This window comes from Phalaenopsis equestris, unplaced genomic scaffold, assembly GCF_001263595.1.
Source record: "Phalaenopsis equestris unplaced genomic scaffold, ASM126359v1 Scaffold236085, whole genome shotgun sequence".
Lineage (NCBI taxonomy): Eukaryota > Viridiplantae > Streptophyta > Magnoliopsida > Asparagales > Orchidaceae > Phalaenopsis > Phalaenopsis equestris.
Window position 1 is genome coordinate 19,087 of NW_018253930.1, and position 66,983 is coordinate 86,069.

Here is a 66,983-nt window from a genome sequence, read left to right on the forward strand (position 1 = left end):
GTGGGCTAAGCTCAAATTTATTGTTGTGTTTGGTGTGAAATATCATTATGAACAACTTTCATGAAGGATTAAAGTTGTTTTGAAGTTGATTTGGTGATCAATTTGGGTGGGTTTTAATGGATTTGGATTTAGACTTAAGTTAAGCATGTAGGGCTAAACTTGGGTCAAACTTGAGCTAGACTTTGGATAAGCTCAAATTAATTGTTTTTTTTGGTGTAAAACATCATAATAAACATATTTCATGAAGGATGAAAATTGTTTTGAAGTTGATTTGATGGTCAATTTGAATGGATTTTGATGGGTTTGAGATTTATACCTAAATTAAGCATGTAGGGCTAAACTTGGGTCAAACTTGGGCTAGCTTTGGGATAAGCTCAAATTGATTGTTGTTTTTGGTCACAAATGACCTCACAAAGGATTTTCAACAAAAATTGGATGCCAATTTGAGGTTTAAGGCATTCAATTGTTGAGATTTGGGGTGTTAGCCAATATTGGGGCTAATTGGGGGTTTTGGTCAAAGATGGTCAAATTGACCAAATTGGACCATAGTGTAGTAGTACAAAATGAAATTAGGAATATTTTGGATTTATTGGGATTTTTTGGAAATTTTTGGAATTTTTGGATTTTTAAGCCATGGAGGGGCATTTTGCTAATTTGGCTATTTTTGTCAGTTTTGGCAAATTTGGATGTATTCAAAGTGTTTGGAATAATTTTTGATCAATTTTGGGTATTTTGGCAAAAACATTGGGAATTTTGGCAAAAAAATTGGGAATTTTGGCCAAATTTGGGTCCCAAGGGCAGTTATGTAATTTGGAGGTGCCTAGGGCAAAAGACCCAAGTTAGGCATTTCAAGTAGAATTGGATAAATATCCATTCTAAATGAACCATGGATCAATGAAATCCCCATTTTGGATCCCCATATATTGGTCTTAGCCAAGGTATTGTGAGGGTATTGTGAAAATATGGTAAGGGTATAGTGTACCTTAGCTCCAAATCAACACCCAGGGTCAATCCTAAGATAGGAACTCTTCTTGAGCTCCCCCATAATGATCTTACCTTCTAAATATTAGAGGTTAGGACCAATATGTGGAACTTCAAGTTGAGTAAAGAAAAGAGTTTTGAGTTTCTAATGGTGGGGTACCTTTTCTAGTTTTCTAAGACTAGTCAATAGGAAAGTCTTATGGCTAGACCTAGGCTATTAAAGAAGTTTCTAGACCTCAACCAAAAGTGAGGTCAACAACTTCTTACCCCTCTTACAGTAGTAGGAGGTGGTAATTTAGTAGTAACTTGAATTTTTGTTGGATCTACTTCCATGCCTTTCTTCAAAATCTTATGTTCTAGCACAATTCTTCATGCAAACATAAATTGACATTTTTCCCAATTAAGAACAAGGTTTTTTTCTTCATAGCATTTTGGAACCTTTGTTAAATGATCTAAACATAAATAAAAAAGGTTCCAAAAACTGAGAAATCATCCATAAAAACTTCAATTCCTTTCTCAATTAAATCACAGGAAATTGACATCATACATTTTTGAAATGTTACATGTGCATTACATAATCCAAATGTCATCCTCCTAAAAGCAAAAGTTCCATATAGACTAGTAAATTTTGTTTTCTCTTGATCATCAAGAGCTATGAGTATTTGGTGGTATCTAGAATATCCATTCAAAAATCAAAAATAGTGGTGCTCAAAGAGTCTATCCAACATTTGGTACAAAAAAGTTAAAGGAAAGTGATCTTCCCTAGTGAAGGTGTTCATTTTTCTATAGTCAATATAGATTCGCCATCTAGTGATTTGTCTTTTTGGAATTAATTCATTATTTTCATTTACAACTACAGTCACTCCCCCTTTCTTAGGAACACGATGAACAAGACTAACTCATGAATTGTCTGAAATAGGATAAAAATTTCCCACAACCAACCACTTTTAAATTTCTTTCTTAACAACTTCTTCCATTATAGGATTCAATCTCCTTTGAGGATCAGCCATAGGCTTATCATTATCTTCGATTAAAATTTTGTGCATACAGATTTAAAGGTTAATTCCTTTAATATCAGCTAATTTCCAACCAATGGCTTTCTTAAGATTTTTCAATGTCTCAAATAATTTTTCTTTTTAGTCTGCAGTCAAATCTGAGGATATAATAATTGGTAATGTAGATGAGTTCCCAAAAAATGCATACTTCAAAAAATGCATACTTAGTTCCCAAAAAATGCATACTTTAAATGAGTAGGGTGAACTTTCATCTCAAGTTCAAGAGGTTTTCCAATAGAAGGAATCAGAGGTTTACAATTTTCAGTTGTATCTAAAATTTCAAAGTTTTTCGGGACATAATTTGAATCCTCTATATTTTTTCATTTGATTTCTCTTTAAAATCACTTTTAGTTTCACTTTCCAGTTCTTTTAGATCTTATATGAGTTCATCTTTTTAGTCTAAAATGACTTCACATTTTTCTTGGGAATGCTTAGCAATCATATAATCACTAATGTCTATTCTGTAACATTTACCATCTTTTCCTTCATTGGGATACTTTTATGATTTAAGCACATTAAATGTAATTTTTTGTTCATTAACTCTCATCATTAATTCTTCTTTCTACATATCCATCATTGCACGTCTAGTAGCGAGGAAAGATCTTCCCAAAATGATAGGAATTTCTTTATCTTCTTCCATATCTAACACAACAAAATCAACAAGGAAGATAAATTTATCCACTTTAACCAACACATCTTCTATAACCCCCTTAGCATAAGTAATAGATCGATCAGCTAACTGTAGGGTTACAGTAGTGGGAGATATCTCTCATATACCAAAATTTCTAAATATAGATAATGACATGAGATTAATACTTGCTCCAAGATCACATAAAGCTTTTCAACAGATATTTTCTCCAGTTGCACAAGTTATGGTGAAACTGCTATGATCTTTAAGTTTTTGAGGAAACTTCTTCTGAATTATTGCACTACATTATTCACTAAGTGCAAGTCTTATAATCTTCAAACTTCCTTTTTTTATTTAAAACTTCTTTCATGAATTTGACATAACTTGGCATCTATTCTAAAGTTTCTGCCAAAGGAATATTAATTGTAAGCTTCTTAAATATCTCAAAAAATCTTAAAAATTGTTGATCTGACTCTGCTGCCTAAGTTTTTAAGGAAAAGGAGGTGGTGATCCTTCTAAATCAGTCTTACTTGGAGAGACAGAAAATTCTACTTCCTTAACAATAGGTTCCTCAGGTTTTTTAGTTTTGACATTTTCTCTCTCAACTTCAATATCTTTTTGAACTCTAACATTTAATTCCTTTCCATTCCTTAGTTGGATAACTTCAACTTGTTCTTGTTCTTTGTTTTTATCTTTAGTATTGATCTCAACATTACTAGAAAGTGTTCCCTAAGGCCAATTGTTAAGTGCGTTAGCAATTTGTCCAAGTTGATTCTCAAAGTTTCTAATAGCAACATTTTTTACTTTGTAATTAATTACCCATTTGTAACATCACTTCTTCTATAGACAACTTCTTCTCTTTAACTTGTTGGTTACTACTAAATCTAGAAGGAAGTGTATGTTTATAATTAGAATTACCCTGGTTGTTCAAGTTTCCCAATAAGTTTATTTGATTATTTCCCCATTGTTGACTTCTACCTCTAGAATAGTTCTTCCAATTAAAATTAGGACGGTTTTTCCAGCCTAGGTTGTAATATTTAGAATATGAGTTATTGTGTTGATTAATAGCATTTAGAGTTTCTAATGACGTTTGAGAATCAATCATTTGTCCTAATGAATTTTCTTCAATCGCATGGGGTGTATGAGAAAATTTTTAAAAATTATTCGTAGTCATCTCTTCAATTAATGAATAAGCTTCATCAAATGGTTTAGACATTAATGAACCTCCAACATTCATGATAATGGATTTCTTAAATCTAAGGGATCCTACTAACCCATTATAAAAAGTTTGAATGATTAACCAGTCTGATATGCCATCATATTTAAATGGCAAAATTCCAAGTCTAACAACATCGTTTGATATGCCATCATATTTAAATGTAGCATATAATTCTAGAAAACTTGTTAAATATAAATTTGGATTCTCAGATGGTGTTCCCCTAAACTGATTGTTTTGTACTATTTGTATAATTGCAAGTTTAAGTTTAAATGAGTTAGTTGCTACACAGGGGTTTGAGTACTTAAATGAATTTCATCTACTGTAGTTTTTGCACAATCCCTTAAAGGTCTTTGTAAATTATGATGTTCATTTTCACTATTTTGAATCTCAATGTTATTTTGTGATATGTTTGTTATTTCTTGAAAGTTGTGAAGTTCTTTTTATTTTTAATTATTTCTTATTGTTCTTTCTAATTCAAAATTATAGGGCACTAGACATTCAGATCCTGAACTATGCATGCAAAATATAAAATTTTTAAAAATAAAATAACTTAAACAAAATAAAAATATTTTAAAATTTTTTATTTTCAGTTTTTTCAAATTTTATGGTTTTTTCGATTTTTTTTAATTTTTTAATGTTTTTTTATGATTTTAAAAAATTTAAAAGTACCAAAATTAATTTTTAATTTACCTAAAAATAAATCTACAATTTAAATAAAATTCCTTAAATAAATAAATTTTGTTTCTCTCCCTAACAACGGTGCCAAAAACTTGACCCAACCTGCAACTACGTAAGTTTTTTTAAACTCCAAAGGATTGCCAAAAACTTGGCCCAAATTATATTTAGCAGCTAGTGTGAATAAATGAAATGATTTAAAAAATAGTTAATAAATCTTCACACTAGGGTACTACGCAATTATACGTATATTTTCAAGTAATATAGGATTTTCCTTAAGAACCGCAGCATCAATCCCATGAGGAAAGCAAAAATTCTTAATAACGACTTACAAAACCTCTAAGTTACAGATAAATATGATAGGAGAACAGTATCAAAATGTTGGTAACGGTTTAATACTAAATTTAGGTAGAAAATAAGAACAAATTAAAACACTAGCAAAGATTAAAAGTCTAACAAAGTTTAAAAAATTAATAAAATTTAAAAGAGAGCTTGAATGTTATAAAAAGATTTTTCCCTTTGAAAAGAGATGTTAATCAGTGTAGGATTTAAATGATGAAAAATATCAAATGACTTATTATGTCAAATAGGAGCATTTTTATTCTTTACCCATTCTCTGTGCTAGCATAGAACATTAGCTAACCTAAAGATTTTCACCAGCTTGTGTAGTAATATTGAGTAAATTTTGGCTGCTCATTTCCAGATTACCCTATGTTCCCTATCTATAAGACCTAATAGGGACCCTTACGATCCAAAATCTAGACCAATTGATAAAAGAATCTAGTATGTCACCCTAGAAACATCAATTGCACACCCATCAAAACTTATCTCCATATTTATTTGCACTCCCGCTCAGGTGATCGCAACGGCTTTGCCCAAGTTGAAATTTGGCACTCACTAGTTGGTGAAATCATATCCCTCTCAGATCATTATGTTTCTCAACAGATTTTAACAATTCAAATGGACAATTTACAAAATAAATAAAGAACCGATGAAAATATCATCACAATGTTTCAAAAAAATAGAAATAGATCTTTAAATCATTCTCATCCCACAAGATTAATTCCTATATGTAAGGAGAAAGAAAGGGAACTACTTAGAATTCATGGAGATAAAAGAGAAACATATGATTTTATTGAAATCCAAGTCTTACAAGAAAAACTTAAACACAAATACAAGATACTTATCTTTATGTCTTCTCCCCAAGCAAATCCCGAAATCTCCTTGAAGCAACCTCCAAACTCTTACAAAAAATAGACACTCTCACTCTCTCTCTCACACACACATGCACACACACACTAAAAACTTCAAGAAGTCTCTTCCAAGACTTATAAAATTCTCCTCAAACACACCTCAAACTTCTCTTTTTGGTCCATAATTTGGCCCTATTAATAGATAACTAAAAATCACCAAGTGTCACTGATGTGCCTAAAAATGTACTATTTTTCATGCTATATTTTATAATGATATTGCACTTTAAAGGTATGTTTTCTTGTTTTATTTGTTGTAGGTATATCAAATTGAAGAATTTAGAGTGATTAGAGCAAAAATAATAAAAATGGACCAAAACAGAGCAAACCGGAGCAAATACAAAAAGGAGCAAATCGGATCGAACCGGGGCACATGGTAGCCATTTGGGCTAAAACAAGGCACTTAAGTGCCTGTGCCCAACACTTAAGCACCTAAAATGGTGCTTAGATGCCACCAGATAGAGAGAAGGGCGCTTAAGAGCCCAAAACCGATGCTTAAGCTCTAAAAATGGTTTTCAACATATCTTCTAGAATATACATCAAATTTTGACGATTTTTGAAGCGGTGCTTCGTGTTTATTTTGGGGAATTCATTGGAAATGATAAAATAGACTTTGGGATGATTATAAGGGCATTTTTTAAGACTTTTGAAGAGGCACTTGAGGCACCATTTGGAAGATTCATTGAATATGAATACTTTTGAAAAGACACTTAAGAACCTCTTGAGAAATTATAAATAAGAATTGGAAATATTTTTAAAAAGACTCTTAAAGTAATTGGAAGAGGAGAAGAAGGCTTGGGCAAGAGCCTCGAGTGGGGCGACAATGTCAGAGAGAAAGAGAGAGAGTGAGAGAATTTTTATTCTTTTTTTTTACTTTGTTCTTGCAGAGGATTGTATGAAGATTGCTTTTGATATACAAGGAGAGTTAGATTTCCATCAAAGATAAATATTTTCATTGTATTTTGATTTGAATATAGTACTTTGTTTGTATGCTTTCAAAGTTTTGTTCAATGAAAAGTTCTTGTTGTTTCTTCATATGTAGTGAGTAGTGTAGTGAGTAGTTTTCTAATTACTCTTCTCTCTTATAATGAATTAGTATGTATGTGTAGGATATAAAATTGAGCAGAGTGAGAATATATTGTGATGTTCTTACTTTTTTCTTCATTTACATGTAAACTTGATCAAATTGAATGTTAAAATATGTTGTGAGAACATGTAAGATCCGTGATGGTGTTATCTCAATTAATTGTGGTAGAATCACATGAGATTGTATGAATGAGAATGTAGTCCATATGGTTGAGTGCAAATAAATTGGAAAATAATCTTAGATGGGTGTAGAATTAGAGGACTTTAGAGTGACAGGATAAAGCCCCCAATTTGGTTATTAGTTTTTGGTCTTAATACTAGATGTTAGCGTTCAGGTGAGGGGACGAGGAGGCTTGAGAGTGAGATCTAGTACCTCTTCTGCCTAACCAGTCTTTAGGATTCTTAAACTATGAATTAGCCAATATTCTTTATATCACTTCTTTAATTCTTTATATCACTTCACTGAGGGTAAAGAATATAATTGCTCCTATTTGTCATAATCTCATGCACTACTTCTTTTACTTTTACACAGGTCACTAATTTCATTGCAAGAGGAAGGGTACTTTTAATATATTAAACACCACTTTTTAATTTTCACTAAGTATTTTAGTTTAGGAGTAGAAGTAGTATTATAGTGATAATTTTAGGATATAATCAAAACCAAACCTTTATCGGTCTTCCAAGCTAAGGGCGTGCTATTCTAAATTAGAACTTCTCTTGAAAGCCATCATGACTAACTTTGATCTCTGTGGGATCGACATTCGGGACTTAATCAGAAAGCCCTATATTATTTTATAATGATACGTATACTTGCATAGAATCCCTACTATTTAAGGATATAATTGAAACCTTACTTTGCTTTGGATCAAGTTTTTGGCGTCTAATGGTGTCAACTTCTTAAATCCTTACATATAAAAAATATTGGGATCAAGTTTTTGGCGCCGTTGTTGGGGATCGCAACGGTTGATCTTTATTTTTAGAAGAATTTTAGTTGAAGTAATTAGGCTTAGAATTTGAAAACTTTAGTGTTGTAAAAATTGTTTATGTGTGAAAGTAGTTTTTTTAATGAAAAAGTGTTGTGAAAATATTTTGTTGTGTTGAATATATTTTTTGTTTTTTTTGCTTAATTGTTAATGTATTATTATTTTTGTTGCGTATGCAAAGTAAAGGATCTACAAGACTTGTGCCTTATGATCCCGAGTTAGAAAAAAGGAAAAAAAATAAAAATAGAAATGACTTAAAAAACTAGAAATATAAATGGAAAACATTCAAAATAATAACTTGGAAAATCATCATAAATCGTTAAGGGATTATGTAAATCCTACAACAGATGAAATTCACTCAAGTATATAAATCCCTGTGGTAGAAGCTGAGTCATTTGAACTAAATACAATTATTATCCAACTGGTGCAGAACAACCAGTTTTGGGGAACTCCTTTAGAGGAACCCTATTTACACTTATCAACTTTTCTAGAACTTTATGTTATATTTCGTTATAACGGCATGTCACACGATGCTGTTAGACTAAGGCTTTTTCTTTTCTCGCTAAGGAATAAGGCTAAATTGTGGTTATACTCATTAGCAATTGGCTCTATTAAAAATTGGGAGGAGTTAACTCAGAAATTCCTAGCTAAGTATTTTTCACCTTCAATGACTACTAAACTTAGAAATGATATTATCTCATTTTCTCAGTATAAAGGGGAATTAATATACGAAGCTAGGGAAATATTTAAGGAACTCCTAAGAAAGTGTCCATACCATGGTCTGCTTGATTAGTTAATCATTCAAACTTTTTATAATGAATTAGTATGATCCCTTAGGTCTAAAATCGATGTTGTCGCTAGTGTATCATTAATGTCCAAACCATTTGATGAATCATATGTGTTAATTGAAGAAATGGCTACAAATGAATTTTAATGGCTCTCTGCGAGGGCAAAATCCTATAAAGGTAGCCAGTACAGATGTGATTGCAATTCTTGCATCTCAGGTTATTGCAATATTAAAAAAGTTGGACCAATTTGGAATAAACCTGCCTTAATTGACTCTAGTAAGTGCAGAATTTTCATTAGGGTATATGATGGATTCTAACTTATCATATGAGACTTTAATTACCATAAGCAACCTATATTCTAACTGTTACAGCTGAGGTTGAAAGAACCATCCTAATTTTAACCGGTATCATACTATTAGGGGTGGAAACCAATTATGGGAAAATAATCATAAAAATCCTAATGGAAGTTGGAATAATAAAGGGAAAATAAACTATAAACCTTCATATCCATTAGACTCTAACAATGATCAACAATTTGAGGATAAGATGTCTATAAAAGAAGTGGTATTGCAAATGGAAAACTAGTTGCAAAGTTAAAATGCTGCGATTAGAAACATAGAGATTCAACTTGGACAAATTACTAATTCACTTAGCAATAGACCCCAAGGAACACTTCCTATCAACATTGAGATCTACCCTCAAGAGAACAACAATGAACAAGTAGAAGCTATCCAATTAAGAAGTGGAAGAGAGATAGAGGATGTGGTTAGCAAAGAGAAAGAAGTTATGAGAGAAATAAAGGAAACTAAAAGACCTAAAGAACATGTTGCTAAGGATCCGAAAAAATTAATTTCTCCAACTAAAATCAATTTAGAAAGACCATCACTTCCATTTCCTCAAAGACTTAGAAAACATGGGTTGGATAAACAATTTTCAAAGTTCATGGAAGTATTTAAGAGGTTAACGATAAATATTCATTTCGCTGAAGCTTTGGAATATATGCCAAGTGATGCAAAGTTTATGAAGGAGATATTAAACAAGAAAATGAAATTTGGGGACTATGAGATAGTTGCACTAAGTGAGGAGTGCAACACTATAATTCAGAAAAAGCTTCGTCGGAAACTTAAAGATCATTTTAGCTTAATAATTTCTTATGCAATTGGAGAAAGATTATGTGGAAAAGCTCTATGTGATTTAGAAAAGAGAATTAATGTGATGCCTCTATCTATATTTAGAAGGTTAGATTTAGCAGATACTTTTATCATTACTATGACCCTTCAGTTAGTTGATCAATCTATCATTTATCTAAAAGGGGTTATAGAAGACGTGCTTGTTAAAGTGTATAAATTTATCTTTCCTATGAACTTTATTGTATTAGATATGGAGGAAGATAAAGAAAATCCAATTATGTTGGGGAGACCTTTTCTTATTACTGGACAAGCTATGTTAGATGAGCAAAAAGAAGAGTTGACTATGAATATTAATGACCAGGAAGTCACTTTTAATGTGTTAAAGACTATGAAATATCCAACTGACAAAAAAGATGATGATTGTTTTTGGATGGATGAAATTGATTATCTAAGTAAAGACCATTTCCAAAAAAGTTTTGAGATTAAGTTAACATATGAGATCAAAATGGACTTTCATGATGAGTTGAAAATGTTGTTTAAAGAAGACTGTATGTATGTTCACAAGAGGTGTGAAATGATGGACGTTACCAAAAATAGTGAAATTTTATATCCATTTGTTGAAAAATCTCATGAACTTAAGAATAATGTACCTCATAATAATTTTAAAGCCTACCTATTTAGGGAATTCATCTACACCACCAGTTTTTATATCTTCATATTCGACTCAATCACAAGAAGAACATGAATTGAATGATGAAATAAGTAAAAGATATCCTAAGAAAGAGTTATTCAAAATCTCTGAATGACATATTCCATGGTATACAGACAAAATGAATGAGATTCTGATGCTAGGGTAACCAGAGTAAACATTGGATACATCGGGTCGTCGATGTTAGACCAAGCACTTCATCGGAGGCAACCCATGGTTATCTTTGTTATCTGTTTAATGTGACTTTTGTTATTTTGGATTGGATAATAGTGAGATGTTGGACTTTGATCCATGTTTGATGTTTAACAGTGGATTGGATTAATGTTATGAGGTAATTTTTTTGTCATGACTAAATTTGTATATGATTTCTAGTAGTAGCAGGTTAACGAGTCTGTTACGACTTAGTTCTCAACCGGAGCTGAGCATTACCTTGAAGCATGTAGAGTTTAGACTTGGACCACTCCATGTCAACTCTATTGTCAACTCTATTTAACTTTGTCTTCACTAAGTAAGGTCATGAACTTACTTAGCGAACAACATCTAGATGAATTGCACTATTTTTATTTATCAGATTGTGTATACCTTAGACTTAGAGTAACCCTGAAATTGGCAACACATGAAGGAATTTTGATCCATGGGTGATAACAATATAAAGTTTTATAATACACCCACATTATTAGTGTAGTTTCTTCCGTTAGAAATTGAAAGTAAGGAGGGGAAATGTGAGTAGAAGGGAGATCAAATTAACCTCAGACGTTGTTTGTTTATGAATCTATGAGTCTATGTATTGGAGTTTGTGTGTCTATGTTTGTGAGTCAATTTGAATGAGTCGTTGGAGATGACAAAACTTATCCCAATATTTAAACTTTTTAGCATCCAACAATTCCTTTATAATGTTTAAAATGTGTTGTTGTTTATTCTTCAGTTTATTTTAGTTCTACTATATAAAATTCCTTTATAGTGTTAAATCAAGCATATTTAGGCTAGATTTACTTTCTACTACAATATTCTACCACATGTTATTTGTTGATAGTTTTGTATGACGTGTAGTCAATTGTAAAAGTGATCTCTCCCTGCCGCATATTTTTGTACTTCATTGTTACACATGTTTGAGTTTAAGTTTGGGGGAGGGGGGAGAGAAAAATGTTTCAAATTTAAACCTTATTTTCAAAAGTACTACAAATAAATTTGTATTTTATTTCTAATGATTATTGTTATGTGGAGTCATCTTAAGGATGTTAGAATTTTAAGTATAGAAATGGAGTGGGAAAACTTAGTTGATATTTTTAGTGAAAAGGGTGAACCTAGAGTTAAGGATATTTAGTGGAGAACTTGGGAAAATGAATAACTATCTTTAGTAGGAAGAATTTATTTTTGAAAAATTAAGGATTCTTAGAATTTTTCTTTTCAAACATTTAAGGCTCTTCTAGAAAGTATTTAAAAAAAAAGACATCTTTTCAAGTGAAGGAAAGTAATAAGTTTTAACTTTAGAGGAGGAAAATGGAATTTAAAATTATTTAAAGTCTTCTCTAGATATAGTAATCCTCACATATAAAAAAAAGAAAAACAAAGAAAAGAATGGATAAAAAAGATCCTAAAAAAGAAAAAGAAAATGCAAAAAAAAGAGAGAGGAGAATCTTGAGGAGAGTTTCCAATAAAAAATTGGTTTCACTTGAGTCTTTTAGAGTAAGGAACTTAAAACAATCCTAAGCTTGCTTTTTGTACTTATATTAGTAAAAAATATTTTTAAGAGATTTCTTAAATATAGAAAGTAAAGTTCATAGGATTCAAAGTTTGAAAAATCTGTATATATTTTTGAAATAGGTAGGAAAACAAATTCCCAAGTTTGATGATAAATATTTTAGACCTTGGGCTAGGCTGATTCACTAGAAGTTCTTCTAATTTGAACTATCATATTTTTAGAACAAAATTTTAGCAATTCTAAAGAATGACCCATTAACTCTAATTTACATAAATTATTTTAAAAATGTAGTATTACATGGAACAAGTAATGTTTAAGTTTGAGAGATTTTGATATGCCTAAAAATGTACAAATTTTCATGCTATATTTATAATGGTATTGCACTTTAAAGGTATGTATTTTTGTGTTTTTTTTGTAGGTACATCAAATTGAAGAATTTGGAGTGATTGGAGCAAAAGGAACAAAAATGGACCAAAGCGGAGCAAAACGGAGCAAACTGGGTCAAACATTCGAACCGGGGCACACCGGAGTCATCGGGGCTGAAACCAGGCATTTAAGTGCCTGTGCCTGGTGCTTAAGTGCCCAAAATGGCACTTAGGTGCCACCAAATAGAGAGGAGGGCGCTTAAGCTCCCAAAATCAGTGCTTAAGCGCCAAAAATGGTTTTCAACATACTTCTAGAATATACATTAGATTTGGACAATTTTTGAAGCGGTGCTTCATATTTCTCTTAGAGAATTTGTTGGAAATGATAAAAAGGACTTTAGAGAAGGATTTGGAGTGGTTAGAAGGACGTTCTTGAAAACTTTTGAAGAGGCACTTGAGGCACCATTTGGAAGATTCATTGAATATGGACACTTTTGAAGAGACACTTAAGCTCCTCTTGGGAAATTATAAATAAGTCTTAGAAATATTTTTAAAATGACTATTAAACAAATTGGAAGAGGATAAGATGGCTTGAAAAAGAAGAAAAAGGCTTGGGCGAGAGCCCCGAGTGGGGTGACATGGTGAGAGAGAAAGAGAGAGAGTGAGAGATTTCCTCTTTTTTTCACTTTGTTCTTGCAGAGGATTATAAGGAGATTGCTTTTAATATACAAGGAGAGTTTGATTTCCATAAAATATAAGTATTTTCATTGTATTTTTATTTGAATCTAGTAGTTTGCTTGTATGCTTTCAAAGTCTTGTTCAATGAAAAGTTCTTGTTGTTTTTCCATGTGCAGTGAGTAGTTTTCTTTACTCTTCCCTCTTATAATGAATTAGTATGCATGTGTAGGATATAGAATTGAGTAAAGTGAGAATATTATGTGATGTTTTTACTTTATTCTTCATTTAAATGTAAACTTGATCAACTTGCATGTTAAAATTTGTTGTGAGAACATGTAAGATCTGTAATGGTGTTGTCTCAATCAATTATGGTAGAATCACATGAGATTGTATGGATGAATGAGATCATGAGATTGTATGGATGAGAATGTAGTCCATATGGTTGAGTGAAAATAAATAGGGAAATAATCTTTGATTGGTGTAGAATTAGAGGTCTTCATAATGACAGGCTAAAGCCCCAATTTGGTTCTTAGTGTTTGGTCTTAATACTAGATGTTAGCCTTCAGGTGAGGGGACGAGGAGACTCTAGAAAGAGAGCTATTATCTCTCTTTATTAATCAGTCTTTAGGATTCTTAAACTATGAATTAGCCATTTTTCTTTATATCACTTGACCGAGGGTAAAGAATATAAGTGCTCCATTTTATTCACAATCTCACTCACTACTTATTTTACTTTTATACATTTCACTAATTTCATTGCATGAGGAAGGGTACTTTTAATATATTAAATCCCACTTTTTGATTTTCATTAAGTATTTTAGTGTAGGAGTAGAAGTAGTATTATAGTGATAATTGTAGGATATAATGAAAATCAAACCTTCACGGACCTTGCGAGCTAAGTGTGTGTTATTCTAAACTAGAACTTCTCTTTAAAGCCGTTGTGATTAACCTCGAACTCCTTGGGATTGATATTCAGGGCGTAATCAGAAAGCCATATATTACTTGATAACGATACGTATACTTGCGTAGAGTCCCTACTACTCAAAGATATAATTGAAATCTTACTTTGCTTGAGATCAAGTTTTTGGCGCCTAGTGGTGTCAACTTCATAAATCTTTACATATAAAAAAATATGGATCAATCACTTTAAAGCACCCCTTCAAAACTTGACCAAATTTAATGGATATTCTAAAAAGTTGGTTATTAGCGTTATAGAGCTAGTCTGGGGTGCTACATAGCCAAATGCACTCAATAAGTGGCGCTATGGCGCCAAGGGTGGCGCTATGGCACCATACAAAATCTTACATTTTTGCTCCATTTTGTTCTTTTTTTCTCTAAATGTCCATTCCATGTGCCTGAAACCAAAAACATGCAAAATACCTTCCTTTAAAGTGTAATATCATCAAAATTATGCTTAAAATGTACCCTAAAAATAGGTAATTTTTAGGTGGATCAATAGCCCAATAAGCCTTATGCTCTATTTCAACCGGTAAATGACATTATTTTCCAAATATGACCTTATATGGTGACATTCATATAGGAGTTTTATATAAGGTCCTATAGGCTCATAATGCACTATCAAGTCTAGCAGATTAATCTGTCCTATTAGGACTTACAATCTTTTCCAATATTCTTTTGATTTCACAATTGAATACTTCTGTTAAACCACTAGTATGAGGGTTACAAGCTGTGATAATTTGATTTTTAATTCCAAAGTTTTTAGTTAATGTTCCAATTATTCTATTCTTAAAATGACTTCCCCATCTGTAATAATTACTCTCGGCATAAACCTAATAAAAATATTTTTTTAAAAAAAATTTATAACACACTTAGCATGATAGTGAGGTAAACCAACAGCTTCAATCCATTTAGAAACATAATACACATCTAACAAAATATAAAATTTTTTCAGAAGATGGTATAAATGGTCTTATAAAATCTAAACCCCAAACATAAAAAATTTTAACTTCTAAAGTAAAATTTAGGGAATTTCATTATTTCTAGATCTATTGCCTAATCTTTGACATCGATCACATATTTTTTATATAAATATTAACATTCCTAAATAAAGTAGGCCAATAAAATCCAGATTGTAAAATTTTAAATGCAGTTTTATCAACTCTAAATTGCCCCTCAAAATCTACTTCATGACATTTTTGAATAATTTCTCGGGTTTCTTCTATTAGTACACGTATTTGAATGACTAAGTCCCTACATTTTTTATATAAATAAGGGTTAACCTAAAATTAAAATCTTGTGTCATGAATGAACTTCTTTATTTGATGGTTATATAATCTGTAGGGTAAAATGTTACTAACTAAATTAGCATCCCAAGGAATTCACCATTCATTAATCACATAAAGTTATTCATCAGGAAAATTTTCATGTATTTCAATATTTTTATCACCATAATTTTCATTTTGAAGCCTTGATAAATGATCAAAAATTTGAAAATAAAATTTTGCATTAGAAGGACCTATCTAATTAATCATGATTTAACATCCTTATTCAACATTAAATATTTAATAGCAGAATGATTAGTATGAATAATACATTTTGCCTCGATAAGATAAGGTCTAAATTTATAAAAAAATATACACTATTCTCAATAACTCCTTTTCAGTAGTAGAATAATTTTTTTGAGCTTCATTAAGGGTTTTACTAGCAATGTATATAACTTTAAAAATTCTATCATATTTTTGTCCTAATATAGACATAATAGCATGCATCACACATTAATACAATTTTTGAGTTAGGTGAAGTGATTAATTTGTCCTTTAATAAATTTAAGGCATTAAAATATTCTTCATTAAAATCAAAATTCGTGTCTTTTTCTAGAAGATGACATAGAGACTTAGCAATTTTTAAAAAGTCATTAATATAGTGCCTATAGAATCCAACATGTCCCAAAAAACTTCTTACTCCTCTCACTATAGTAAGAGGTGGTAATTCAACAATAACTTGAATTTTTGTTGGATATACTTTCATGACATTTTTAGAAATCTTATGCCTTAACACAATTCCTCCTGCCACCATAAATTGACATTTTTCCCAATTGAGAACTAAATTTGTTTCTTTGCAGCATTTTAGAACTCTAGCTAAATGATCTAAATAGGAACTAAAAGAAGTTCCAAAAATTGAAAAATCATCTATAAAAATTTCAATTCCTTTCTCAATTAGGTCACAGAAAATAGACATAATACATCTTTAAAATCCCAATCATTTTAGGAAGACTTTTCCTAGCCACTAGAAGAGCTATGATAGATGTGCAATAAAGTGAATTAACTATGAGGGTAAATGATGAGGAATTTTCATTCAATGTTTTGAAATATTTGCAGTACCCTTCTAAAGGGAATGAAGATGCATGGTTTTAGATAAATCAGTAGAGCTAGATTTGGATGATGAGGAAGTTACAAATTTTCAGGATGAATAAACTCTATTGATTCTTATTGACTCAAAATTTGTTCATGAGAGGTTTGAGATTCTAGATACGACAAAAACTAGTAAACCTTTTATTCCTTCTGTTGAGGAACCCCATAAACTTGAGATGAAGGTTCTTCCCACACAAGTAAAGTATGTTTACTTGGGTAAGTCATCTACATTACCAGTTATCATATCCTCAAATTTGACTCATTTGCAAGAGGAGAAATTAATGGATATTTTGAGTAATTATAAGAAAGCTTTTGCATGGACTTTAGTAGATATAAAAAAGATAAGTCCTTGTATTTGTATGCATAGGATCCTGATGGAAGATAATCATAAACTTCAGGCAGATCCTCAAAGGAGATTAAAATAAATTATGAAAGTAGTTAAAAAGTAAATATTGAAATGGTTAGATGCAGGTTTTATCTATCTTATATTTGATAATCACTGTGTTTCTAAGAAAGGGGGAGTTACAGTGACTATTAATGAATAAAATGAAATAATTCTAACTAGACATGCCACTAGGTTGCCTATATGTATAGATTATAAAAAAATTTAAATTTTGTCATGAGAAAAGACAACTTTCCTTTACCTTTTCCAAATCAGATGTTGGATAGGCTAGCTGACCATCCACATTTTTGCTTCTTAGATGGATATTCATGGTATCATCAGATACTTATAGCTTTTGAGGATCAAGATAAGACAACATTTACAAGTCCTTATGGAACTTTTGCTTTTTTAAGAATGCCTTACAGGTTATGTAACACACCTACTACATTTCAATAGTGTATGATGTCTATTTTTTGTGATCTGATTGAGAAGAAAATTGAAGTTTTTATAGAAGACTTGTCAATGTTTGACCCTTCATTTGATTCTTATTTAGATCATTTTGTGAAGTTATTGAAATGCTATGAAGAGACCAATTTGGTTCTAAATTTGAAGAAGTGTCAATTTTTGGTTTCGGGAGGTATTTTGTTAGGAAATAAAATATCTGAAAAAAGTATGGAAGTAGACCCAGAAAAAAAGCAAGTTATTGAAAAACAACCTCTACTTATAACTATGAGGGGATTTAGAAGTTTTTTAAAACATTTTGGATTCTATAGGCGATATATAGAGGAATTTTCCAAAATTTCAAAACCTCTATGCCATTTCTTAGAAAAGGATGTCATATTAAATTTCGGCCATGAAGGCCTAAATGCCTTCAATACTATGAAAGAGAAATTAGTCACCGCTCATATTATTATTTCACCTGTGGGGGAAACCATTTGAGCTAATGTGTCATGTCAATGATTATGCTATTGGGGTAGTTTTAGGACAAAGGCACAATAAATTATTTAAAGTTATAGGCTATGCCAGAAAAACCTTTAATGAAGCTTAAATAAATTACACTACTAATGAGAATGAGTTGTTAACTATAGTATATGCTTTTGATGAATTTAGATTCTATTTGATTTGAACAAAATGTGTTGTTCTTACTGACCATTCTACTATTAGATATCTGATGTTAAATAGAGATGTAAAATTGAGATTGATTAGATGGGTCCTTTCGATGCAAAAATTGATATCGAAGTTGTGGATAGGAAGGGTTTTGATAATCAAACAGCTGATCATTTATCAAAACTAGATAAGAGAAATACATAAATTTATGAAGATGAAATCAATGAAACATTTCTTAATGAGCAACTATTTGTTATTACTGAGTGGCATATTCTATGGTATGTTCATGTAGTAAATTTTATAGTTATTGATACTTTGCTCCATGGCATGATATACCATCAATGAAGAAAATTAATCCATAATGCCATGACCCATATCTTTATAGAAAATATAAGGATCAAATGATAAGGAGATGTGTACCTATAGAAGAAACCCTAGAAATTATTAAGAAAGATCATGATTCTGAATTTAGGAGACATTTTAGAGTTGATAAAACTGCTTTTAAGATTTTACAATCTGAACTTTATTGGCCTACTCTATTTAGCTATGTGAAATTATATACAAAAACTTGTGATGGATGTTAGAGAGTACACAATATTTCTAAGCGTGATGAAATGCCCCTAAATTTTACTTTGGAGATTGAGATTTTAAATGTTTGGGGTTTAGACTTTATGGGTTCATTTGTATCATCTTTACAAATTTTTTATATTCTAATAGTTGTGGAGTATGTTTTAAAATGAATTGAGGTAGCAGCTTGTCCAAATTGTGATGCTTAAAATATAGCTAGATTATTAAAGAAGAATATCTTTAATAGATTTGGTATGTCTATAGTGATCAATAGTGATAAGGGGAGCCACTTTAGGGATGGAAAAATTGAGATATTAATTACTAAGTATGGAATTAAGCATAAGATTGCCAAAACTTATCATCCACAAATAAGTGGTTTAGCAGAAGTACATAATAGGGAAATTAAAAGGATTTTAGAAAAAACCGTCAATTCTAGTAGGAAAGATTGGTATTTGAGATTAGATGATGCATTATGGGCTTATAGTATTGCTTATAAAGCACCTAAAAGGATGTCTCCATATATGTTATTATTTGGCAAAACTTTTCATTAACCAATGAAATTAAAACATAAGCTTATTAGGCTGTTAATAAAGTTAATATAATATGAAAGAAGATGGTGAGAAAAGATTATTGCAGTTAAATGAACTGGATGAAATTAGACAAGAATCTTATGAAAATGATAATATTTATGAAGATAAAATGAAAAAGTAGCATAATCCAAAGATTATTAGGAAATATTTTAATCTAGGATAGTTTTACTATATAATACACGATCAAAATTATTTCCTGGAACACTTAGGATCAGGAGGTTGGGGCCATTTATTGTAGTTAAAGTTTATCCTCTTAGTGCAATTGATCTTAAAGATCCAAGGAATGGTAGGGTATTTAAAGTGAATGGATGGAGACTTAAACGGAGACTTAAACCCTGGAGACTTAAACCCTACATAGGAGGAGAGAGACCATTGATAAATGTGGTCTTAATGTCAGGTCAACATGAGTATATATCTTGATTAATCGGGCTGATGACATTTAAGCAAACACTTATTATGTGGAAACCTAAGTTTGTAATTATTTTTAATTTGTTTTGTTTGTTGTTTGTTGTTTGTTGTGGTGTGAATTATTGGTAATTTTATTTTTATATTTAGGTTTGTGAGTTTTTTGATTTTTTAGGATTGTGTAGATTGAGGGAGGCGAATCCTTAGTCTTCTCATGGTGACTAAACTTTAGAATGTTATTTGGAAATAGAAGGATCAAACATATCCTCTACATCTTAGTTCTCAATCAAACTTAAGGTTTTACTGGAGACATGTTGAGTTTGGACATAGGATTGGTCCATCTTAGTTCTTTACTACCTATTTCTGATCTTGTTCTCTATCATGTTGGTTCAATAGACGAGCTATCTGTGGAGTTTGTGGATGATTTTTTTATTGAACTATCAGGGGTGTATACTTTTTTGGACATTAATACTTAAGGTTGGCAACACATAATCCAATAGTAAAGGTGCTATCTGAACCTAAATATATTTACAAAAATATATATAAGTATCCGACAGTTAAATGAAAAGAGATTCTGTTAGAGATGAGGAGGTGGAGAAGGGAGATGTGATGAGAAAGAGGACGAGTAATCCTTATTTATCTTTAGTATTTATGTGTTTATTTGTGTGATGAAGGACTTGTATAGGATCTAAAATTGAATTTAAATGACTGGGTCCAAATCTGGGTCGGGTGCGTAGGCCTCAGTGCCCCAACACCAAAGTGTTAGGAGCTAAACTGGCGCCTAGGCGCCAATATTAATTGACACTAAGGCGCTACACCAATGTTCAGGGTAGCGTCGTGGCGCCATTATCATGACACCTAGGTGCTACCTCTTCCTGCTCATCGAAATGCCTAAACCGGCCCGGTTTAGGTCAATTTCACGATACTTCCTCCTCGACCCTTCTTCTGCGATTGAGAGGCTATACTTAGGGTTCTTCCTTCCCTTCCAATTTTGATTGATTTCTGAAGCTTTGTAGAGTGGAAACCACCTCCCTAAGTTACATTTCTAGTCCTTGAGCTTGCTTTTCTATTCTTTTCTTCATCTGGGAACTTTTCAAGTTTTTGGAAGCTTGCGAAGAAGAGGGGACTTTCGTGGGGTGAGGTAGATTAAGCCCATAACCAACATCTAGTATGCATCTACATTATTCCTTTGCCTAATTTCTTTGAATTGTTATTATTGTACCTTTCATATGGCCTCCAAAACTAAAAGTGGAAAATCTCAATCTTTTTATGATAAGAAGAAGTTTGTCAGCTCCAGAGCTCAGGAGTGATACAATGACAACTTAGTGTCGAAAAAGTTGATATCAAAGAGAGGATTTGTTAATCCAAGGGGAGAGGTGGAAAGAATAACTAAAACTATGAAATGAAAAAAATTATGCTATAACACTTTTGTTGTTGTGGTGCCAATGATAAGAGAATTTTATGCTAATCTGCCTGAAGCTTTGGATGGATTTTTTTGTGAGAGGAATTTATGTGGATATTTTTTCTTCATGTATCAATTAATTCTTGTCTTTGACTGATCTCTCTTATTGTTCCTATGTTGATTCTGCTTTGACTAATTCTTATCTCGATGAAGCTATGAATGCTTAACTAATGGTAGAGGAGAGTAGAAAGTTAGTGAGGGAATTCAGATCAAATTTCTTGCTTCCAAATTAAATGGAAGATATAAGATGTGGCACTTTTCATTTTAGCTAAACTGATTCCTTCTACCAATGCTAGTGAAGTGACTTTCGATTGAGTCTTATTAAAGTGTTGTAGTCCGATGGATACTCCCATTAATGAAGGTTCCATCATTCATTATTCCATAGTAACTTCCACAAAAGGGGAAATGATTCGTGGTTTGGGGTATCCATCTATTATCTTCTCCTTATGCCAACATGTCAGAGTTTCTGTTAGTAGTGTGGAGGAGATTCTGCAACCATTACATCCAATCACTGCATAAAATATTGAGTCATATAGGTGGCATGTTGATTTTGGAAAAGGATTAGATATAGGACTGCCTAACTCTGCTACTTCTTACCATCCATAGCCTACTACTTTGAGGGGTGTATTTTAACAAAAATTAAAAAATTAGAGAATGTTAATGAAATTTTAGATGGCAAGGTGTATATATTGAATGAGCATTACTCACACTTGGATGGGCAGTGCAAAAGTAGATTTGATCATCGTGCCAAGTTTCAAGCAGTTGAAGTGGAAATGTACAGGAAGAATCAATGGTTAGGTGAAGAAGAAGTGATACAGTTTCCTAGATATCCTTCGTACTAGCTGTATGCACATAGTCAGCAGATGGATGAGGACTCTGGTGATGATGAGGAGGAAAAGTAGATTTATTTTTTTGTTTGTGGACGTATTAACATGTTTTGTGGATGTATTGGAAATATATTTCTTTGTTGTTATGTGGTTGTATTGAACTATATTTGCTATTTCTTATTGTTGTTACTGAGTTTACTCCGTTGAGCATATAGTTGTTGTTGTGGACCTTTAGTTTTAGCTATATGTTATAATATTTAATTTTTTTGGTGTAATTTCATTTATTTTATGTTTACCTTATTTAGTGGTACTTTACCTGCTATTGCATACTTATTCTTTCCTACTTTTGTTTGTAATATTGTTGATAGACAAATGCGGTAGAAGGTAATTATGCATTATTTTCTCCCCACTTATATTCATGTTTTACACTTTTTAATATATTGAAAATTAAATTTTTGTGAGGACAAAAATTTTTAAAAGCTTAAATTTATTTGTCCTTAATTACAAACACTTAAATAGTTATGTTTTAAAAGGAATTGAGGTATGTGGTGTAATTTGAAATTATTGCAATTTTAAAAATAAGAAAAGCATAGTATCTTTATTTTAAGTTCTATGAAAATGAGGATAGGCTAGTGTAAGGTTAACTTGTAGTTTAACATGTAGAAAAATAGTTTCACTATTTTTTTGTATTGAGTTATATACTCATTTAACTAAGTATCCTTATATATATACTTCATAAGAATTAAGACTTTATTCAAATCATAGTTTTAACAATTACATATTAAAGTGAAATGTGTGGTTGGCATCACTTTAGAGAGTTGATAGTTGAATTAAAAATCATTAAAGGTCTATCTATATATAATAATACCGTTAAAAATAATACTAAGGATTGAAATATACATCCTAAAGCAAGAAAAAAGGTGATTAAAAGAAAAATATTTAGTGGGGAGAAGTTTGAGGAGAAGCCTAATAAAAAATTGGTTTCACTTAACTCTTTTTAAAGTTGAATAATTATTACATTCCCAAGATTATGTGTAATAAAGGTGTATTTGTAATTTTTTCAAAATGGAGTGCTTAAGTTCTATTTTTCCACCATTTAAGTTACTTTAGTTAACATTTATTAACTACTTTGTGAATTGAGTAGAAAATCAAGTATTCCTAGTTAAATGAAAGATTTACTTTTACCCTAAGACTAGACTTGTCTGTTAAAGTTAATTAAAATTTATACTATGAGTTTTCTTTATGTAAAGTTGTTGATAATTTTAATTAAACCCACTTCCTCAAATTAATAGATTTGGTTTTAAAATTTTAGTGTTACTTGAGGACAAGTAACATTTAAGTTTGAGGGATTTTGATGTGTAGAAAAGCATGCTTAATTTCATTTATATTTTACAAATTTTTATGAATGAAATCATACTTAAAAAGGGTATTTTATATTTTTCTTGTAGATACAACATGTATTAGAAGTGGAACGAAGTGGAGAAAAAATGGAGCCGATATGACGCAATTGAAGATCCAAAAGACTGGCGCCTAGGTGCCAGTCATTAGGCACCAAGGCGCTCCTACCAAGCGCCTTGGCACCACTAACTTGGCTGCCTAGGCACCATTGTACAACCGAGCAGACAGAGAGGACGCCAGTTCAGTGGCGCCCGGGCGCCAGTTCAATGGCACCTCGACGCCAACAACTACTGGGCAGATTTTGAGCAGTTTCTCTCCATGACATGGAGAGTTATTTGGAGGTTAAAACCGTTCTTTAAGAAGAATTAGAAGAGAATTTTCTTTGTTGAGATGAAGGAGAGAACAGTATGGATTGCTGTAGGAGAGAATTACGGTTTTTACTTAGAGATTTTTGTGAGATTTGAGAGGTGTATTGTAAGGAGATTATTCAGCACGGCAACAAGGGCCTAGAAGATCCTAGGAGAGTATTATCAGAGCATTGTAAAGAGGAAGAAACTAAGTATTGTGCATTTCTTTTATTATATATTTGTAAAACACAACTACCTAGTGGATTTGCTTAATGTTAATGATATTTTGTGGTGCTTTCTCCATACACTGTGAGTAGTCTTTTCACCTTTCTCTTGTGATGATTATGTAAGTTGCATAGGAATAGAAGAATGCTTTTAAAATTGGTTTTCAATCTTTAATGTGATGAGTATTCTTTAAAGCTTCATTTACTTTTCATTCAGGTCAAAAGATTAGTTAAAATATGTTGTGATCCATAGTGACTCGGGAGAGATATGGAAGAACAATTAGAATATTCATGTTGAACTATAGGGTATGAAGCAAATAAATTATAGTGCGATGCAAAAATATAGGGAATTAATCTTTGATGGGTTCAAATTGGGGCTTAAAGAATTAAAATCAGTTTATCTAGACTTCTTTATGCACTCGATAGAGGGTAAAGAAGAGAATTGCTCCTATTTCATCAGCCACAGTTACAATTTAAGGTAATCATTTTCCTACACGCTACATATATCATTGTAAGGGATGGTAGTTTTATATCTTCTTTATCACCAATTCAAATATATTTAGTAGGATTTCTGTAGGAGTCAATCTTCATTCTATAGAACTAGTTAGCACAACTTAAAACCAACTTTATTTCCATGCCAAAACCAACTTTAGCAGGCTAGAACCTCTCTTAAGTCTAACTACTACACGTCCTGTGGGATCGACATTCCGTCTCCTCCGATGTCTATTTCTTGATGCAACGACGATGACAAGTTGTTTGCGTCGAAAGTGTTCGATGTGAATTGGACAAAAATAACATTATCGACCACCAAATTAACGTCGGAAAAAATCAGACGTAAATCAGACATAAATCCGATGATAACTCTCAAATATCATCAGATTTGCATCTGATTTAGGTCTGATATGTCCGACGCAATTATGCTTAATTCTTATAGTGCCTCAACAAATAAGAGTGGAGATTAGACAACAAGTAATCATGAAAGTAAAGAAGTTGATCGAGGCTAGCTTTATCTAAGAAGAAAAGTGTCCCTTCTGATTAGCCAGTGTTTTACCGGTTAAGAAGAAAAAAGGATATATTTGCTTGTGCCTAGACTTTCGAGATCTTAACAAGGCATGTCCTAAAAATGAATCCTCTTTACCTATATCAGAACTAATGGTTGATATTAACTCATCATACATAATTTCCTATAAGTGTAGCCTATGTTGCTGTAAGAGGACGAGATGAGCCGAAGAGATCCCAACCTTTATTCAAGTTGGTGCGAATTGGGATCTTAGCAGCGTTAAGGCGAAATGACAAAGGTTGTCGTCTTATGTAGGCTCACAACTTCCTCAAATATGCCTCAAGAATGCTTGTCAGTGTCACATATCTGGGACAACCCCATGTTCCGCTAGTCACAAAGTTTTTTTGATATACATGCAAGTTTGTTATTTCTATAATTTTTGTTTATGTACTAATTTTCTTATAAAACAAAATTTTAATTACACACTAATTTAAAGTTTCATTAGTCCACTTGATTTTTGAAAAAAAAACGCTACTTTGATTTTTTTATTATGGTTGTGAAGTACATTTCAATGTCTCATCATTGACCAAGTTAATTTGAACTTGGCTCAAACAATTTTGTATTTATTTAACATACCTCTCAATCAACAAAATTGCTCAGTATTAATTATTTGTCTTATTTTTCAAATATGAATTTGATACTCGGAATTTTTGACCCAAAATGTGTTTATATTCACAGGCAATAAAAAAGATGTAAAAATAAAATAAACCGATTTCAAAAAAACTACCATCAGTTAATTTTTCTTTCTGAGAATAATATGAAATTAAATTATACCCAATTTTTAGAAAATGTGAAAAAACCTTATATCATCCTTGGAGTTACCAAAGTCATATTAATCTTACTAATTTCATCAACTGGCTTAAATTGGCTATTGTTTTAATTTGACATCTATAAAACATCCAAATCTAAGAATAACTTCATCATTTTTTTTTTATTTATCCTAATTTTTTAATTACAAATAAATTTTTCTAAAGCCCGGAATAGAAAGCTACGATTTTTTTTTGCTACTCTCTCCCTAAAAAATATTACCTCAGCATCAGTACTCCAATGAGGAGGTGCCATGTATATAATGTTCGACCATAATGCCACGTGACACCTCCTCAATAGAATACTGATGCATCAGTAATGTTTTTTCCTCTCTTCCTTGACCTTTATACATCCATCCAAATTAAATAGATAGCATTGACCGCAAATGAACCATTGGAAATCAATAAAGCACCAAGAAAAAAAACTCCCTTGATTCCAGATTCCGCTTAATAGGATCTTCGGCTACTTTCCGCTCACCCAGACGTTACCCAAACGTAAGGTAGGCCTGCACAGCGCCAGTGAATTAAACCATGACCGATTTTCGTGTAGTATAAATATTCTCCCGTTGTAAGATGCTCATCCTTCCCGAAGCCGGCCAATGCCCTCCTGCTAGATTGCTATAATAGCGGGAGGGGGAAGGGGCGGCGGGCTTGGCGGCGTGTTTCTGCTCTGCGCCCGTGTCTCTGTGTCCGGGCTTTAGATCTTTTTGTTCTTTCGGTCAGCAAGAGTTTCTTGTTTTTTTTTTCTTGAAGATCTCTCCAGACCGAGATCTAATCTCTTGCTGAACTTGGTATTATACTTTGTAGAAACGGGATACCCGTTTCCGTTCATCTTCTGTCGTTCGTGATAGGGTTCGAGTGATTCAGATCTGAGGCTACGGTGTACCCGTGTAAGACGTTCCTCACCATGGATCTGTGGGCCAATAAACGTGGTCTTTTCGTTATCTTATTACTTCTTTTCCTATCCGCGTTTGCCTTAGCTCAGGTTAGCTTCTTGTTCCTTTTTTTTTTTTTTTGCTTGGTTCGTTGGGTTAATTGTAGTGTCTGTCTTTCGTTATTAGGATTTGGTTCATCCTGTTCTGGTTACTTTCAGGAAGCAAGAGTGGGGAGTGACGAGAATGCGTCTGTAATGCCCTTAGATCGCCGTACCAAAGTAAAGAGATTTCCTTTTTTGTAAAATTGACCTTTTGTCTTGCTTTTGTCTTTTGAGTATCCGATTTAATGATGAGGTTACATTTAATTATTTGCGTCATTATTTTAAGTTTTTTGTTTTAGTTTTGTTATACGTACGTGATTTCAAATGCAGATGTTTCTGAGCTCAGTCAAAAGAGATGGCAAAAGTCTAGGTGTTGAACTTCCAGTAGGCCAAGATGGCGTGGGACTTTTTGATGCCTTCTTTGCTAGTCTATCCATGATACTCGTCAGTGAGGTTAGATTGCTTGTGTTGCAGTATTTTAATGGTGAATCGTTGTAGATTGAATTTATTGGAAAAAAATGGAGTCTCTGCTGTTTAGTTGTTACTTGTGAGTGAGATCTCATTTCTTTCTTTGGGAATTGTTTGTTATTTTACTAGATCGGTGATGAGACATTTATTATAGCAGCTCTCATGGCAATGCGGCATCCAAAGTCAATAGTCCTGTCTGGTGCGCTCAGTGCTCTTATTGTGATGACGGTAACACACTCAGCTTTTAATGCGGTTCCAATTTGCCCAAGGAATTGTACCAATTCTTTGTTGTTCCTTCTCCTTCTCCAATGTACCTATAAGCGTACAGACTTCTTTGCTTTTTTTAGTTGTTTCTAAATTTGTAGTTTTCACTGTGATGTCTTCAAAATTAGACTAAATTCAATCTTGTACTTGTGCCATTTTTAGTTGCATTGGCATAAAGCTATTCGTTTATTTTTATTTTTTTAAAGATGATATGCTTGATAATTTATTGTCCATAAAACTTTTGATTAGGATAATCATTGTTGATTGAATGAAATCAACGTCTACTTTCTGCTGTTAGGTTTTGTCAACAGGACTTGGTAGGATCGTGCCAAACTTGATATCAAGAAAGCATACCAACAATGCTGCTACTGGTACTATTTTATTCATTTTGTTTCATAAATTGCTCATAGTAATTTTGCAGGTAATTGCTTTTGAATGTTGAAGAAAATTGAGTATTTCAATTGATTGGTTTCTACTTTCACTTAATCAAAATTTTATTAATTATATTTCCTTTCATTTAGCAGCACATGCCGAATTCTTACCTTATTAAACTCTGTAAAGCTATCTCTAGTGAAAACCATGATGCCATTTAATTATAGAGTTGACAAGTGTTTCCTTGAAATGTCACTTCATTCAGTAAGATAGGATGTTAAATTGAAGTTTGCTTATATAGTGATCCTCGATTCATTTTTATTATTGCTTCTCTTATCTTCTGAGAGAGAGTTTACAATCAGTCCATTACTTATCTATTACCTCATGCCAGGTCATCAATTTGTGTACATCATGGAGCACATGCATTTTCTAGTTACATGAAATTCCCTTTTGTTTTTTTATATGACACATCTGGATTTTCTTATACTACTTCTTTCAATTCCATTATCTTAATATAATGATGTTTTATATCGTTTATGTTTTATCATTATTTGACATGCCAATATAATATGTTGACGACCAAGTTTAGTCAACTAAGGCCTTTCTGGGCTGATTAGGCTTGTTAATGGGTTACTAAAAACCACATAAATCAATTGGGACTAGAATGTATCAACCAAGGCTATATACTCCATCCAGGGACCAACCAAGTTATCTAAGTTCTTGTGGAATGAGTCATAAAAATGTTGTGCTAGTAGTTGGAAATTGAGTCCGTCATAACCATAATTGAATTAACTGTGGCATCTAGGGCAACCGTGACCACATCACATCTTTTGGGATCATGTTATACCAATGGGGGTCTATATAGAGCTATCTCGAGTCATATGGGACTATAGTGGTTTTGCTAAGATCAGTTGAAGGTGTTAGACTAACTAAAGAAGGTTAAATGGCCCTTTTTTGGCTTATACTGGAGCCAACAAGCCTCAGTCCTCAGGCTAAGCATGAGGAAAACGGCATATTGGTTTTCAATGTTCTAGTACCCTCAAGGAGTTCTAGAGACGAAGAGGGCTTGAATGAGCAGGAGCCAATTGGGCCATTTAGATTGAACGAGGAGCCAAATGAGAGAATACTAGATAGGAATGGGCTTGATGACAATAGGTTAAAAGAAGGAAATTGGGTAGGTAAGGAGGAGATTGGACATGTAAGAGTTGGTTGGGTGAAGGAGATTAAATGAGTGGGAGTTATTTGAGTAGAGATCAAATAAGCAAGAGTTTGTTGGCAAAGGTGAAATAATGGATTCGAGCTTATCATGTGAACGAGATCACATGGACAAAGTTGTTTATTCGAAGGAGGCTAAATTGGCAATAGCTAATTTACCTAATGAGTTGACTAGTTGTAATTGATTTGTCAAAGGTAGTTGAATGAGGATGAGTCTATTGATAAAAGAAGCTAGAAAATATGAGTTGATCAAAGAAGTAACTTAATTGAGCAATTGTCACAAAAAAATAGCTCCTAGATATAGCTTAAAAATTATTAGGAAAAGTCAAAATGCTTTTTCAAATTGGTGATCCCCAAATTCTTATATCTTACGGTCAAAATCTAAAACTCATTGAATAAATTGATGAGAATGACTATATATATCCTTGTTTGAGGGCTATATTGGAATAATTGAAATATTATTGATGCCCATTCGTAAAGAGCAATGAGAGTCATATAAATCTCTTTATCAATATCATTCTAGATTGGATTTGATGAAATGTTCTCGTGTCTTTCGAATCTACTTGCCCAAACCTTGCTTTGGTTGATTGTTGGCCTTGCATTCGACATATTTGCTTCGATTGTTGATCCTTTGAAAAAAAGCCATAAATATGTTTTCCATCCATAATTCTCATGACTAAGAATTGGAATTTTACGCAAGAAATCATGGGAAAAATTTTTAGGCACCATGCTTTTACTTTCAGTCAAATGAGAGAAGCCTAGAATAGAATAAGCTTGATGACAAAAAAAGCAAAAAATTAGGTTAAAAGGAGGAAATTTGCGAGGTAAGCAAAAGGAGACCGAACATGCAAGAGTTGGTTGGGTGAAGGAGATTAAATGAGTGGGAGTTATTTGAGTGGACATCAAATAAGCAAGAGTTGGTTGGACAAATGCGACATAATGTATTATAGCTTATCAGGTGAACGAGATCATATGGACAAAGTTGTTTAATCAAAGGAGGTTAAATGTGCAATAGCTAATTTAGCTAATGAGTAGACTAGTTGTGATTGATCTGTGAAAGGTAGTTGAATGGGCACATGTTTATCGACAAAGGAAGCTAAATAATATGAGTTGATCAAAGAAGTAACTTGGTTGCGCAGTTGTCACAAAAAAATAGCTCCTAGATATAGCTTAAAAATTATTAGAAAAAAGTCAAAATTCTTCTCTAAGTTGGTGATCCAAAATTCTTTTAGTTCACAGTCAAAATCTAAAACTCATACTTTGAATAAATTGATGGGAACAACTATTTATATTCTTGTTCGAGGGCTATATAGGAATACTTGATATATTATTGATGGTTATTCATAAAGAGCAATGAGAGTCATATAAACCTCTTCATTAATATCATTCAAAAATGGGTCTGATGAAAATATCCTCATACCTTTTGAACCTACTTGCCCAAACCTTGCTTTGGTTGGTTGTTGGCTTTGCATCAACATGTTTGCTTTGATTGTTGATCTGCTAAAAAAATCAAGAATTTTTTTCCATTCATAATTTTGTATAAAAATTGATCTTAATCTATTAGAATTAAATGAAAATATGACACTCAATGAGACACAATGGAGAAAAAAGATTCATATAGCCAACACACTTAGTGGGATAAAGGCTTGTTGTTGTATCCATTAGTTTCATGACTAAGAATTGGAGTTTTATGCAAGAAATCATGGGAAAAAGTTTGAGGCACTATGCTTTCACTCTTAGGCTAGTTAAGATACCCATTTTTAGTGCAAAAATAAATAAATAAATAAATAAATAAATAAATAAATAAATCTTTGTTGACCATAAAAATTGAAAAAAAATTAAAATTCTACCCGCTTCTGCCCTAGGATGCGATAACTCATCTCGCTCCTCGTCGTCTGCTATTCAAACCACAAAAGCCGCACATGAGACAAAAAAATGACACTAAAATCGAAAATCCCTCTCCATCTTCACTTCTCTTTGCTCGAAAACCTTCGCAGGAACCCTCATTTTCTTCTTAGTTTCGCATGACAAAGATGAACTTGCCCCTCTTTCTCCTCTTTGCTAGAGCCTTAACAGTACCAAATTGTTGGATCAAAGTTAGCTCCTCTTTCTCCTCTTCACCAGAGCCTTCACAGGACCAGACCACTGGATCAAAGCTAGCCCCATCCTCTCAATCCTGCTCATGATGCCTCATGAAACCTCATGATCCGATTCCTCTTTGCAATTCACTCTAGTCGAATCCCCTTCGACGTGATACAATTGCAACTAGAGTCGCTAAGAACGCAATGACAAGATCATCCTAGTTTGTTTACTCTGTCTCATGTGATCCAACCTGAAGCCCTTGCCAAAACTCTTACATGCCAATTCTCGTGATACAATCGCGATTGGAACCAACTAAAAACTAACAATGGGATCACAACGTACAAAAACCTCTAAAATTCCCATCTTTCGTCTTCCGCTATGCCCCAAACTGATGCTTTCATCACCTCTCCCTACTGTGTCTCATGTGTTATGGGCTCAAAAAATTCGATGCCCTAGACTTTCGTTGTTGATAGCTTTTTTTGTTCCGGGTCAAATTTTTAGAAGATAGATTAAATTGTAGGTAGGCACTATCTAGAGATTTTGCCCTCATTTTGCGAGGACTTTTTAGTCCGAAATTCGAGATTTCCTATAGGCACAAGTCTTTATGGTTAATTGCTCCTCTTAATTATAAAAGAGCACTTTCGATTAATGTTAGTCATTTAACACTAAATAATCGGCGTACAATATAACATTTATCACTTTGAGCTTAAAGTAGATGGTAGAAGAAGTGATGAAAAATCCAATGAAGATTCCATGGTTCCGTTATCCCAAGCCATCGTGTTTGATTATTTACTCAGTCAGAGGAGGTAGTTGACCCAATTTAACTAGAAGATTCTTGCCACCAATCATGGGTTGTGTCATCCAATGGACCCTTGTAGATTTGGGGTAGATGTTTGTCTAAGGGGATTAATTTAGGTCGACTTTAGTTAACATATACTTTATGCCAATCATTTGTACTCTTATGGTGCACAACTCAGAACATAGAAATCGTTAGGGAACATATATTCTATTGCCATGATCATAATATAATGATGTCATTTGATAATAATAATCACTTGGTCAGAGAGCTCTAGTTGTAATTGCTATTTTTTGTGGAGCATTTGAGCCAAGCCACGCGGATAGATGACTTGGGTCACATATTTACTAGCCTGGATTTGTTTTGAATTGAATATAGTGAACACTTAATGCGACACTCCCTTTGTGAGCTGAAGTCAAATAAAAAAATTATCACTTTTGACAAACTATTGCGAAGGTTTGATGAAATTGGCATTAAGTTTTAAATGATTGATTTTAACTTAGAATATTTTGATTTTTTTGTTTTAGGATTTTAAGTATTTTATTTTAATTTGAATGTCTTGATTTGCTATTTTGAAAACTTAATTTAAAAAAGGACTCCTCTGGTTGATATTTTCAGTCAACTCGACCACATTGAGGATTTGATTGCTTGATTTGAACCCTATCGACTTTACATTGATCATGCTTAATATTGACACATGATTTAATATGAAACTTGTCAACTCTATCATGTTTATAGAATGTCAGGTTCATGAATTATATTATTTGAATTCATCTAATTTTTTAAAATAAACCCATCCTGTTAAATTTTTCTATGAAATTAGTCATCATTAGGGATTTGATTGTTTGATTTGAACCCTGTCTACTTTATTTCTTGTTTGTAAAGGATCAAGTTTAATATTTATATATGATTGAATTTGAACATCATCAATTGTCTTGCTTACAAATGATTGGTATATATATATATATATATATTATTTGAACTTAACTTTGAAATTGCTTTAAACTTAATTTTGAAAATATACCTCCCTCGCGGTTGAAATCTTCTGTCAACTCGTCTATCATCAAAGATTTAATTTGAACATTTGAACATTTGTGATTGAAATTTTTTTGAAATATGAATATCTAGAAAATATTGGACTTTTCTACTCTAGTCTTTATAAGGAGGACTGAATTAGGTGATTTAGATTTACAAATTGTTATATTTGTGATTTGAACGTTATAGAAACTATTAGTCTTGTTAACTCCAGTCCTTATGAAGAGATGATTAAACCGGCTGAGTGTAATGACTGGATTTAAAATAAATAAATAAATAAATAAATGATATTGTTGTAGTTCAAACGAGACCGTCGCTCAGGAATCAAAATGATGAATACTTTCTCTTGTTTCATTCTACCGAACGTGCGAAGGAAGAAGTTGGAGAAGTATCAGAGGAGAAGAAGCCACTCATTCGAGTGAAGGAGGAAGAAGAAATAGCGATAGATGAGCTTGAACACTTGCACATAGGTCGTCCTTTTCAATCTCATCTCTTGGGCAAAAGCCATTTGACGATCATGTGAGGGAAGGAGAATGAAGAAGGGGGAGACGACGCTACGACCTACGAGAGATCACTGATTTTCGAGAAGAAGCTCTCAATGAGGAAGAAGCATTGAGCGGCTCCAGTGCGAAGGAAAGACGAAGGCTCGAGCCCTAATAGAGGAAGAGGAGCTCTCGTGCTTGCCGTAGGAGTCGGATCTTGCGTGCAGATGAAGAGCTCTAGTGCACTTAAGGGCTTTCGATTGATATATTAAGGGTAATTTTTAATATTTTATTTTAAGTTATTCAACAAAATGTTTATATATATTTAAGTTTATTATTTAAATTTTAAATTTAAATGCATTTGAAATCAAGATCGAAGCTATTAAATCTCGAATTTTGAGGAAGATGGACGAGAATATTTGTGAAAGAGATCAAGATAACTGAGGTAAATGTTAAGGAACAATGCTATTTAGATTTTTAATTACATTAACTGAATTGCATATAAAGAAGTTATATGGATTTTGTTATGTTAATCTAAATTGTAAAGCAGAAAGGAATAATTAACAACAGTAAATGAGGGATTAAAGAAGATTCTAAAGGAATTGTTAACCTTACAATAAGAGGAATTGAGATAAATTTCAATTATGCATCTAATTTATGATTAAACACTTAATTCTAAGATAATGTTAATATGAAATTTATTTTAAATTAGGTTTGGAAGATTGGCAAGGACTTTGGGCTTGTTTACGCTTGCGAGGGAGATGTGCGCTTGCTAGTCAGTAGATCAAATAATTTATTCAGGTAAAACTTAAATTAGGAGTTAGTTTACTTTTAAATAAATTAATATTAAACTTTGATGATAATATAGATTATTTATCCTCAATAATTTAATCCTAAATTATGTCAAATTAGCATATTAAATTGTAGTGATAAAATTATGCTACATAAATTAAATGGTGGATTTAAATAGATACATATTAATATCAAATTTCATAAAATGTTGGGAATTAAATATTTCAATTCTAAATAATGATAAATCATTTAATTAATTTACTAATAATAATATTTTATAATTGATGATAAGTATTCTATTTTATAAGAGATTTTAGAACTAAAACAAATAAAGATCATCTGAAAGCAAGGTGAGTGTTTGTACTTTTAAATTATAGTAGTACTTAGTTTCTTCTAAATCTGATATACTATTTTTATTGTTTAGCTATATTTTATATTCTAAAACTAAAATCAAAATGATTTATCTACTCTTTCAGTTTATTTGATCATATTGAGTTATATGTTATTGATGTTTCTATATGTTCAACAAATGCATAATTCAAGATATTATATTATGACTGTTATGAAAAAAATGAGAATGAGAATTACTATTTTGATTGCATGCATGTAAAATACTTGGTTATGATGAAGTCGTCCCATTATGGTACTAACGGAGGAATACTATGATACCCGTACATGTAATTGAAAAATGATATTGATATTTAAGTATCTTAACTGGTATAAGTTTGTTGATAATGTTTCTGTGATGGTTGTATATAGATTAATATATATTGATAGATAAGAAATACAGTAAGACATAGTGAATGTTTAAAATTTCATTGAATGATCATATTAGACAACACAAACCTTCAAATGCTTTTAGATTGATTTACATAAAGTTTAAACTGGCATGCATATTATTTTCTTCTATTTGTGTTACTATAACATAAAAGTACGAGTATTTACTAGTTATAGTTAGCTTACTGTTATTTTTAAATTATCATTTCATGTTTAAATTATTTGATTAAAATATGAACAATAGAAAATAAAATATTTATAGAGGTAAATTTAACGGTACTTCTTTAATTTACTTTCTTTAGTTGCTCTTTAAATGTTAGTTATAGAAAATAAATATAAAAAATATTAATTTCCTCCATCTGTTTCTGCCTTTGATAATTTCAAACTCCGGACCGTGTCATGATATTGAGTGAGACTTATAATTCCGCCTTATAATCAAAGCGAAGAGCGTGCATAGTTTGATTATCCTGAATTTTGTTTTAACATGAGAGTTCCATAATTTATAATAATCATAGATTTTTTGAAGGAATTGCATATCCTTTTCAAAACCAAATTATTTGAGTGAATATTTAACCTTAACCCACTCAACATTCTTATACCATTTATTTAGACATTTCATATATTGGTTGGAACACATACAGACTGATTCTGCTAATGCACATGCATCACACATACATTTTGAAACAAAATATTACAGTTATGAAATATCTTTAAATTCAAGTGAAAGGCATTAAATCATCAAAATTTTGCTAGTTACACCAATACTGTCTTTTAGATGGTTTAAAAGCATTTGGACCGTTTAATAAACACGTCTTTTCACAATTTTTTAAGGTAGGTCATTGAACTATAATATATCATTAAATTTCGTAAAATTTGAAATCTATTGAAATAATAGAATTTTACTTAGATATTGATTTTTTGGCTCACAAGCAAAGCTATATTTTGAACTTTAAAAGAGTTGCCTTCTATTCGCTGGCATTTATAATGTGAATTCCGTGGCGAAAAGACATTAAGTTTGTGTTTTAACATTTAAACATGATATTTATGTCTAAAGTTTAGCCCTAATTTATGATATTTCTTATTTAAGTCAAATTGTCAGCCCTTAAGTTTAGTCTCAATCAAGCTTAACCTCAATTTATATATATTTAAACAGATCACATAAAGATTTATTTACATTAAAGCTTAGATTTTTATTGGATCACTTTCAAATATAATCAAATCCAAGAATCTTAATTCACAATATATGTTTCCATTTGTTTCCATTTTTATATCATTTCAAAGTATAAATAATTCAATTTCTTAAAAGCATTTGCAAGTCCAAATTCATTTGAAATTTTGCTAGTCTCTCGACGTTGTGCTTGTTTAGGGGGCTGCATCAGAGGTGTCTGGCCTGCTCAACTGTCAATAAGGCGCACTGATCAGTGTCGTGAGACACTACTGCTGTAGTGAGGACTTCTAATCCACTGGTCGATAAGTTGAGTGTAGGGCTCGCTTAACATGCATGAAAATGATGGGAACACAATTTCCTTGCATTTATACCTTTGTTTGGGAGGGGGCGATGATGACGGTGGAGTAAGATCGATAGACCACTGGGTTACTATACAACTCTCCCTCTCCCTCCTTTTATACCTCTAATTTTTATAATATATAATATATACTATCTATAAAATATATTATATTTAGAAAAGGCAAGGTTCTTTTTTGGGGCTATATGGAGTAGAGAGGTTCTCAGCTTGGGATTTCGTGTGAGAGACAAGGAGTAAAACAGGGAATGAATTGTGAGAGGCGCAGGTTTCACTTTATTTTGTGAAACTGAGCTTATAAATATGGAAATAAATTATTGGCTTCGGTTAGAGCTTGAATTGCATGAATACAGGGAGAGAGGTGAGATTGGTTCTCAATTTTTCTTCGAGCGTGAAGAGCAAGCAACCAGAAGAGATGAAATATGAGTTTCGAAGGTCTCTATATGCCACAATCACTTTGTTGCTGGTCCAACTAGTTCCAGTTGCAGCTATATGCGGGATGGAAGCTGTGCGCATGATATAGGAAAGAATAAAAAGTTTCAAAGGTCTTTTCAGACAATGATTCCGCCGTTTCTTTCACTACTAGCCCTAGTCGTGAAGTCTCAGATGTCTTCTTAGGCTGCGATCCTGTTATTCCATCTCAATTAGCTCTATTCGTGACTATAACATGAGAGGAGTAGGTAGACAGAGAAGGACAGACGAAAAACTTGATTCTGTCATTCGAACAGGGAGAAGTTTTGGAAGTCTCGGCGCAGTGCAATCTCGTTGTTGGTTTTATAACCTCAATTATATTGCTATTATATCTGTCGTTATTTGTACAGTTTTTGAATCTTAAAGTTGCTCCTCTTTGGTAACTTTAAAGATTTTCCTTGTACACTTTTTGCGATTCTAAGTTATTCTGCCATATTTTTTTATTAGAATATTACTGTTATAGCCAATTATTAATAAGTTGTTTGAGCTAAAAAAAATTAATGCTGTTGTGCAACTGTTACAGCCTGTATCTTTTATTAATAACCAGGTTAAAATATGCGATGTTGATTTTGCTTTATGGTTGCTATTGATGGCTTTTCAGTCTAATTGTTCTCTATGGTTATATCCACTTTAATGTAGTGCTCTATTTGTTCTTTGGACTCCGTCTTCTGTACATTGCATGGAGATCTGATTCTAAATCATCTCAGAAAAAGGAAATGGAAGAAGTACGTGCTTCAACTAGAATCAAATAAATTATTTGTGAATCTGCCTTTCATATTTTAAGTTTTATAGCTTTTCTGTAATTGTTACACATTTTCTTGCTAGATTTTTTTTTTTTTTTCGGTCATCTTTTTAGAATTATACTAATAGGTGATTTCATTGGAAGTTTTCTTCAACTGTTGTTCTTTTCAATCTATTTTCAATCGCGTGTGCATGAAATGCAAGTTATAAGAATTCATTCCCACGTTATTTAGTTATTTAAAAATCATAATTTTGGTCTATACCTATTCAGTTATAGAAAATAATGCAAAATATGTTATAATTCTAAGCATGGATGCCCGCAAGTAATTCGTTCTTTGGTTTTCCCCTTGCTCTTATAAGTTTCTGAAGCGCTTATATATGAGTCATCTAAGAAATTCTTGTAAAACTGAGTGGTTTTTCTATGTTGAACCATTGTCTATAGCTTCATCTGCTTGAATTGAAATAGTTACTGTTTACCTTTATCTAATATAGGTGGATCGTATGGATATTGTTCCGTCTTTTATATTATTATTCTTTGATTCAACGCTTATATCTACACTGGCAGTTACCCAGTAGAACAGCGCAAGCATGGTAGAGCACATGATATCTACACTTTATCCAAGTTAAGAATTTTCAAATAGGTGGATGGTTGCACATAGCGCTCCTAGTCCTGTAATTTTTTGATACTTTAGGTGTAGCTTTGTTGAGTTGGTGTGGAATGAGCTTAAAAAGATATGCAAGAAGTAAATCATAGAGTTTTTGCTATTTTCTATAATAGTACGTTGATAGATCTTGAGTTAAGTTAGTGTCATTGTAGTTCAAATCTCTCATTTGATTTGGTAGCTCAGGGATCTTTGGATCATGGATGGCTTTTCTTAAGATTGCTTTTGACTAGCCTTTTTAACGGCATGGAATTAAAAGCGTGATCAAATCCATAACCATAAATGGTGTGATTGGTATGATATTGGCTTTACAATGATTTTCGCATGGTTCTATAATATTATATTATATAAAAGATTTTATCTAGTACATGACATTTTAATATAACATCTTAGGGATTGTTGTATGGGTATAAGGCCTAAAATTTTGCATGAGTATTGAGATGAGACACAAGTCTTAAGTCTCAAGATCAATAAATTAAGTAATATAATAAGTATTATATTTATATCGAAGTTTGAAATAAAAATTAATATATTAATAGTCTAATGTCGAATCATGAAGTAAAAAACGTCGTACAAATATCAAATCAAGATAATATATCAAAATAAGATTATAATAATTTAATAAAATAAGTGTCTCTTTGTCTCTGTCTCTATCTCCCTCTCTCTCTGTCTCTCTCCCTCTCTCTCTCTCTCCAATTCTTACATTAAAGTAAGAACATAATAAGCTACTAAGATGATAATTTTAAATTGAAAAGTCTCTAGCACTTCTATAACTCAATGTGTCTTCATTAAAATCATTGTCATAATAAATTAAATTTTCTATTGCCTCATTCATCCACAATTGTTTCAATATTCTCCCAATCTTCTGTTATCATAGATGTAATCATCTTTTGCTTTCCTAGTCAATAAAAATCATTACAAATATTAATTAAATATTAAAATGTTGACTATTGATGCCTATAACTTCAATTATTCAAAATTTAGTTGAAGCTTTTATCTGTTAATTTCTTGCTGTCTTTTGTTATGCTTATTGGTGTTATTTCTATCTTCTTTAAAGAAATCAATATTGAGATCTATTTGTTATAAATTGTCTAATGTAACTTTATTTTCTTCTATAAATTATTCGTCTTCTAATAGCATGCCATTACAAATTAAGAGATCTTCATCATCCATTAAAGCCTTCATTTTAAATCTCAATCTTTAATTTTTTATGGTACATAATGTAAATCAAAAAGTTCACTCTTGTGGTAGTCAGATGACTTCTCTTTTTGGCATGAGCTGGATTTTATGTATTCCAATTTCACTGTCATCTAGCTGACCATATGTAACACTTGGTATTTTTCTAAAAATTTTTTGATCTTTTGATTGGCATCATTAAATTGTATCCAACATTCAATTAAATTTGAAAAAGTACATTAAAAGTAACATACAAATTTGTTTGAACTTTATCGAATAAATGTTAAAAAATACATGGGGGAACTTTTTTGTAATAGTTAGTTTTATTTATAAATGCATGTGAGCGTTTTTGTTTTATTTTTATTCTACCTTACTGTTACCTTTTCCAAAACATGCTGTTTCCCAGCATCGACATTAGAGTTCTAGGTTATGCTAAAAAGAAACTATAACATTTGTGTGCTAGGAATTTGAATGATGACGTGCAGCAGCAATTCATGAACGAAAAAAGAAAGTTTGAATTTATGATAGTTGCCCACTGGAGTGAAGTTAAATAACAAATCTAATAGATTTTCAATGAACTATTCATCAACCCCAAAAGGGTGTTTTTTTTGGATATGAAGTAATTTAGGCTCTTCTGGCTGCTTTTTTTTATAAAGATATGTTTTATAAAATGATGATTTTATTTGATAAATGTTGTATTTGAAAATGAAATCATATTTAAAGAATTTTTAAGTTGTATTTTGGGTTTAAATGAAATATTTGATGTCTGATTTTATCCAACTACAAGCCAGAATATAGTAAACCACCGTGTTTTCTAAATGCATTTTCAAGCAACCGTGTTTTTCCTTAGATAAACTACAAAGAGTTTCAAAGAGGTTTAATGTGGTAATGAATTTATTGTTTATTTAGCAATTGAAGTCTATTATCAGCACGACGCCATACGAGCACATATAATGTTGCAAAACTCGTTGAAATTTAATGAAAAGCCAGAATATTTCATTTATGTTATGGTCAATCTCTCCTTAAAAATTTAATTCCAACGTGCTCTCAGTTGTGTGAATCCTTTGGAAAATACAGGTAGAAGAAAAGCTTGAAGCTGGGCAAGGAAAATCAGTGTATCGTCGTTTATTATCCAGATTTTGCACGCCTATTTTCCTAGAGGTATGTTTATACAGTGTTGTGCTCTTTTTATTTTTTTCTATATGGCATTTTTTTAGGAAGATTTACATACATACCACTCAATTCCTATGTATTTACATATCTAACACCTAAACTTCAATTTTTCCATATATGCCCTATGCATGAAAATGTGTATTTTACTTTTGAAAAAGTTTAAGTAGTATTAATATCAGAGTCACCCAATCAACAATAGAAAAATCAAATATCATTGTTCAATTCAAAATAGAAAAATATAATCTCACAACCAAAATAGAAATAACAACAGACACGATAAATAACACACGACTAAGGTGAATCTCAGGTGATGGCGGTGGCCATTAGGGGCTTTGAAAAGCTGGGCGACAATGTGGTAAAGGTGCAGGATTGCGGGGAATCAGCGGTACGACCACATCAACTTGGTGTTTTATGCGGTAGCGTTCCAGGAATGACGGGAACTAACTGGAATTCAACAAAAATAAGCTTTCTTGGGGCGCGCGGATGAGAGGGAACAACTGCGGGGTGAGCTTCTTGGGGCGGTAGCAAGTGTGGGAGGGTGGATTGGTGTCTGGAGAGACGTGGAGGGGTGGGGGTGCTGCCCATCAACAACGACACCTTGTTGTTTGATGTAGTGGCAGTAGGTCAAGTGTGTTGGAACAATTGACAGACATAAGCAAGAAGGGGTTCTGGGCGGCGGTAGCAGGTGAAGGGTGTGGAGGAGCGAAGCAGAAGACCTAGGATATCAACGACATTGAAGAGGAGGGAGGGGAAGGCGATGACTGCAGAAATTCATCAATATATGTTTTGTGGGGCGACTGCAATAGGGATTGGGGGGCACCACTTGATTTTTTTGAAGATCACCACATCAAACGTGCTACAGCTGGAGGACGACTCGCATTTGGATGCATCGTTAGAAGTGAAAAACCAGGACGTCGACAACTATCCTGAAGAGAAACACAAAGGGGTCGTGGGGGTGTTACTGATCAACAACGATACTTTATTGTTTGATGCAGTGGCAGTAGGTCAGGTGTGTTGGAACAATTAGCAGACATTAGCAAGAAGTGGTTCTGGACGGCGGTAGCAGAGGAGGGGTGCGGAGGAGCGAAGCAGAAGGCCTGGGACATCAACGACATTGAAGAGGAGGGAGGGGAAGGTGATGGATGAAACTATAGAAATTTCTCAATATATGTTTTGTGGGGTGACTCCAACAAGGAAAAATGATGGCGACAACGAATGAAGGATGGGGGGGGGGAGTGGAAAAGTGAGAGATAAATACTCTCGAATGAGTGAGCTACATCCAGAGCACTATCTGATCCTTTGGAAGGAGATCACCACCTCGGACGTGCTGCAACCAGAGGACGACTCGCCTTTGGATACATCCCTAGAAGAGAGAAATCAGGTCATCTGCGACTATTCTGAATAGAAACATCTTAAAGCTGAAATCCTAAAACATTGTAATCACATGTATAAGCCTTAGATAACTAGAATTGTATCCTCCTATAGAAAAGAGGCGTCAAACCAACTTGGTAGCACCGGTCAGACCTCCCAAGTCTTGACCCATTTGGTCCAGATGAAGGAATTGCGAAAAATAGTTCCGCGGTATTGGAGCTAATGTCGCAATATAGTAGCACGCTGTAGAATACGTCATTTAAATGCCTCATGAGTAGTTCCCGTGCCAGTCTCCCCGGATGGAGTGAGCTTCAATCTCATCATTCAAAGCTTTTGTCTCCTCATAGTAGTGAAGTCAGCCCAATTGAAGGTTGCAGAAATATTGCGAGCTCCCAACAAGTCAATCATGTAGGTATCATTCCAAAACACATCCTGATAAAATAAGTATCCATCCATTTTTGGCATAACTAGAGCTGGAGCTGCATAATGACATAGGTTTTCATGAGCCAAATTCCAAGAAAGTAATTCTACTTGAATAGATTTATATGATAAGCAACTTTGACTGGATGAGTCAACTCTAGAATAAAATCTAGGCAAGTTGGACTACATTGAAGTATAACCGCTCAAGAGATGCCTCTGTCTTCTTCTCTAAAAAGACTTGAATTCCACTATAGGATGTGCTTTTCCCCAAAGATCCTACTGTGATTTTCAATGTTGTGGTTCATCCATTATGTCTGAACATCTATCGATGGGTGCACTGTTAAATTTACCCTTACTAAGGGAAGTTCAACATGTCAGAGATGAAAAGTTTTGCTCAACTTTTGAAAGGTTTTATGAAGTTATATGCCTGGATGAGTCAACTCTAGAATTAAATCTATGGCAATATGGACTACACTGAAGTGTAACACTCAGAAGATGCCTCTGTCTTCTTCTCTAAAGACTTGAATCCCACTGTAGGATGTGCTTTTTCCCCAAAGATCCTAATGTGATTTTAAATGTTTTGGTTCATCCATTCCGTCCGATCATCTATCGATGGGCACACTGTTAAATTTACCACCCAAATAACTTCATAGAACCTTCCAAAAGTTGAGCAAAATATTTCATCTCTAACATGTTGGACTTCCCTTAGTAAGTGCTATTCTGGGAGTAGATTATATATCTGAAAAGTCTGAAAATATATTTTTTGAGGTTGCCCTATGCCTGGCATCAGCTTCTCCTCAACTCTTTGGCTCGTTCAGACATTCAATGTCAGCCTTGCTTATGCTCATTTCCATGCCGACAAAAAAATAGTTCGAGGCATTACTACCTCATACTTTACATTAACGCCCATTAACTAAGGTTCACTACCTTCTAAAATATACTATTAACCAACTGGAATCTCTCTTTTAGGTTTAATTGGAATCGATGACATCTCTTCCTTGTTAGCTGGTAGTTGACACTCATTTTTGTCCTCACTTTCTTTAATGTCTACTATGTAATTGTTCATTTCTTTAACTGCTCCCTGATATGTGAAAGAGATTATTCTTCTAATTTAGCTATTTAATTCTATATGCCCAAATCTATGACTGTTGATGTACTTTTTGGCGAGGAAAAATTTGGAAATGCTGGTTGGCTTCACATGATCTTCTAAATCAGCTTATCCTCAGGCGAGGTTGGCTTAGATGTTCCCCTTGAGGTATTTTGGCTGTAAGATCATGAAGTTGAACCTTGCTTATAAGATGTGGTGGTAGCTTGGTGATGTGATCCCTCCACGTTTGAAGCCGGAGTCGGAACATCCGATGTGTAGTGAACTGGTTGGTACTTGCACTATATCTTCTATGTCATCATGGATCATGTAGTGATTGTCTTTTCTCTAATGTTAACATACATGGTTCAAATTTTTCCATTAAAAGAATGCACTCTTTTTTAACTTGCTTGCGACTAGTTTCACCTTTATGTCCGGTGGAACCTTCTGGTACTCGATGAAAAGTTTCACAGTCTGAAGCCAAGCCACTTGATGAACTCGCCTGAATCTAAGTGATTGTATCACAACTCGGTCTGATAGCTTAGCATTAACTAAATCAGGTACAATATAAACATTTCATTTACTTTCCACAAATTTTCAGAACATCTAATAAATATAAGAGTCTCTAAAAAATCACAAAATACAACACAAAAATCTAAATATCCAAAAATAATTGCATAGTCTGCAGGCAACATCTCAAATTAGCATATAACAAAAAATTACTATCCAGAAATAAACAATATAAAGAAACTATTATCATAATATCTATCAGCTGTATTTCTTCTCATGTAAACTAAATATTTTCTGTCAGACATATCAATCTACAACTTCTCTTTTTTAGACATAAATATTACTACAACTTAGTGAACAATTACAATGTTAATATGCATTAAATATATATGCAAATGCTATGTATGAATAAACAAAAGAAATTTAGTTTATCACTTAATGAAACTTTAAGTTTTCATTTTAAATTTAACCCTTTTCATTTTAAGTTAAGTTTTTTTTAACCTCTTTAAAAATTCATATTAGGATATTATCGTACCTGAAGGCATTCTCAAAATTGTATCATAGATACCTTGGAAAATTTGCACCTAAAAACTTATTTTAACTATTTTCATTATCTTTATCGTGTACGGGTACATTATATCCCTTGTCAGTACCATCTGAGAGTAATCTTAGTTGACTTAATCATTTACGTTTCATTTTCTTTAATTAAATTCATTTATAGGCATAATAATCATTTTTTTTATTTTCTCATTTCGTTACCTTTAATTCTCAAACTCACAATATGACATAATTATAAAAATATCTATCTAAAGCATTAAAGAAATTATTTATTAAATTATCATTAATTTAATACATCTAAAAATAATTACTTGCCTTTGTCTTAAAAGACCTTTATAAAAGTTTATCCATTAACTTCCTTGATTATCACTTATATCAGTTAAATGTTCATATAATTATAAGAATCCCATCTTAAAAGAAAGACTTAAATATATCTATTTTATTTAAATATTTTTCTTCCAAATAACTTTTGAATAAAAAATTCTCAACTAATTGCACTAGTAAAAATTTAAAATCTATCTAATGATATGTAATTAAAGTGAACACATAAAAATAAGTACATAAATCCTTACCTTGAAAGATTTCGTTTGCTTTCTTGTGCGCAAGATTACTCTTTTCCCCTTACAAGTCCATTTGATTTAGTACCTAATCTTTCGCCTTTAATATCTAATTAAGTTAAACCTATTATTATCATTTTGTAAGTAAAAAATTATTTCAATTCAAATACTTATCATTATAAAACCCCTAACTTACCTTTGTCTTCGGCCACACAAATTAGAGCTTCTGCTCTCCACTTCAAGCCCATGATTTTTCTTCTTCCATCGTACAGTAAGTTTGCGTCATCCTTTTCTCCCTCCCATCTAATTCGAGACGTAATTGGTTCAATCCTAACTTGAATACACTTAAATTTAACATTCAAATAATAACTTAAATATATATAAAATTTTAATTAAATAACTTAATTAAAATGAGTATTAAAACTCACCTTATATGTTTTGGTTGATAACCCTTTCCGCTCGCACCGCAATTCTCTTAGAGATTTGTACCTTCTTCCTTCGAGCGTGGTCTGCTTCCCCTCCTCTCGACAGAGCCGCATCCTTTCTTGCTTCCCCTCCTCTCGACAGAGCCGCATCCCTTCTTGCTTTTTCGGCCTTTTCTTCTCCTCTTTCGACTTATTCTTCTTTTATGTGAATATCTCTTCCGACACTCTAAGGCACGGGCTCCTCTTGCAACTTGAGATCTACCTCGCCTCCTCCTATTTCTTCCTTCGGCTAGGGATCGACGTGACAACGATGTCACGTGTGAGGCTTGGCTTCCCCTTTCTTTTGCACGAAGGCTTCGCTCCGCTTCAAGGCATGGTTGGTTCTCCTCCTTCATGCATGAAGTTTGCTCGCCTCCTCTCTTCACACAAAGAGGGCATGACTTCAAATCTCAAGCAATAGAAACACAGGACTCCTCTCCTTCCTTTTTCTTTTTTGCTCGACTAAGACACGACTCTTTCACATTTTGTCTTTCTTTCTCTCGCTCTCCAAATTTTCAAAATGAAAGATAGACTCCCAATTGCACCCCACTTCGATCTTAAGTTTAACTGTAGGGATGGTTGTCCCACATTGCCGATTCAATTTATATTTACTTTCAGTTATTATATAACATCAACACTGCCATACCTCTTGAATAAAGAATTTTTGTTGGAGATTTAAATGGACATGTCGGTAGAGTGTTAGAAGATTTCAGAAATATTCATGGTGGCTGTGATTTTGGAGTGACTATTGAAGAAAGTAAAGTCATTTTTGATCTTGCTTTAGCGTATGATTTTGCTATTACTAATACTTTATGCAAGAAAAGATGAGGGTTACGTTAGGTATTCGACAACCAGCGTAAAACTTGTCAAAAAAAATTATGACATGAATTCTTTTTATCATTGTGTAACTGCTAGGGCGTCCCTCGAAGTGGCGTGCTGTATAGCTTGAATATAGTGATAAGTGTGCAAGGGTCGTGACCGTTACACTGGCGCCCGGGTGGTGTCAAATAAACAAGGGTTTTCACATTACAAATGGATGCAGGTAAAGAAGTTAGTCGATGAAACTAATTAATTTAATATTAGGATAAGATCTTGGAATATAGGTACTCTCAATGGTAAATTAATGGAATTAGTTGATATTATGATTGATAGAAAGATTAAAAAGATTAAAGATTAATATCTTATGTATTCAAGAAACTAAATGAGTTGGAGAAAAGACTAAGGAGATTGATAACTTAGGTGCTCTCAATGGTAAATTAATGGAAGTAGTTGATATTATGATTGATAGAAAGATTAATATCTTATGTATTCAAGAAACTAAATGAATTGGAAAAAAGATGGTTCTTGGACATCTTTGTAATGCGTTCATAGTAATCTTTGTAATACATTAATAGTAATCTTTGATATTATGGTTCTTGGACATCTATCATAGTAATCTTTGTAATAAGACGAGAGAAGATTGATAACTACTGATATCCATAGTAGAAAGATGGTTCTTGGACATCACTTTGCGAATTTCTTATAAATAGTATTGTGACATGTCAACTCATCCAATTCTCCGACAATTATCTTTTCTGTGGCGTAATTAAGGTTTATGCGTTGATAGGTAGAAAGAGGTGCGTAGGAGTGATGTGGGGTGAGAGAAATTTTTGGGTGGTGGTTTTAAAAAATCAACAGAAGGAAGGGTTTTGGGGATACTAGAAATCCTATGATAGGATTAAGGTTAGGCTAGCTCTGATACCAAATGAAATCGTTAACCCAAACAATAATAGAAAAATAAAATATTATTGCTGAATTCAAAATAGGGAAATACAATCTCACAAACGGAAATGAAAATGACAACAAACACGACACACAACACATGACTAGGGTAAATTTTTGGTGGCGGTGATGGACCTTACGAGCTTTGGAAAAATGGATCCTGGGTGGGGAAGGTGCGGGATAGCGGGAAATCAATGATAACATCACATCAACTTTCTGTCCTGTGCGAAACGAACCGGTAATGGCTGGAATAGACAAAAAATAAGCAAAAATAGGCTCTTCCGGATCGTGTCGATGATAGGGAACAACAGCAGGGTGAGCTTCTAGAGGCAGTTGCAGGTGTGGGAGGGCGGATTGGCGCCTGGAGATACTTGGAAGGGCTGCCCGACAGTAGCAACACCTTGCTGTTTTGGGCAGTGGCAGCAGGATAGGTGTGCTAGAATAACAAGCGAACAATAGCAAGAAGGGGTTCTGGGTGGAGATACTTAGGGGGGCTGCCCGACAGTAGCAAGGGCAGTGACATTAGGATAGGTGTGCTAGAACAACAAGCGAACAATAGCAAGACGGGGTTCTGGGCAGTGGTAGCAAAGGGAGGGGAGCGGGGGAGCGGGGGAGCGGGGGAGCGAAGCGGAAGTCTTGGAACAGTAGCAATAGCGAAGAGGAGGGGAAGGCGATGGCGGCAGCCGGAACTACATAAATTCAAGAAGATATGTTGTGCGGGGCATGCTGCCACAAGAAAAGATGAGTGGGTATTTATCTCTGATTTTTTCCACCCCCAAGCAGCAACACCTTGCTGTTTGGGGCAGTTGCAGCAGGATAGGTGTGCTAGAACAACAAGCGAACAATAGCAAGAAGGGTTCTAGGCAGTGGTAGCTAAGGGAGGGGAGCGGGGAAGCGAAGTGGAAGGCTTGGGACAGTAGCAACAGCGAAAAGGAAGGGAAGGCGATGGTGGCAGCCAGAACTACAGAAATTCAAGAAGATATGCTGTGCGGGGCATGCTGCAACAGGGAAAGATGACGGTGGTAGTGAAAGGAAGGATGTGGGGGGTGGAAAAGTTGGAGATAAATACCCACTCGAGAACAAGCTATAGCTGGAGCACCACATGATCTCTTAGAAGAACATCTCGAACGAACAACTGAAGCATCCCTCGCCTTTGTATACAGCCCTAGAATGGAGAAATCGTGATGCCGATGGCTGTCTTGAACATAAAAATGAAAAAACTGAAAACATAGAACACCATAATCACATATATAAGCCCTAGATAATTAGGAATCCCCCTATGGTAAGGAGGGGCCATACCAGCATGGGAGCGCCAGTCGGCCCTCCCATGTCTGGGCCGGTTGGGTGAAAAACAGTCCCATGATACTGTAGTAGGGTTGCAGCACCGTAGCACTGTAGCAAACGTCGTGTAAATGCTTCCTGGTTAGCTACTGCGTTAGTGATATTGTTGGTGTGATGAAACTATTGGGTGTTATAAATTTAAGAGTAAAGATTAGGTGTTAGAGATGTAAATACATAATTAGTGGGTGGTATATATATGTAAATGCTCTTTTTTTATTTTTAGACTTGGAAATTCCCTATTAGTTTATCATGCTATTCTGTACGTGTAAACCGGCCTCTTTTTTATGTAGACATCCCAAATATTATTCTATCAATCCTTGAAACGGTATCCATGATGACAATCTTGAAAATGTTTGTTATTATGTTTTTTTTCTGTTCATGCAGTCTTTCATTTTGACATTTTTAGCGGAATGGGGGGATCGCAGCCAGATAACCACAATTGCTGTAAGCTCTCGTATCCCACTCGTCCTTTTCTGGGCTTGTTCTTGTTTGTGCTATCTCATCTAGCCTTTTTATTCTCAAGTTCGGCCTATGTTTACAATGTTTTCTCAAATTTCAACATTGCCGTTTGATTTTCATGATTTTTTATCAAATTAAACATTTTTATTTACCCGTCTGCGTTATGAAATTCAAGCCGGGTTGGGAATAGCTGATTCATGATATGTGCAAATAGTGTAAAGAGATGCGTTGAGCGAAGTAATAATTTGGCATTTTTTTTCATTATTATTATTTATCAATGTGATCCCTGAACTAAAAGTGATTTCATTTTATAGCTTGCCATTAATTCAAGTATATATTTCATGTAGCTGGCTACTCATAAGAATGCTGTAGGAGTAGCTGTAGGTGCTACATTAGGCCACACGGTATGTACATCAGTTGCCGTCGTGGGAGGGAGCATGTTGGCATCCAAGATCTCTTCAGCGAACCGTAGCTACCATCGTAGCTACCATCGGCGGTCTGCTTTTCCTCGGATTTTCCGTCTCTTCGTTCTTCTATCCTCCATTGTGATTTACATAACATTTTGGAAACCTTACGGATTATGTTTATTCATACTCTAATTTTGCTTGCTGTTGATTTCTCTTCTTTTCTAGTTTATTTATTGACATGAAATTAAGCTCTAATATCGGCTTAAACTTTACTCTTTTTTTTTTCAATATATGAAAGTAATAGATTATTGAAGTCAATTCTTCAATTACATATTATTTTGTCTATAGACTGCTATGTTCTTCGAGTTGTCACATTTCGTTATTTCCTACTAATCGAATGTTATCGCCTTTCCTGTTGTTTTTTATTTTATTTATTTGCCTCATAGCTGTGTCAAATTTTTTTTGGAAATGTTAAGTGTGATTATGTTGTTAAAGTGAAGTGTTCACAATTCTAGGAACTGGACTTAATCTAGTTAGCATTTTCCTTTGGGATGGTTACTTGAAGTTATATGAACTCTTGTTTTTCAAAATTGTAAAAATTGATAAATTTATTTAGTATTAATATTGATTTTAATGTTCACCACTGCCGTCGAAACACCATCTAAAATGAGAACTTTAATTTTATATTCATTTATGAATGAATATACTTTCTTAAAAATGTGTTTTGATGAATGCTTAATGCAGTAATACTCAAATAAAAAAAGAAAAACAAGTAAAACATGGGAGAGGGTTCTGAATTTTGTGATTAGAAGTGGAGATGAAGAAATGTGCAAGTGCAGGCTTGCATTTCTTTCTGTTATGTTAGAAAAATATCTAATTTCTCATGTGCCATTAACAATTTTCTATCTAACATGTTTCTCGATGTATTTTTGAATAAAATACTTTTTAAATTCAAAAAGAAGGTTATCGTGGTCTTGATTTCAATAAATTTATAATCAAATTTATTTGCTCCATAGGGTAAAGTTATTAACATAAGAACGAGTTATAATCTAGGTCAACTCAAGCTTAAATAAAGTCGTTGAAGCATAATTGGAAGCTTTAGTTCGTTCAATTTCATGGTTAAATGAATTGTAATTTAACATATTTATAGTCAAATCGAGTGTCTCGATGAAAAAAATTCAATAAGTTTAAGATCACTCAATTTTGATGTTATTAATACATTAAAATCCTTAAAAATCATCATGATTATGGGAGATGAACATGAGATTATGGGAGATGAACATGAGTTGCTCGATCAAATGATTAGAAAATTATTCATAAAAAAACTAAAAATTTCCACCCAAAAGGCTATATAACCCCCCTCACAAAGTAAAGTGAGGGAAGAAGAGAAGGAATAGAAATTTCAGCATGTTCTGGAGAAGACTTGGAGGGTAACAATTGGCCTCTATAGCCACCAACAACCATCAAACATCAGCTTCGTAGCCACCGACCATTGTTAACCACTTCCCACCGTTACCACTTACAATTGCCGATCACCGACCATCTATAACTAATCGCAAACATTGTAGTTAGTTTGTGGTTGTTAAATTTCCTAACACATATTTTTCGACAAGTATAATTTTCAGTGAAATTGTAGCTATATTCTTGTTGTGAGAAAATGGTGTGCTCTTGTACTTACATACATATAGTGGATTACTCTACCTGTGCTAGTTCCCGTAATTTCTTTTCAACTTATTCACAAAAAAAAGGTGATTCCTCCTAGTACATTTTTTTAATCGTGTGCGTGTGTTGGATCTTCGCGTAACACCAAGATGTTAATTTATCATTCTATCACCATAAATTTTTTTTGGCACGCAGCAGCTTGATTCCATTTATTGGAAACAAATTCCTGTTTATAGAAGTTTGCACTTCATCAATAGCTAACAACACAATACACGAGATCTTATTGCTCTAATATTCATCATTGCAAGATGTAATCTCAAAGTTTGGGATGCTAAGTTTTTGATTCATTTTCCAATAATATACATCATCTATCTAACAGAAGAACCTTCTTTGCACTTCTTATAAATCGTGTATGAAGAATGAATGAATCTCAAAATAAAATCCTCGAATTGTTAGTGAGGCTCGACAACCGACAGTAGTGCATAATGGATTGACAAAATTATCTTAAAATGCATGGATTAAAAGTACACAATTAGCACCCCTTACACTGAACTTTCTCTTTCGAAAACTAACCTCTCGTATACTGCTAGCTCTACAAATCCATACCAAGCACGTAAGCTTAGCAACAAACCTCCAACATGTGTGGAGAACTTGGCTCGATATCATGTAATTGGTGATGAGTGATAATGCCTAGTCTAAGAAGAGTTTTCTCTAAGGGATAACATTTATTTCTCTGCTTGACGTTTTTCTCAAGAGATTCTCCTTTGACTGAGATCGTCCTTCAACTCCCTATTCCAAGTGGGTTCAAGCATTCAAGTAATGATTATTGTGATGGGGCGTCTGGCCCATATGAATACATTGGTCACTATAGAGCCATATGGACATACAATGAGCTTTTGATGCGCTCCTTTGTCAAGTTTTTTCTACTACACAATGTCCAGACACGTACTTGATTTTATTAACTCGCAGGAGAGATCATTCATATATTTGACGAGCTTAAAAAATTATTTGTGGAACATTCAATCACAAATCGATTTATTGACAGAATCTTTTCACCTCCTTGAGATTCGTTAAAGTGAAGGGAATTCACTAAGATATTACTAAGGAGGCATATTTTTGATGGATTTCATCTTGATTTTTTCTACTCATTCTTAATGTAAGAAATAGTTTGCCTATATGCTGACCTCATCTATCACATTGAAGCAAAAATTACAACCGATGCAGCTAAAAAGAAATTTGAACCAATCATACGAAAGTGTAAGAACAATCTCAGAGATACTACTCAAGCACCCCAACAAAAGAAGTACGAGCCAGGGAAACCATGACTTGCCCCCTCAAACATAGAAATAGGAACTTTGATCGGAGAAGGAATAAATTCCGCTTAACACATCGGCGTTAACATTTTGATGACAATTCTAGATAAAAAAATCTTAAATGGTCATTTTTTGGAAGACAAATTTGAGGAATAAAGAGCAATTTTGTCACTTCAATCGAAATAGTAACCTTAACACCAAAAAATGTTATCAACTTAAAGATGAAATTGAAATGTTAATTCAATAATGATATTTAGGTCAATTCTTATAAATTAAAATCCACTAATATAATAACACCTCTAGTGGAGGACATCGGTCCCAAAAGCAACAAAAGAGTCGTCAGGCTACCGTTGGAACAATTGTAAGAGTATCATTAATATTCAAGCAGGTTCTTATCATTGCAAATAAAGAGCCTTTACCAAAGAAATCTTGTGTCAGTCACTCTATCACCTTTGATGAATCTAATCTTGCGGGGGTTCAAATCCCTTGCTTAGATCCTCTTATTATAAGCGATGAAATTGGTGAAATTTGTTATAATGTTAAAAAAGCCAAATCGATGGAGGAAGTTCATTCGATATCTTATTTTATCCAACCTTCCTTGGTCTTGAATTGACCATGAAAAAAATTCAACTTGCTATTAGTCTACTTTACGATTTTGATAACTATGTAGTAAGTATCGTGGGAATAATTTCTCACCTTGTTATATTAGGATTATTCTCTCAGTAGATGACTCATTTGATTTAAATCATAGTTGTTAAATTAGAATCATCATATAATGCTTCTTTGCAAAACCCCTCCAGTCATCTTTTAGTGTCACGGCTTCTATACCATACCTTAAAGTAAAATTTTTGACAAAATCTGGAGTTGTACATGGAGATAAATAAATAGCAAAATCGTGTTATCTTGGACTAACCTAATCGTGCCCATCAGTGACTCTTAGGATCAAGAGTTCTTACATCTGAGACGAAGATATATCCCAATGAGCTTTGCTAGTAGAAGACTTGATTTGTATTTTTTTTCTTCAGAGGAACATTCATCACAGATAGTATAGCTTGAGTCATTACTATTTGATGAGCAAAAGTTGGAATATGTGAAATTTATCCCTAAAAATCAAGACATATATGTTAAGATCTCTATAGATGTGCTTAGGTTGACTTTGAAGCAATTATGCATTTTGTAAAAATAAACCACACATAAAAACCAATCACTCAAAATAAGCAAAATTTTGCTCTAGAATGCCAACAAGCAATCAGACAACAAGTCAACAAACTTCTCCAGTCTAATTTCATATGAGAAGCTCATCATTCAGTTTGGCTAGGAACATCATTATGGCTAAGAAGAATTTTTGAACATAGAGGATACTTGTCGACTATATATAACTTAATAAAGTTTGTCTGAAAGATAGCTTCCTCTTCTCCAAATAGAAAAATTGTTAAACATCAAGTGCTTAGTTTTATGGATGCTTATACAATTAAATAAAAATGAATCACGTTGATGAGAAATCTATTTCCTTCCAAACAGATAAAGTTATGTACTATTACAAAGTGATGTTATTTGGGTTTAGAATTACCGGTGCAATCGACCAACTTCTTATGAATAAATTCTTCAAAAACCTCGTTGAACATACCATAGTAATATATATCAATGACATGTTAGTTAAGAGTTTAGAAACCTCTCACATATTTCCAACTTGAAAAAAAATATTTTTATCTTTTTCAGAAGTATGATATATGCCTCAACATAACTAATTATGTTATTAGAGTAGGTAAATATGTTGGGTTCATGATTACTCATCGTGGAATCGAAGTGAAATCTGAGAAGATTAAGACACTTGAGAATATGACACCTCCTAAAGACATCAAAGAAATACAATGGTTAAATGGAAGGATAACAACTTTCTTGCAGTATTATGAGATAGATATCTACCATTTTTAACATATTAAGAGGCGGTTCAAAGTACTATTTTCGATGGATGGATGAATTTAAAACTACTTTTGAAAATACTTAGCTTGACCATCTATATTATCAAAATCATGCAAGGTGAGATGCTATATCTTTATCTTATGATGTCTTCATATTTGATTTGTTTAGTCATAATTAGAGAGGAACAAATAGTTCTATAGCCCACGTATTAAATTGTAAAATCCTCTAGAAAAAAGACTTTTTGCATTGACGAATAAAAAAACCTTAATAATATTATTCTTGACAAAAAATTATGTCTATATTTGCAAGCCTATACTATTAGTGTCTATATAAACCCCCCTTTAAGGGCTATCTTACAAATACCAAAGGCATCATGAATGTTAATAAAGTGGCCAGTTGACCCCATACAAATGCTTCAATACTTAGGTGGATTACACAAGTGTACAATCAAAGTAGTATCGGATTTTTTTTCTTCCAGAGTGTCGATCCAACATAGAAATGGGGTGAGCTAATTTAGGAAAATTCTAGCCTATTTAATTCATTCTCAGTTCGGAATTTAAAGAAACTTAAGTTATGCTATCAGTCCCTACTATAATGCAAATAAGTTTAAAGTTACTCCTAAATAAATTCTAATTATCCTATGTGAATTGGCGATAACCAGATGTTAAAGCTACCCTTCCTTACAATGATAGTAGTGGAGTGTAGAAAATGAGAAAATGCAAATTGAAATGAGGCTAGTGACAAATTAAAACATTTATCTTATTTACTCTCTTCCTAGTGCATAAAGAAGTTTGGTTAAAGTAGCCTTAATTTTTTAAGCCCCACTTGGAACCCAAAAATGATTATCTCCCTATTCATGTGCATCTCTCTATAGAGTACTTTTGCTTCATATCCTATAGTTCAACGTGATAATCCTAGTTGTTCATGCCATAACTCTCCCGAGTCATTATGGGTTCACAACAGATTTTATCAATCCATTTGGCCAGAATGACAGGTAAATGAAAAGCAGAAGGAAAATCATCACATTAAAAGATTAAAAGCAATTTAGAATCATTTCCATATTCCTACACATCATACTACATCACCATAACAAAAAGGTAGAGGAGATTACTTAGAAAACATAGAGAAATCACCATATAATTTCATTGAAACAAAGAGAATCCACATACCAAAGTGTTTGCAGAAAAATACAAGACTTAAATAGAATAATACTTATGTCTCTCCGTCAATATCGCCTTGAGAATGCTTCAAAAATGCCATTATTACCTTCCTGTAAACTCTCCTCACTTTAACACTCATATACTCACCAATTCCCTACTCTAGACTTGCTCTCTCTAGCCTAGAGCAAGCCTTCCACTCTCATGATCAATGGGACTTCCCTAAGTCTTCTCCAAATGATCTTTGAAACTCTCTAGAGACTCCATATCCAAAATCTCTCCAAAAATCCTGTCAAATGTATTTAAGTCTTCATTATATATCCATTAATATTTTATGTGCAAATTGCCTCCAGTCAGCCCAAAAGACGCTTTGAATAGGTGGATCGAGCTGCTGCAACTGCACAAAATTTGGTTATGGCACCTAGGCTCTCAACGTTTCTAGTGTCAAGGCCTTAGCCTTCATAGCTGAGGCCTTGGAGCGCAGTGGCTGGTGCTTAGGTGCCGACCTCTCGGTTGTTCAGCCGGCGATGACCTCTCGGATGCTCAAATTGGGGGCTGGCGCCTAGGCGCCCCAAAAGTCTGGCGCTAAGGCCCCAGCTTAGTATGTAACATTTTGCTCCATTTCAACTCCTTTTCAGTCTGTCTTTTCCAATTCTCTCTACTTCTAAAACCTATTTTACCTGCAAGAAAAACATAGAAATACATTTTTCTAAAATACAATTTCATCCAAAAATTGTGCAAAATGTAAAGGAATTCATGCAATCTTTTCACACATCAAATTCCCCCAAACTCAAAGGTTACTTGTCCTCAAGTAATGCTAGAATGTTTATATCAAAATAATTTAATTTGAGGGAGTGTGTTTAGTTAAAAATATCAAAAACTTTGACTCAAGAAATTCATAGTGCATCTCTAAGTTAACTCTAGTAAATAAGCCTAGTTCTAGGGTATAGAAACCTTTCATTCAATCAGAAAAAACATAAATTATTTTTTATTTAAAAATCAATTAATACTTGTTAGTTTTGGGATATTAGAAAAACAAAATTTAAATTCTCTACTTAAAAAGAGTTACTAGTACATCATAAGCAAGTTTGGCAATGCAATAAAGCTTCAACTCCAGAAAGGGTAAAATTAATTTTTGATAATTCTTCTCCTGAAGTTTCTCCTCCTTCAACATTTTCATCCTTTCTCTTTCTTTTTTTTTATTTTTCTTATTTTATTTTTACTTGCTTTAGGATGTATATTTTAGTCCTTAGCATAACTCAAGGAGGATTACTATATCTAGAGGCCTCTTTTAATAATTTTGAATTCCACTATCACCTCCTTAAAATGAAACTTTCCACTATCACCTCCTTAAAATGAAACTTATCACACCCCTTCAGTTTTTAGGCTTGTAAAAAATTAATAAGCACTAGTTAAAAATAAAGATTTAATAGAGACTCAATTCTTAATAAGTATATATCTAAGAATATTGAATTTCACAAATACATTGCATTTCAGAAATAAATGAACAATTCTTTTTTCTACTTATTGAATAATAAGTTATCTTAACTCTAGTCTAGTTTCATTTACATAGAATTTAAAATAAAGAAAATATGTTTTTCCTTCCTAAAAAATTATAGTAATTTTAAATTAACTCCACATTCCTCAAATTTAAAAGTATAAAAGTTCAAATATATGTTATTGAGGTCATATAACTTTAAGCAACTAAAACGATTTTTCTCCACCCCTCAAACTTAATTTTTAGCATATTTCACAATATGAAACATAAATGTAAGCAGGGAAAAATTTCACGGACTTCCTACAACATGTGCCTATCACAGAATTAACAGTTTTAAGCACAATACACATTATGTAGCAACAAGTATATCAAAGCTAACTGGGTAGAAATACAACTACATCAATGAAAGTCTAAATATCTCTGCAAATCAACAGAAATGAGCTCACAACAATAAAATATATGTTGAAATAGAGAGTACAATAGTAGCAACAATAAATCAAAATACACTCCAGTACATCCATAAACATAACAATAAGAGAACTATATAAAATCAATCCTACTCCTCCTCATCAGTATCGTCGTGTTCTTCCTCCCCAATTTCTTCCTCCTTTTAATTCTCCTCCATTGGCTGCATCTGCTCATATAACTGATACAGAGGACAAGTTGGGAACTCCTCTGAGTTGTCCCCGCCAATCCACTGGTTCCTCTGGTACTTTTCTAACCGAGCAGCATATGCATTCGCATAAAAAAAAGATTGGCATTTATTTTGCCAATCAAGATGTGTCATATGAAAGCTAAAGTCTGAATGGAGGACATGTCCTCCTCTATGATATTCATCCTGGCTGACATAGAGGCCATATTAGTGGACGGTCAAGTCTGTGAATGGGAAGTAGAGGGTTACGAGGTGAAGGCTGAAAATAACTCACTTCAAACCCAAAAATAGTGTGTTTATTATATAAAATCACATTGGCTTTAGACATGTGCTTCAAAGGATGAAACAACACTTCCCACCCCTTAAAAGTGACACCTGACTGTTGACAAATAACAAAAATAGTGGAAGGGTGTCCTAACTCTAAAGTAGATCCTCCCATTGTAGCATTGAAACTAGAGTGATAAATCAAAGTCCCAATATTGATGGATTTCATGGCTTGAATATAGAGATTGAGAGCAACTCTCTCACGTGTCACCTCACTCAAATTGGTTGAGAGCAATATCTTGGCAGAAATGAAATAATGCCAAGCTTTAGAATGTGAAGTTTAGATGAAGAAAAATTGACCTTATGGTCATTCCTCACTATCCAATTCTTTTTCCCACTAGTTAAGAAATTGATGTTTTCATCAATCAGGATCAAAAGGGATGAAGTTGGGGTAGTGACTCCCTTGGACATCTCCCAATTAAAATAAAGCATTGATGCTCGAAGGGGAGATAACTACTCGCTTCTCACTTCTCCCTCACATATACATAATCTGCAAAAGCCTTAGGGAGGTTGGCGTAAAATTCCCGAACTATAGGAACTACATCTACACAATTTGCGTAACAAAGAACCTCCCACTTACGTCTTAAAATCATACTCTCCATCTCTCCTTTGGGGCTAATAAATCCCCACACAGTAATCATCTTCTTCGCTACCATATGATCATTGTAATACTCCTGAGCTTTGGAGCTTAAAAATTTCTTTTTGTTAAATGAAGAACTGACTTTAGTATTTGGAGCCATGGAAGTGTAGAGATGATGAAAATACATAGAAATGATGTAGAAATTGGTGGTGGATGCATACAATATGAGCACTATGGGCTAAATCAAGAACTCCCCAAGAAATCTCCAAATCACCAAAAATCCCTAAAATTCTCAAATGGAAAAAAAAAACCAAGCTTAGGAAGTAGAATTTACCTCATAGAGATGATTTATGCTCTCCAAAGCTTCAAAAATAAATCGCAAATGAAGGATATGGGGAAGCCCTAAGTATTAACTCTTTATCGTCGAAGGAGAGCTGAGGAGGAGGATTCGAGAAAATGACCTAAGCTAAGCTAGGTTAGGCGATTTATCGCCCATGTGTGAGTGGCGACTAGGCGCCATGATAGTGGCGCTGAGTACTTGCTCCTTCTATCAAGGGTCTTGACGCTCCAATAGTTTGGTGCCTAGGCGCTAGTAGGATTTTTAATCTTTTGATGTCAGGGCCACTGGATTATATGCACAAGCCCAGGACTTGGTCTCAGTCACATAATTTGTAATATTTGCTCCTCCCCAAGTAATAAGTCACACTAAATAAATTTCAACACAAAATCTTAGATTGGTGATAAATGAGGTTTGCTCATCCTCATTCTCATCACATCTCCATTCTCTAACGCCTAGTTTCCAATGGAATCTCCTTCCATTGACTGGCAGGTGCTTTACATATAATTTTTAAGCATAACTTTCTTGACTAGGTAACACGAATAATGTTAAGATCGACTTATGTGTTGCCAGTCTTAAGTGTCATCTTACCCAATAAAGTATGCATCTCTGTCAGTTCAACAAAAAGAAACATTCTCTAGTCCCCTCTTATAGTTGGTCGGTTAAACCATTAGAAAGAAAAACTAGGTCAAAAATAGGAAGTAAATAAGTGAGATGGATCCATCCTATGACTAAACTCACATGACTCCAGAAAATTCTATGCTCAGTTGAGAGAACTAGGGTATAGAGGATAACATTGTTCTTACTACTTCCAATAGTCATACTAAAATCTAATCACAATGAGAAGACTAAGGATTTGCTATTTTACATCAAAAAATTGTAATCAAAACACACAAACACAAATTTTAACATTCAAATTCAAGCAAACCATAAAATAACAACAATAAACACAATCAAACCACACAACATCGCTTGCCTCCCAAGAAGCGCTTAGTTTAACTTCTTTAGCCCGATGATTCCAGATATTACATGAGATGACCCAACATTAAAATTTCATTTATTAGCTGTCTTTTCCTTCCTAAATAGAGTTTAAGTCTCTATTCATTTTCTTTAAATTCTCTATCAATTTTAGGGTCTTCAATATCAATAGCACCAAAAGGATTAACTTTACTACAATAAATGGTCCTGACCACTTGGATTTAAGTTTTCAAGAAAATAATTTTAATCAAGAATTAAACAATAAAACCTCCTATCCAGGCTCAAAATCCTTCCTAAGAATCTTTCGATTGTGTTATTTCTTTATTTTCGTATTATAAATTTTGACATTTTCGTAAGATTCTTGCCTAATTTCTTCAAGTTTATTTAACTCTACTAGTCTCTTCTCACCAACTATTGATCCAAACCACTCCAAATCGCCCAAAGTACCCCAATTTCCCCAAAATACCCTTATACCACCCAAAATTGCAAAAAATGCCCCTCATGTTCAAAAAATTCCCAAAACCTCCAAATTCACCACCAACATCTCTAAAATCAATCTCAACCACCCAATAACCCCAATTCCACCCAAATCTAGCAAAATTTACCAAAACCCTTAAATTGCCCCTAAATGCCCAAAGTTCCCAAATCACCCCCAATTCCCATCAAATTCATTTTCAAACTCCCCCAATTTCAAATTCACATCAAAATTCATCATGTCCATGATTAATTTAAACCAAATTCTAGCCCAATTAGACCTAAATTCCATTAAATGGAGCTATGTAACCACTCCAATTTCACAAAATTTGATTCCTAATCCCTCATGACATTTCCCTAGGCCATATTGAACCATCAATTGGTCTAGATCCAAGCCCAAGCCAAGCCCAAAATTCATGGTCAAGCCCAAACCCCTTTTTAAGCCCAAAACCAAGCTTTTCTCTAACCTTTTGATTTAATTAAACCCAAATTACCCTAGCCCATCCTAAGCTTGTGTTTCGCCACCTCAATCTTAGTCTAAAACCACTTTTAGGCCATGGAGCAAGGGTCCCTTGAATCATGGAAACCTCTCATCTAAAAATGGTTAACTCTCTTTCCTATGCCATCAACCCTCACACCCCAAGCCTAATCACAATTAAACCTTCCCTTGACCTCCGCAAGCTAGCTAGCCGCCTCCCCTGGCCTGATCGACCGCCTTAGTGGTCTGAAAACCCAAAGTTGAGAGCTTTCACCTTGCCTTAGACCCAAAATTGAGCCCATCCCTTGTGGCTCTCTCCCATTGGACAATTGCGTCGCTTAACCCTCCACCTCAGCTTATTGGCACCGACCAATGGCAGTATGAGGCCTCCCCATTGCCATCAATTGTAAATAGTCGCCTCCATGGCCAAATTTAGAGATAATCCAAAACCTAGAAGAAACTCTGTTCAATTGCTTCCAGAGCTTCTCATAGACCTCCTAAGTGAAATTCCACTATCCTTAGCCACCCATTCCCATTAAGAAAACCTAATTTCACCACTGAAATTTACGACTTTTTTGGCCATTTCACCAAACCCATAAAAACTTCAAATTGATCATCCAATAAGCTTCCCCACTTGCCAAAACCACTTCCTCAGTCAAAATCCCCCTCCTGAGTACCCTAACATAGTCCTAGGACCAAGCTCGAGTCATCCTCCGATTGAAACCATTCTTAGACCGCTTCTCAGCTCAACACAACACTTTGAGGAGCTTCGTGAGCTTAAGGTGATCGTCTCCAGCCAACCCAATCAAGGCCTCACCTCGTGAGCCAAGGTATAACTCAAAATTTCTAAATTTTATCTCGGTTTCATTGATTGTAAAGTGAACTTGTATTTCATACATATTTGACTGCATAGATAGGTTCATCTCACTTCAATGAAGGCGCAAGAACAAACCTCAAGTTATTTGGTTGAAAATCAAGTGAGATATTAAGTCCAAAATACAGACGGTTCATGGATTAAGACAATCAAGGATGATGAACGGATGTCATCCATTCCCACATGTATTGAATGGATGGATCATATTGCGTCAGATGGACCAAAGGAACGCAAACCACGTGCTGACGAGACAGGATACATGGAAAGTGCAGTGAACTAGCAGACGACGCGTGGGACTTCGGAGATGTTGAGGTTGCGCTGGCGGCTGACTTGGATAAGTAGATAAAAATGGTATTTTGGAATTAAATAAATACATAAACTTTAAAAATATAAATCTTAATGTAGAAAATTCATAAAAATAAAATAAAAATACCATTGTGATCACTGAACAGAGGTGAATTTATTAAGCATGCTAAGTGAACAAAGGAGAAAAATGTGGACAAATAATTAAAATTATTTTCCTTTTATTTATTTTTAAGTAAATTAAATACCCGAGAGAGTAAACAAATCATAAATAATTACATAATTATTTAAATCAAATGAAATTTTGAGGGTTTATTTTGGATGACTTTAAGGATCTTATCTAATTTTTTCAAGGTCAGAGGACATATATTGAAATATTAGTATTATTTTAATTTGAAGAATAATATAAAAAAAATAGAAGCCAGAAAAATGCAAAATCTTGCTTGGAAGGTTCACTATGACCAAGAATCTTAAGAAAAATAAAAGTAATATTTATAAAATTTTCAAGTTATTTTTCCTATTTATAATTAATAAAAATCAACAAAAATTAGAAAAATATAAAGTAATTCAAATAATTACCAAAATGATTGTAGGTATTCATCTTAGGAGGCCTCTATAAAAATTTGGAAGACACAAAAATCATTTCTAATGTAAGTATAAGTAAATATCAATTCTGGTTTAAAATAAATAAAAGAAAAATTAGAAAAATATAAAAACTGATTTGGAGTATTCCTTGTCACTAGAGAAACTTAAAAAAATAAAATTGAGATTAAAATAAAAACTTCATCTTTAAGCTATTTTCTAATTTTAAAATAATTAAAAATATCTAAAAATACCATGAATGTGAAAACACTCCAAATTGCCCTAAATGTCACCCTAACCATAGAAAATAACTTAAAATGGGTGTTTGTAAATTTGCAATGGTCTAAAAAAATGTTTTAAATAATTAAATGTATTTTTCTAAATTTCTAAATAAAAATAATTAAAATAAATAAAGAAATAAAAAAGAAATACAAAATTTACTTCTCTGAGATCCTTAGAATCAAAGAAACTTATGAAAAATATAAAAAAGATTTCTCTAAAATAAAGTATATTTTCTATTTATTTATTCATTAAAATCAATTAAAAATTGTAAAAATTAAAATATAATTTAGAAATTCACAAAAATCATTCATAGTGGTCCTCTAACCTAAGTGAAATTCCAATAATTTTCTTAAGGATACAAAATTTATTTTATTTGGTTAAATTAATTATCTTTGAAAATCCCTATTTTTGGACTAAAATAATTATTTAAAAATTAAATAAAAATAAGAAAAAATGAAAATTCTTTTCTAATACTCTAATGGACACATGAGTGGGGTAACAAAAAAGTTTCAAAGTCATTTAAGTTAAACTTAATGAATTATGAAGTGGAGACCCCTAAGGGCAAAGTGGTAATTAACGGATTTTTAACCTTAATAAAAAATCTAGGGTAAACCAAATGGTAAAAAAGTAATATTGATCATAATTAGTTCTCTTAAATGATGGAAACTTAAAGGGTTAAAGGACAAAAACCAACTCATTCTATTTTCTATAGAAGGGTGAAAAGTAATTTCCCAAATTGTTGTGTTTTGGAAGTTAATTAAATTGGATGATCTTAAGGTGAAGGGATTATGTTAAGAAGATAATAACTCACTAATTGGAAGCTCTAGATCGTTGGTTATATGATAATACAATCTTTTTTCATTAATTAAGTTCACATCATTCAACCTTTCTCAAAAATTACAAATCTACCCATAAAGACTTAAGAGCTTGATAGTGAACTAGACTTGGTCCAACATCGCTTAATGAGGTTTAGAAAAGATAACATAATCAATCATAAACACTTGTCAAACACTGCAAGCTCAAATTCAATTGAAAGAGCAAAGATTCCTTAAAAACTTAACCTGCCCTTAAGGGTGTTCGCACACATAATTTCTAAGTGAAAGATCAAATGAATTTCTAGTCACCCTGCTCTTGGTCAAATTAAAACATTAAAAGTTCACTGAGCACAAGTTAAAATAGTACAAATAAATTAATTAGGAGGGATCAATTCAATAAAATAATAAGTTTGTACGAACTCGAGGTGACTCAGAGGATTCTAAAGATGTTCAAGGTCATTCCCCCAACACTTTTACAATCTCTTGAACATTTTGAAGGGCACTCAGGCCTATTATTCTTTTTTGAAAATAATCATCCATAAAAGAATTTACAGATCTACCAAGTTATACCTCGGGACCCGTTAATACATTGATTCCAATAAAATACCCTACACTGCTTATCCTACATTAATAACACAATGCTCAAGGCATAAAGTCTTGGATAAATTACTTAAATTCTTGTGAGCAACTGAGGATATTTTTATCACATATGGATCATCGGTCTTGTATAAGTCGGAGGTCTAGATGGAAGGGATGATGAAAACATTGCTTATGTGTGCAAAATGTGGGATGCGAAGTGGGATTTGAAGTAGTATCACCTACCTCAAAGCTCCTCGAGAAGGAGAGAGGGTAGGACTGATGATACTATTCACCAGCTTATGGTGGAAGTTGCCCCTAATGCTCTCTGGTTGTCGATAGTCCTAACCTGATTAGAGTAATTAGCATGTGGACTATATTACTTTACACAATATTTAACAAAGATTCTTTTTCTAAAATCATTGCTTTTGCTTCCTAAAGTAGATTCTACATGCATAAAGAAAATTGAAGAATTTTTATGAAAAGTTATAAAGGTCCACAAATTAATCACTTGGATCGAGGTGAAAGATTGCCCTCTTGAGATTGCTGGGTTGGCGGCTTTCATCAAAGTTGGAATCATAAGTCACAATCCAGCTTTGAGCCCCCGCCCTCACTAATGCCTTATACTTAGTCTCGATCTTTCATCTGTAACTATGGGTTTTGCTTTACTTGCTCTCATTTTAATATAATTTGCTTTTTGATTTCTTCGCATTGGGCTTTCTTTCTTTTCTTGCTTTACTTCCTCATAAGGTATTTAAGTTTCCCATAATTATATTATGTTTTATGATACTAAACAAGCAGCGACAGCAGAGATCTAGGTACATATTTATAATTTATTTACTGCAATTTTTACTGCTTTACTTTACTGTTTCTTTACTTTGTCATGTATACTTTACTTGCGAAACAAAAATTTAAAAAAAAATCACACTTTCAAAAATGTTATCACACTTTTAAGCATTTTGAAAGCCCTTAATCCTCCCCTTTTGGGTTTATGAGGATTTATCGGATGAGGTAACCTACCGTTGCCAACGAGGGTCCTCTATTTTAAATGATCTTAAAAACTTATTTAAACTAAGTGAACTTAAAAAGAAAATAATGATGTTGGGATGATAGTACAGTGGGATCTTAACTGACATTGATCAATTTAAATTAAAATAAAGCCCATTAATATCCAAATAAACTGCAAATTTTGGAGTTGTCTCTATGGAAAAGAGCTTGGAGCAAACTTTATGGGAAGCGTGACATGGTCTTCAATAGTAAAAATTTCCATAGTTTAATAACAAAAAACATAGGACCTCTTCTAGCACAACATAAATCATCAATTTATATTTAGGCCTTTACACAACCATCTTGTGCAATTTAAGCCCTAACTTTCTTAGGACTCTGAGGTCGTCATTCGGTATGACATAAATCCTCCTATCTTCCAGGCTATATACATGATTAGATATCATGAAAATGTAAGCCCTAAGTAAAAAACATGGCAGGACGAGACATCATGTAATATCATCTTCAAAACCAAAGCAAAGCCACATGATAGTTTGGAAAGCCACCAAGGTTCTGCTCAAGATTTGTGATATCCCTTACTTCTCTTTCCTTTGGATTCCAAAACTAATTGCTTCTATTTGATCCACTCCCATTTGGTTTTCCATGTAACACCTTGAATACTAAACTTTGTATTCTTAAAGACAAACACCTCTGTTGGCCTCACTTTTGATTGAGGTTTAGTTTTTCCTCTTTAGTAGCCTAAGGTCTAACCATAGCACTTTCCTATTGACTATTCCTAGAAAACTAGACATGGAACCCTCACCATTAGAAATTCTACACTCTTCTTTACTCAACTTGAAGTTCCACATATTGGTCCTAACCCCTAGCATTTAGTAGGTGGGGTCACTATGGGGGGAACTCAAGATGAGTTACCTACCCTTAGGATGGACCTTAGGGTTGACCCCTGGTGTTGGTCTAGGGCTAAGGCACTCACTTGCAATCACTTACACTCACAATCACTCACTACCCTTAGCCCAGAATTTCTAGGCTCTGGTCCCTTGATACTTTTGGGAGACTCATGTAGGTGGTCCCCTAAACCCACTAGCCCTAGGCTAGGGTTTGGCTAAGACCACTACATAGAGGACCCAAAATGGGGTTTCCATTGGTCCATGACTTATTGATGATGGTTGGAACTCTAACTCTACGAAGACACCCAACCTAGCCTTTTGCCCCTAAATTCCCCCAAATTACCTAGATACCTTGGGACCCCAAATTTAGCCAAAATTTCGAAATCTACCCAAAATACTCAACTTGATTCAAAAATCATTTCAAACACCTTGAAAACACCCAAAACTACCCAAAATCACCAAAATTGGCCAAATTACCAAAATACCACTCCTTACCCCAAAATTCCAAAAAATCCCAAAAATTCCCCCAAAAATTACCAAAACCTCCCAAA

General features: G+C 33.3%; 1 pseudogene; it reads left to right on the top strand.

Moving 5' to 3' along the window:
* The first annotated feature begins 26,262 nt into the window (after positions 1-26,262).
* LOC110039270 lies at positions 26,263-50,077 on the top strand (annotated as a pseudogene).
* Positions 50,078-66,983: the final 16,906 nt, after the last annotated feature.